General features: G+C 43.4%; 1 protein-coding gene across 2 annotated transcripts; it reads left to right on the forward strand.

The window, feature by feature from the left end:
• The first annotated feature begins 35,744 nt into the window (after positions 1-35,744).
• Positions 35,745-60,286, forward strand: nipsnap3a (nipsnap homolog 3A (C. elegans)). Of its 2 annotated transcripts, XM_059974867.1 has the most exons (7): positions 35,746-36,024; positions 36,151-36,258; positions 46,631-46,844; positions 47,446-47,604; positions 54,209-54,358; positions 55,531-55,617; positions 59,993-60,286. In XM_059974867.1, the coding sequence occupies exons 1-7, from the start codon at positions 35,965-35,967 to the stop codon at positions 60,067-60,069; spliced, it is 855 nt and encodes a 284-aa protein (XP_059830850.1). In that variant the 5' UTR covers positions 35,746-35,964; the 3' UTR covers positions 60,070-60,286. The 2 variants fall into 2 exon arrangements, with proteins under 2 accessions (XP_059830851.1, XP_059830850.1); XM_059974868.1 differs by lacking the exon at positions 36,151-36,258 and having other exon boundaries at positions 35,745-36,024.
• The last annotated feature ends 662 nt before the right edge of the window (positions 60,287-60,948 follow it).

Here is a 60,948-nt window from a genome sequence, read left to right on the forward strand (position 1 = left end):
ATCCTTTTTCCTAAATCCTAAAATAACCACAAATCATCCTTGCAAACTGAAAAAAATAATTAAATGTGAGCCAAGACCTGACCGGAAATGGCAGCTGGGTGCCATCTTGATTGGAAACAAGATTTACAGTTAGAGTGAACACTGTCAATACCCAGGTCAACCTTTTCACTGTCACCCTATATTAGATCCAATGAGAGTTCAGATGCACCAAGATTGAATATTAAACTTAAGCTGGGAAGATTAATAGAAGACAGCCTTCTAAAATTGGCATTTTCTAAGCTTCACTTTGGAAAATGCATCAACTGATTTTCACATGCAGTAACAGGTAAGCATTATAAAATTCCAAACCACTTTTCTTGTATTTTTCCCCTGTAAATTAATCTCATTTTCTTGGTTTTTTCACTTTATATTGCACACCCATACCTTTTGCAATAATGCACTGAATTCAGGAGGATCCTAGCTTAATGCAACCATTAACCCAATAATGGTCGTTCTTGTTCCTTTCATCAATTTGAACACCTTGATTAAATTGCCCTCATTCTTTGTGACTGGAGAATATCAATGAATCATTGTTTTATGTTTTCCCCCCTCAGGTCCTGAATGTTTCTTTACTTCCCAACCTTTATCACTCATCACCACACATACATTTAGCTTTTAGAAACAGACATAGAAAACCTACAGCACAATACAGGCACTTTGGCCCACAAACCTGTAGCAAACATGTCCTTAACTTAGAAATTACCAAGGTTTACCCATAACCCTCTATTTTTCTAAGCTCCATGTACCTATCCAGGAGTCTCTTAAAAAACTCTGTCGTATCCACCCCCACCACCATCGCCGGCAGCCCATTCCACACACTCACCACTCACTGTGTAAAAAACTTACCCCTGACATCTCCTCTGTACCTACTTCCAAGCACCTTAAAACTGTGCCCTCTTGTGCTAGCCATTTCAGCCCTTGGAAAAAAAAGCCATTGACTATCCACACGATCAATGCCTCTCATCATCTTGCACACCTCTGTCAGGTCACCTCTCATCATCCATCTCTCCAAGGAGAAAAGGCCAAGTTCACTCAACCTATTTTCATAAAGCATGCTCCCCAATCCAGACAACATCTTTGTAAATCTCCTCGGCACCCGTTCTATGGTTTTCACATCCTTCCTGCTGTGAGGCAACCAGAACTGAGCACAGTACTCCAAGTAGGGTCTGACCAGGGTCCTATATAGCTGCAACATTACCTCTTGGCTCCTAAATTCAATTCCACAATTGATGAAAGCCAATACACCGTATGCCGTCTTAATCACAGAGTCAACCTGCCCAACTGCTTTGTGCGTCCTATGGACCCGGATCCCAAGATCCCTCTGATCTTCCACACTGTGAAGAGTCTTACCATTAATATTATATTCTGTCATCATATTAGACCTACCAAAATGAACCACTTCACACTTATCTGGGTTGAACTCTATCCGCCACTTCTCAGCCCAGTTTTGCATCCTATCAACGTCCCATTGTAACCTCTGACAGCCCTCCACACTATACAACACCCCCAACATTGGTGTCATCAGCAAATTTACTAACCCATCCCCCCACTTCCTCATCTAGGTCATTTATAAAAATCATGAAGAGGTGTCCCAGAACAGATCCCTGAGGCACACCACTGGCCACCGACAACCATGCAGAATATAACCCCTCTACGACCACTCTTTGCCTTCTTTGGGTGAACCAATTCTAGACCACAATGCAGTGTCTCCTTGGATCCCCTGCCTCCTTACTTTCACAATAAGTTTTACATGCGGTACCTTATCAAATGCCTTGCTAAAATTCATATACACTACATCTACTGCTCTTCCTTCGTCAATGTGTTCAGTCACATCCTCAAAAAATTCAGTCAGGCTTGTAAGGCATGACCTAACTTTCACAAAGCCATATTGACTATTCGTAATCATATTATGCCTCTCCGAATGTTCATAAATCCTGCCTCTCAGGATCTTCTCCACTAACTTACCAACCACAGAAGTAAGGCTCACTGGTCTATAACATCCTATCCTATCCCTACTCCCTTTCTTGAATAAGGGACAACATCCGCAACCCTCCAATCCTCCAGAACCTCCCCTGTCCCTATTCATGATGCAAAGATCATCGCCAGAGGCTCAGTAATCTCTTCCCTCACTAGACTGGGGTACATCTCGTCCGGTCCCAGTGACTTATCCAACTTGATGCTTTCCAAAAGCTCTAGCACATCTTCTTCCTTAATATCTACATGCTCAAGCATTTCAGTCCACTGTAAGTCATCCCTATAATCACCAAGATCCTTTACCATAGTGAATACTGAAGCAAAGTATTCATTAAATACCTCTGCTATCTCCTTTGGTTCCATATACACTTTTCCACTATCACACTTGATTGGTCCAATTCCCTCACGTCTTATCCTTTTGCTCTTCACATACTTGTATAATGCCTTGGGGTTTTCCTTAATCCTGCCTGCCAAGACCTTTTCATGGCCCCTTCTGGTTCTCCTAATTTAATTCTTAAGCCTTCCTGCTAGCCCTACAATCTTATAGATCTCTATCATTACCTAGTTTTTGAACTTTTTGTAAGCTCTTCTTTTCTTCTTGACTAGATTTACAACAGCCTTTGTACATCACGGTTCCTGTACCCTACCATCCTTTCCTGTCTTATTGGAACGTACCATTGCAGAACTCCACGCAAATCTCCCCTGAACATTTGCCATATTTCATCCATATGCTTCCCTGAGAACATTTGTTTCTGGTTTATGCTTCCAAGTTCCTGCCTGATAGCCTCATATTTCCCTTTACTCCAATTGAACACTTTCCGAACTTTTCTGTTCCTATCCCTCTCCAATGCTATGGTAAAGGAGATAGAATTGTGATCACTATCTCCAAAATGCACTCCCACTGAGAGATCTAACACCTGACCAGGTTCATTTCCCAATACCAGATCAAGTACAGCCTCTCCTCTTGTAGGTTTATCTACATATTGTGTCAGAAAACCTTCCTGAATACACCTAACAAACTCCACCCCATCTAAGCCCCTCACTCTAGGGTCATGCCAGTCGATATTTGGGAAATTAAAATGTCCCACCACAACAACCCTGTTATTATTACACCTTTCCAGAATCTGTCTCCCTATCTGTTCCTCGATGGCCCTGTTACTATTGGGTGGTCTATAAGAAACATCCAATAGAGTTATTGACCCCTTCTGTTCCAAACTTCCACCCACGGAGACTCCGTAGACAATCCTTCCATGACTTCCTCCTTTTCTGCAGCTGTGACACTACCTCTGATCAGCAGAGCCATGCTCCCACCTCTTTTGCCTCCCTCCCTGTCCTTTCTGAAACATCTAAAGCCTGGCATTCAAAATAACGATTCTTGCCCCGAGCCATCCAAGTCTCTGTAATGGCCACAACATCATAGCTCCATGTACTGATCCACGCTCTAAGCTCATCAACTTTGTTCATAATACTCCTTGCATTAAAATAGACACATCTCAAACCATCAAGTTCTCCAAACTACCTCCAAACTTTCTCTATTTGTGAGCCAAACACTTCTTCCTCCATCTCTTCAGTTTGGTTCCCACCCCCCAGCAATTCTAGTTTAAACTCTCCCCAATAGCCTTAGCAGACCTCCACACAAGGATATTGGATACCTCTGGGATTCAAGTGCAACCCGTCCTTTTTGTACAGATCACACCTGCCCCAAAAGAGTTCCAATGTTCCAGAAATCTAAATCCCTGCCCTCTGCTGCAATCTCTCAACCACGCATTTATCCTCCACCTCATTCTATTCCCATACTCACTGTCACATGGCACAAGCAGTAATCCCAAGATTACTACCTTTAAGGTCCTCTTCTCAATTTCCTTCCTAACTCCCTGTTGTCTGTTTTCAGGACCTCCTCCCTTTTCCTACCCATGTCATTAGTACCAATACGCATCACGACTTCTGCCTGTTCTCCTTCCCACTTCAGGATATCCTGGACATGATCAGAAACATCCCAGACCCTGGCACCTGGGAGGCAAACTACCATCCATATTTATTTCCTGCATCCACAGAATTGCCTGTCTGACCCCTTAACTATAGAGTCCCCTATCACCGCTGCCATCCTCCTCCTTTCCCTACCATTCTGAGCCACAGAGCCAGATTCTGTGTAAGAGATGCGGCCACTGTTGCTTTCCCCAGATAGGCCCTTCCCCCCAACAGTACTCAAACAGGAGTACTTATTGTTAAAGGAGACAGCCACAGGGATAATCTGACCCTTGCCTTTCCCTCTCCTGGCTGTACCCACTTACCTGTCTCCCAAGGCCCCAGTGTGACTACCTACTGTTATGTGTGCTGAATAAACCAGATGGAAATAGGGTCCAGAGCTAAATCCCCCCCTCCCCCTGGGAATAATGCTGCTACTGAGAGAGAGAGGTGAAGAACAAAGGTAGAGGTACCTGCTACAGATAAGAGAGAGAGAGACAAATGATTTATGTATTATGGTTTCTTCACTGATTGTTTACCTTTTGCTAGAAGGACGCTTCTTTGCTCGTTAGCATTCCTGAGGAGACAGCAGGAGTAGCCTAGTTTGATGGACATGTGGAGTTGATGGATAGCTGATACCCCGTCAGTGGGGATAAAAGACGGGTCTGCAGACACACCAGTGGACACTGAAAGAGTGTTCTGCACCCACAGGAAGGTGGGGGCCTGGAGGATTGGTTCAGGAGAATTGGTCCAGAGCACGGTGGATGAAGGCAGACTGGTGGGGACTTGTGTGTGTGTGTCCGCCCTTGCCTGGGTGACAAGTCCACCACTGAAGAACAGTTTAGCCTGGAATGGAAGGGTCATAACCAGTGACCCCAACGGTACAACGGAACAAGAAGACAACGGAAGGTTTGCCTGCAGCAACTGCTCATCTCTTGTTCGCTCTCTCTCTCTCCAACATTGCAACACAACAACTACCTCAGCATGAACTGAACTGAACTGAACTCTATATTCCTTCATGACTATTCATTTACCCCTAGACTTTGATAGAGCTTGTTTATTACTGTTGATTCTTATTTCTACACTTGTTTTTATTGTTGCTAACCTGTTTTATACGTATACTTGTATTGATACTGTATTGCTTAGTTTACTAATAAAAACTTTTAGTTACAGTACCACCAGACTCCAACATATCCTTCCATTTCTGCTCGTCTGTTAACCCAGTTACGGGGTACGTGACACTACCTATAGCTCCTGTCTATCACCTCCTCACTTTCCCTGATCAGATGAAGGTCATCGAGCTGCATCTCCAGTTCCCTAACACAGTCGCTAAGGAGCTGCAGCTCGATGCACCTGGGGCAGATGTGGCCGTCCGAGAAGCTGGGAGTCTCCATGGCTTCCCACATCTGACACCAAGTACAGAACAAAATTGTTTCAGCCAATATGAACAGAAAAATATGGAAACATAAGTAGGTGAGGCAGCTTCTGGAAAGAGAAATAGACTCAATGATTCAGGACCAGAATGTTGACTCACAACTCAGGATCTCTAATTTGAAATAATAACTCTATTTCAGTTTCCATAGATACTACGTGACCTGATGAGTCTTTCCAGCATTATCTGTTTTTTGTTCAGATTTCCAGCTTCAGCATTTTTCAAAATGTTCATTTCAACCAATGTGACAGCCAGGTAGTTCACAAAGCAGAATAATAGCTAAAATTCTGCAATAACTATCTGATTCAAAAGGAACAATGAAAAATAACAAACACTCCCTTAAAGTGTTACAGAGCTGGTGGTGAGCATTAGTTGATAATTTGGAAGAGAAAAATTCAGAAGAATAAGAAATATCTTCAAAGTAAGTATGGAAAAATAAAGGTCTGCTCTGCAGGTTGAGATTCTAAATTGGAGAAAGGCCAATTTAGATGGTAACAGAAAAAATCTGGCAAGTGTGGATTGGGACTGATTGTTTTCTGGCAACTGTGTTCTTGATAAGTGGGAGGCCTTCAAAAGTTCTGTCTAACTTTAAACTGCTCTCTAACTTATTGAATCAGATGAAATGTGGGTATCAAATCAGAAACAACAAAATGAGCTATACCTCCATAGCCCTTCTTTATATGAATGATTTGAAATTATATGCTCCTTTATCAGTAAAGCTAAAACAATTAATTCAAATAGTAGACATATTTTCTAAAGATATAAACACGATCTTTGGACTAAGTGCAGAACATTAAATGTAAAGAAAGGTGCAATAGAGTGAATGGAATACAAAACAAAGCAGCAGGATACAATACAACCGATTGATGAATGTGAAGCAGATAAGTGTCTCGGATATCAGCAAGCAAAGAAAATAGATCATAGTATGATAAAGGAAATATTTTGACAATATTTACTTCAAAGTTTTAAAAAATCTGCCAGACAGAGCTCAACAGTAAAAATATAACAAAGGTAATAAACAATGTTGCTATACTTATATGAACATATTCCTTTGGCATAATATCTTGGTCTGAAACAGATCTGGAAAATTTACAGAGGAAAATAAGAACTGAAATGGCAAATTTCAGAAAACATATGTACACTCAAATGCACTTAAATTAACACTGCCTTGGACAGAAGGAGGAAGAGACATTAAAAATTCTAAACAACAGTCAGACAAAACATCTGAGGATATACGTGAGGATATACTTTCATCAATGAGCATATGCAATTATGATAAGAGGTATACATCACTAAACTTAAATGAGAGCACAACCGGGAAAAATGATTAAATTATCACTGTAGAAGAAAAAGTTAACCAATGGAAGAGCATGGCCCTCCATGGAAGACACCACATCCCCACAATCTGAACAGACTGGATGTCAACAAGAAAGCATCTAACACCTGGCTCTGAGTTGGAGACCTCTTCCCAGAAACACAAGGGTTCCTTGTTGCAATACAGGACCAGATGGTTAACACAAAAAATCATCAAAAATACATAATAAGATATTGACAAATTCAAATTGATAAATGTAGGAAATGTCAAGAGAAACCAGAAACAATCCATCACGTTAAGAATCTTGTAGCAGTTTAACACAATCTGATTACTTATACAGGCACAATCTAGTGGCAATCATCATTCACCAAAATCTTGCTTTAAAACACAAACTTATAAAAGAAATCATACCTTACTATAAATACAAGCCTGATCCAGTTTTAGAGCCAAAATATCACAAATTATATTACGACCGATTCATTACTACAGATAGGCCAATCCATAATAACTTTCAGGATATAACATCACAGGATAACCAGACAAGAACAACCTACTTAATTGACATAGCCTTTCCAGACAGACATAACTTACAGAAATCAGTAAGTGAAGAACACCAGAAATATGCTGAATTAAAAGAGGAAATTGAAAAAACTTTGGAACATGAACAAGGTATACATTGCCCCGATAGTAATAACTACAGCTGGTGTCATCCCAAAGTCACTACACAATAGCACTAAACAATTAAGGCTACACAGCAATATTTCTGTAAATCTTCAGAAAGCCACAATTCTAAACACCACTAGAATAGTCCAAAATTTCATGGCAATTGACAAACGACTGACAAACCTGCACCTCAGGCTTTACTAGCTTGAGCTGAGAGAATGAAAATAATAATAAAAAGCAATATATTCGAGAACAATGAGATGAAGAATCATTGAAAGTGAGTCCATAGGTTTTGGGACTGGTTCAGTGATGAGGCAAGTGATGTTACATGAATTTATCATCTCTGGTTCAAGAGCCTGAAGGCTGAGGGGTAATAACTGTTCCTGAACCTGGTAGTGTGGGTCCTGAAGCTCTTGTACCTTCCTCCTGATGGCAGCAGCAAGAAGAGCAAGAATGGGTGATGGGGATCCCTGATGAAGGATGCTGCTTTTCTGCAACAGTGCTCCATGTCGATGTAATCATTGGTAGGGAGCACTCTACCCCTAATGGACAGGGCTGTAAGCACTACTTTTTTGTTGTATTCTCCATTCAAGGGCATTGGTATTTCCATACCAGGTTGTGATGCAACCTGACAGGGAACTGTACACCACATATCTATAGCAGTTTGTCAGCATTTTAGATGTTATATCGAATCTCCACAAACTTTAAAGGAAGCAGAGGAACCACTGTGCTTCTCTGTAATTGCACTTATGTGCTGGGCCCAACACAGGTCCTCTGAAATAATATCACCAAGGTATTTAAAGTTGGCGACCCTCTCCACCTTTGATCCCCCAATGAAGATAGGCTGATGGACCTTTAGTTTCTTCCTTCTGAAGTCAATAATCTCAGTCTCCCTCCTATATGGTGATTTGTCACCACCTTGATTCAGCCAGTGACAGTGGTGTCGCCAACAAACTTAAATATGGCATTGGAGCTGCGCTTAGCCATACGGTCAAAAATTTAAAGCAAGTCAAGCGGGGGCTAAGCACATAGCCTTGTGGTGCACCTGTGCTGATGGAGATTGTGGAGGAGATGACGCTGCCAATCTGAACTGACTGAGGTCAGGAAGGGAGGAAATAGAGGATCCAAAGGTTCTGAGGCCAAGGTCTCAATTTCCTTAGGTTCAGTTAGTTTGAAACTGAATAGGAAGCTAATGTTGAAAGATTAAAACTAGTCAGTTTCTCTAATGTACAATATTCAAATTAGTTGGCTTAAGCAAGCCATTTTATCAATTCCTTTATTACCAGCAGGATAATTTATCTACAAGTCTCAAATATTTGCCATCATTATTGAGCAATCAATATTATTACAAGTTCATGCACAGTGTAATAAAAACTGCCACTAAAATAGATGTCACAAACAAGATAAATCTGCGGATGCTGGAAATCCGAGAAACACACACAAAATGCTGGAGGAACTCAGCAAGCCATGCAACATCCATGGAAAGTACAGTTGGTGTTTTGGCCTGAAACGTCGACTGTCCTATTTTCCATAGAAGCCGCCTGGCCTGCTGAGTTCCTCCAGCATTTTGTCTATGTTACTAAAATAGATGTGTCACTTAAATCAATACATCATGCTGAATAATCCACACATTTTTCAATTGTCTGTGATGGTTGTCAGGTTTTCTTTAATTCTATAACATCAGTAACCACTTATTCCTTATTCCATTCATGATCAATCATATATATTTTTTTGAACAAGAGCAAGTAAAATAACAACACTATTTCCTGCTTGTAGCTGTCAGGATAGGATGGTTGCCATCACAATTTTGTTAAATGTATTTCCTTGATGAGTCCTCTTATAAATCACCAGAGATATCTTTGGTTTTCAGTTGAACCACAGGATTCAAAAGGATTATCAGCATGAGGCCAGAGAGCACATGCTATGTTAAAGTGGTAGGTCTGTAAGCAGATTAATAATCATTTTGGTGACACATTGAAATCCAACATCAAGTGCATGCCAGTCGGACTAGTTTCATCTTGCTTCTGCTGCTAAACTATCAATCTCTGCAGCCTTGAAATTAAATAACAATGAAGTCCTTGATCTTCTTGTAGATGTCAGAGACAAGGGCAGCATTTATTGCCCATGTCCTTAAGAAGTTGGTGCTGGACGACCTTCCTCAAATAGCTGCCCTGTCTTTTTGGTGGAGCTGCCTCTAAAGTGATAGTGGGGCTAGAGTTTCAGCATTTAAACCCAATGATAACTAGGGAATGGTGACATATTTCTAGATTAGGAAGCCACATGCGTTTGAGTATGGAAACTCAACTCATAGTAGAGGTGGTAGAGGTCATAGGTTGTATTTTCAAGTCAGGTTGGCAAATACTCTGTGAAGAACTTGCAAATTGGTGGCTCTAAAACAAGCTTGTTCTCCAGAACGTTAATTTTCTTTTAAAGTGCAGCACGCTGGTACTTAAACATCATCCGGAATGATCTTTAAAATAATAGCCATAGACTGACATCTTGTGGTATAATCTAAAACTCCATGTTGAAGATGATGAAATGTGTTTTTCATAGTCACCGAAGCAAAGGTGAAACGCCTGGGGGGTGACTAGGTTTGCAGCCATCTACCCATCATCTTTTCGTTGACTCTCACTGAATCAGAGTCACATTTATCGTCGCAGACATGTTATGAAATTTGTTGTTTTGTAGCAGTACTAGAGTGCAATACATGAAATATACCAGAAATGGAAATAAGAAATATGTACACTCAGTGACCACTTTATTAAATACTTCCGGTTCATAATAAAGTGTATATTTGAAGCTGTAACCCATCCACTTCAAGCTTCGATGTGTTGTGCGATCAGCATTGCTCTTCAGCATAGTTATTTATTTGTACTTGAGATACAGCTCAGGCCAGGCCCTCTTGGAACAATGAGACACACCACCAGGCAACACATCTAGTTAACCCTTGACTCATCACAGGACAATTTACAATGACCAATTAACCTACAAACGAGTATGTCTTTGAAATGTGGAAGTAAACAGGAGCACTCAGAGGAAGCCAATTGATTCATGGGAAGGAAGGCACAAAAACCTCTTAGAGAGGATGTCACCAAGACTGAACTACGAACACCAAAGCCCCAAGTTCAGTAGCATCGCACCAACCGCTATGCTACCGTGGCACATCATCACTGTTGTAACACATGGCTGTTTGAGTTACTGTCATCTTCCTGTCACTTTCAACCAGACTGGCGATTCTCCTATCAGTTCTCTCATTACAGGGCATTTTCACCCACAGAACTACCGCTCACTGGATTTTTTTTTGCATTTGTGCCATTCTCTATAAACTCTAGAGATTGTGGTGTATGAAAATCCCAGGAGATCAGCAGTTTCTGAGACACTCAAACCACTCCATCTGGCACCAACAATTATTCCACAATCAAAGCCACTGAGATCACATTTCTTCCCTATTCTGATCTTTGGTCTGAACAGCAACTGAACCTCCTGACCATGTATGTATGTTTTTATGCACTGAGTTGCTGCCACGATTGGCTGGTTATATGTTTGCATTAAAGAACAGGTGCACATGTGTACTATACCTAATGAAGTGGCCACTGAGTGTACATAAAATTAAATAGATAGTGGAAAATATATTAATTGCTTTGACTAAGTAGCCCACTCCAGATCCCATCATGCAGCATAGAAACAAGTTCTTCAACTCACCATGCCCATGACCATCAAGTAGTATTGATAAGTACTTTACCATTAGGTAGTTTCCATAAGTGATTACATAGGTTACATCACAAGGAAGAGATGCCAGCTTTTGTTAGTTGGTTAAGGTGGCTTGGTATATCACTAAACATAAATCCATAACAGAATAATAACCATAATAGAATCAATGAAAGATCACATCAACTTGGGCATTCAACCAGCATGCAAAAGACAACAAGTTGTGCAAATACAGAAAGAAATAATAAATAAATAAACAAACAAACTGACAAACAATATTGAGAACGTAAGATGAAAAGTCATTGAAAGTCCCCACCAGTCCCACCTTCACTGATGAGGCAAGTGAAGTTATCTCCTCTGGTTGAGGAGCCTGATGGTTGAGGGGTTATAAATATTCCTGAACCTGGCTGTGTGAGCCCTGGGGCTCCTGTCCCTTCTTCCTGATAGTAGCAGAGAGAAGAGAGCGTGTCCTGAGTGGTGGGGGTCCCCGATGATAGATGCTGCTTTCCTACAACAATGCTTTGTGTAGATGTGTTCAATGGTTGGGAGGGCTTTACCATGATGAACTGGGTCATATCTAGTACTTTTGTAGAAGTTTCTGTTCAAGGACATTGGTATTTCCATACCAGGCTGTGGTGCAGCCAGTTAATATATTCTCCACTACATATCTATAGAAGTTTGCCAACTTTTTAGATGTCATGCCAAATCTTTGCAAACTCCTAAAGAAGGTAGAGGCACTGCTGTGCTTTCTTCATAATTGCACTTATGTGCTGGGTCCAAGACAAGTCCTCCAAAGTGATAACACCCAGAACTTCGAAGATGCTTACCCTTTCCACCTCTGATCCTTGTTGTACACCTGTGCTGATGGAGATCATGGAGGAGATGTTGCTGTCAATCTGAACTGTCTGGAGTCTGCAAGTGATGAAAGCAAGAAACCAGTTGGACAAGGGGGTATTGAGGCAAAGGTTGTGAAGCTTATTGATTAATTTAGAGTGGAATAAGGCATTAAGTGCCGAGCTGTAGTTGATAATGAGCATACTGATGTATCTATCTTTGCTGTCCAGATATCCCAGGGTTGAGAGAAGAGGCATTGGGATGACATCTGCTATAGACCTGTTGCTCCAGTAGGTAAATTGGAGTGGATCCTCTTCAGTTGTCAGGCAGGAGTTGGTATGTTTCATAACCAGACTCTCAACACACTTTATCACCGTGGATGGAAATGCTACAGGACAATTGTCTTTCAGGTAGGTTACCACATTCTTCCCAGGTACTGGTATAAATGAAACCTGCTTGAAGCAGGTGAGCACCTTAGGCTGCAGAGCAAGCAGTTAAAGTGAACACTCCAGCCAGCTGATCAGCATAGGTCTTTAGAACTTGGTCAGGATCCCCTGTCTGGGTCTAATGCTTTTCATGGGCTCTCCCTCCTGAAGGCTGCTTGCATGTCACTTTCAGAGACTGATCACAGAATCATTGGAGGCTGTGGGAAATTAAATGCTGATGGCAATTGGACAGGGTTTTCTTCAAGAAGCCTGGCTCAAGTCCTCGACTCTGATTTGAAATGCTTCCAGGATGACAGTTTCTTGTTTGGATTAGAATAATAGGCACAGGATGAAACTTGGGTTGGACAAAGTCTCATCCATTCCAACAACCAATCATCCTCTAAACACTCTCTACGCTCCTAACCACCTGAAAACACCACACACTAACTTTCATAAGGCAATAAATACTTCTTTCTGACAGAATGGTGGTACAATTTAATCAGTCGTTGTCATCTTAAGTGGAAGTGTTGTTAAGTAAACAGACTGTTAGTGTCAATCAGAATGCAACTGCTTGAAAAGGGATTATGCAGGTAAAAGTTAGGCCAAATCTAATTGTTTTTCAGGCAGCAAGCCAAAATATCAGGTCTAAGTGTTGGTGTTTCTTTTTCTCAAATGTATTTGGTCCAGAGATATACTGACTAACATATCAGTGAAGTATCTGACTTGAACAGGACCCAGTCACCTGCAAGTGGTTTGCTTAGTACAAATTTCTTATGATTGGGGGCAGGGTAAATTCACTGGGACTGTCTTGACTCACAATAATCTGGCTCTGATTCCTGAATGATGGTAGGAGGGGATCTTGTGATGCTGGTGTTAACAGTAATCCTCACTTCTAGCCTCACTTCTCTTGAGGCAGTCTCAGTTGGAGGAAACAACATTGGAACTAGAATACCATGGCGAGCAGGCTGGGAGATGTCCTGGAGAAGGGAGGGAGGTGGAAGTAGTTGTGGAGGGAGGGAATGGAAGAATTTAGTTACTGACCAGCAGGACTATTTCCTGCAGCAAATGAAGTGTTATAAAAGATGGCATATTCAGGAAATCTTAAACAAAAACAGAAAGTGCTAGAAAAGCTCTTTCATTTGTGGAAGGAAAAAGAGTTGGACAATCCTTTGTCATAACTGAAAAAGAAATGAATAAAGGTTCTAGTGTTTTTCCAGTGTGTATGATGATTAAACTCTTCTCGGGCTTCCACCCGGGTACAGGTATCAATTATAACCCATGTTTCGATGACAAACTTTGCACCTTCATCAGGAACGATGTCTGGGCATGTCTAATCCAGTGGTATTTATACCCCCATCGTCCATCCCTCCTAACTGGTTAGTCCTCATCCGATCAGGTTTTCACTCCCACTTTGTTTACAATCAAATTCCCAGGTCATCTTTGATCCACATAAATTGTGAACCCATAAGGAAGCTCAAACCAGTTTATGCGGATCAAAGATAACCTGGGACACAGGACCTCTGGAGCTTGCAGGATTCCCTGTGAATGTGCAGCAGCGTATATCGACCAGACAGGACGCATGGTTGAAATCCACATCAAGGAGCACAGGACATTACAAGATGAGGATAAACATAAGTTTCATAAATTAACATAAATTATATATAATTCACATATGTGCAAAATAAATTTTACTAGTAAGTGGAGAAAGTGAGGAAAGAAATGGGTGTCTTGGATTTTATAGAGGTAGAGAAGACAAATAGTGATTACATTGGGTGGAATATTAAAGAGTGGAAGGGGGAAGGGGAGAGAATTAATAGATTTGTTGGGATATAGAGAGTAGGAGATGTGGTATGAGAATGAAATTAAACTGATGATGTACTAAATAGAAAAGGGAGGAAGGGAGCTATTTAGAAGTGCAGAAAAGTAAGGAGAGAATAGAATTAGAGTGAGTGGAATTATTAATATTCTGAAATTGAAGGGAAAATGGAAAAGAATGGGTGGATTTTTAGAGTGCAGGGTGAGGGATATAGAGTACAGGGTATAGAGTGAGGGATGACTCTGACATCACTTTAATTCTCCATACAATTCCTATCCTGATCTTTCCTTCTGTGACTTCTTGCACTGCCCCAACAAAGTCCAATGTAAGCTTAAGGAATAGCACCTCACTTTCTTTATTAGCACCTTAAAGCTTTCAAGACTCAGTGCTGAATTCAACAATTTCAAATAATTTGCCTTTTCTGTTTATATCAGAATTGGAGCGTTCTGTTGCATGCTATCCACCTGTAATATTTCCTCAGCTTTTCTCTCTCCACTGACGCTGCTTGATCTGCTGAAAATTTCCCACCGCCTTGAACTGCATTTTACTATTTTTACTCACTGTGTTGAAAACTTACTTTGTGCACCTTTTTTAACTTTTCCCTCTCACCTTAACCTGATGTACCTCCAGTACCTGACATTTCTAGGAAAAAGACTCTACCTCCTCCTCTGCCCCCCCCCCCCCCATAATTTTGTATATAGTTTTATTAAGGAATGACAGAATCTTACAAAATTAAGGGTGTGGAAGTTCCGCAAAAGCATCTACCAGGGAGTCAATAAAAGTCAGACGGCCAGTGCATTGGCCTGTCTCATGAGAAATATTCACTTTTTTCAGATCCATTTTTTTTCACTTCTCCAATTTTAATAGGGGGTTAGTTGGTTATTTGCCCATTACACCACCGATGATTAGGGCAACAGAGTCTGTCCTTGGCCATCTTCTCTATTATGCCCAGCCATGGATCAGGGTCCTCATTTCTGCCTCTGTGGTACAGTGCCAAGTTGTCTTTAGTTTCCCATGTTTCCTTGTCCTTCAGAGGCCCAACAAAGTATTGTCTCAATGATGGAGTTGGCCTCTCTTCTTATCACATGCTTAATCTGTATTGAACATTTCCTCATGATGATTGTGACCATGTCTACTTGGTGACACTGAAGGAGTAGAGCATGGTTGGAGAAAGGTTCCTTGACCTTAAACCTGTCACTGCAGATACTGTATGACCTGCTGAGTGTTTCTAGCAATTCTTGTTTTATTTCATTTTTCCAACATCCGTAGCTTTGATTTTCATCTCCAATTTACAAATTTCTTTTTCTAAAATTTACCTGATTAGATTAACAGTAAACACAAGAAAGTCTGCAGATGCCTGAATTCCAAAGCACCATGTACAAAATGCTGGAGGAACTCAGCAGGTCAGAGAGCATCTACAGAAGTGAATAAACAGTCAATCTTCCAAGCCGAGACCCTTCTTCAGGACTGCAAAGAAGTGGGGAAGATGCCAGAATAAAATGGTGGGAAAGGGGAAGGAGGATAGCTAGAAGGTGAGAGGTGAAGCCAGGTGCGTTGGAAAGGCATAGGGCTGGAGAAAAAGGAATCTGATAGGAGATGAGAATGGGCCATAGGAGAAAGGAGGAGTGGACCCAGGGAGAGATGATGGGCTGATTAGAGATAAAAGGCCAGAGTGGAGAATAAAAGAAGAGGAGAGAAGGAAGGAAATATTTTTTACCAGAAGGAGAAATCAATATTCATGGCAACAGATTGGCAACAGACGGAATAAAAAATGTTGCTCCTCCATCCTGAGGGTGGCCTCATCTTGGCCATAGAGGTGTCCGTGGACTGACATGTCGGAATGGGAATGGGAATCGGAATTAACATGTTTGGCCATTGGGAAGTTCCACTTTAGGCAGATGGAATGGAGGTGCCTAACAAAGTAGAATTTATGACGGCTTTCTCCAAATTAGGGGAGAACGCATCAGGAGCACCGGACAAAATAGACGAGTCCACCAGATTTGCAGGTGAAGTGTTCCCTCACTGGGAAGAACTGCCTGAGTCCCTGAGTGGAGGTATGGGAGAAGGGGAATGGGCAGATATGGTACTTAGGCTGCTTGCAGGGATATGTGCTGGGAGCGAGACTAGTGGGGAGGGACGATTGCACAAGGGAATCGTAGATGAAGTGATCACTGTGGAAAGCAGAGGGGGGTGAGGTAAAGACATGTTTAATGGTAGAATCCCTTTGGAGTTGGCAAAAGTTGCAGAAGAGGATGTGTTGGAAAAGGAGGATCATGGACTGGTAGGTAAGGACAAGAGTAACTCTATCACTGTTAAGGCAGCGGGAAGATGGGGTGAGCACGGTTGATTGGGAAATGGAGGAAACGCGGGTGACGGCAACATCAGTAGTGGAGGAAGGGAGACCCCATTCTTTGAAGAAGAAAGACAGCTCCGATGTCCTGAAAAGGAAAGCCATATCCTAGGAACAAATGCAACAGATGTGGAGGAACAGAGAAAAGGGAATAGCATTTTTATAGGACATGGTGTAGGAAGAGGTATAGTCAAGATAACTGTGGGAATCAGTAGGTTTACAAAAGTTGTCAGGTGACGGTTTATCTCCAGAGGTTTAATGAACTGTTTCTGTTTCAGTGATCGGAGAGGGGGAAACTATTGATTTATCATCTGCATGAAACCTAATTTATCAATTATTGGTTGTCTACTTTTGTACTGAAAGCAACTAAGGGATTATTATATTCTAGCAAAAACTTTCTGAACTTTCCACTGGCCTTCCCACATTAGATCCAAACTGAACAAGAAACCCTGATACTTAGCATGGTCTCACTCAACCAGAAGCCCAGGCACGCAAGTGTTTAAAATAAAGAATCTCAGTAGAGCTGGGAGTCGCTCTGGTTCCTCTGAGATTGTTCACCAGTGATGGACACGGTAAGGTACTGCGTTCACCAGTGATGGACAGCCAGAAGATCACCAGCTTGGTCAGCATTAAGTGCCTCTGCTGGTTCTTCTGACTAGAAATTTATCAGCCCTGCATAGGCAGGCATCTCCCATTCTTCACCCAGCTAACCAACGTCACCTGCCACTCATTTCCATCTTGTCGCCTGCTGCTTATTTAAAACCAACTATCATCCCCAGACCTTGTTCACCCATTGAACTAGCTAGCCTTAACCAGTTGTTCCTAATCCTCAGTTATCTTGTTGCCTTGGTGTTTAGTACCTGTCCTCTCATGGTTAGTGATTATTTTTCAATTACTGCTCCCTGCAGTATTATCTCTGAAGCTTTACTCTTGAGTCAAGCCTCCTCTCCATTCTCCAACAGGATGGGTGAGCTAACGATCGAGCCAGGTGAGTTGCGGAAGCGAATTCATCCACTTGCATGTGAACAAATGCAGCAGGAAACATTGACCATCTGCTCAACACTCTCAGTCAACTCACCGTCTTGAGACATCAACCCTGCATCAATCTACATCCTCCCTCAGAGACCCAGATTCTGGTGCCTGAAAGCTTCAACGGATCCCCAAACTTCCACCAGTACATCTTACACTTTGAGCTCCAGCCATCTCTGTATGCTACAGACCAAGCCAAGATTGCCTTTGTCATTTCTCACTGGCCTGAGCTGCCACTAACCAGATTCTAGCTGGCAATCATGCCTACTGCCACCAGGCCAACCACCTTCGGTGGCCAACCACACTACTCTGGTCTGGGGACCGTGTCTGGCTGTCCACCAAGATCTGCCCTTGCATACCAATTCCCACAAGCTCTTGCCCTGGTTCATTGGTCCCTTTAAGATTACAAGTCACATAAATCCAGATACGTACTGTCTCCAGTTGCAACCGTTCCTCAGGATCACACTTAGTTTCCGCATGTCCTGCCTCGAGTCTGTTGTCCATGGACCACTCAACCCACCAGAACCTGCACCTCTGGAACCTAGAGAATTCACATTTGATGATTGAAGGCTGATGAATCACAGCATCATGGACAGGGTGTGCAGTACCTGGTCAGTTTGGAAGGTTACGGCCTGGAGGAGAGTTCTTAGGTACCATCCAGTTTCACTTTGGATTTACTTCTCATCGAGGAGCTCCAGATTGCCCTAGGCCATTGGTTGCTGGCTGTAGGAGGGTATCCCGTCAGGCCTGCACAGGCAGGCATCACCCATTCTCCATTCAGCTAACAGGATTACCTGCCACTTGTTTCCAACTCATCACTTGCAGCCGATTTAAACCCAAATCTCATCCACAGCCCTTAATCACCCATTAAGCCAGCCATCCTCAACCAGTTGCTCCTAACCTTCAGTTACTTGTTGCTTATAGTGTTTAGTGCCTGTTCTCCTGTTTCCTGGCCCCTTGGGACAGTAGTGTAGTGGTTAGAGTGATGCTATTACAGCTGGGGCATTCTGGATTTTGAAGTTCAATTCCAGCTCCATTTTGTAGAGACTCTGTACATCCTCCCCTTGGAATGCCTGTTTTCTCCAGGTCTTCTGATTTCCTCCGATTGTCCAAAGGGGTACCCAGTAGGTTAATAGGTCATTGTAAGTTGTCCCGTGATTAGGTTAGAGTTAATCAAGTTTGTTGGGGGTTTACTAGCTCAAAGGGCCAGAAGGACCTACTCTGCGCTATTATCGCTAAATAAATAAATGATCATTTTGCAGTTTATTATTAAAGTTATCACTCACTGCTAAATCATCCCTGCTGCTCTGCTTTTGGGTCAAGCCTCCTCTACACTTCTGGACAAAATGAAGACAAGTGGTGGTAGTTATGACAGTAATTGTCTGTTAATGAGTTGGATACCCTGATGGAACATCTTGTAATCTTTGTATTGTGTTGTCATTTTCCTGAATAGATGTATGTGTTTTGGTACTGAGGATGTAAGGAGAGCAGTGATAACTGGAAGTAAGCCATTCAACTCCTTGAGTTTTATCAACCTTTCAATTAGGCTACTGTTGTCTCAAATATCTTTATATCACTACCTTTCCTCAAAGTCACTTGGTTAACAAAATCTCTCAATCCCAGATATAAAACTAATAACCCACCACCATCAACCAACATTTGTAAAGGATAATAGCAAATTTCACCACTGCGCAGAAGTGTGTCCTAATATCCGCCCTGAAATGAATAATCGTTAATAATCATCTTACTAGATTTTGCCTTATAGGAAGTGACGGCATGTAAAACCAGCCACAACTTTTGTGCAACCAACTGTATTTCTAATTTTGCACAGAATTGCATTGTTGCCACTCATGGATGGAACCGGGAATTTCTTTTGGATTCTGGATAGCTGGTCTTGAATCCCACAGATCTAGCTCTCAGCAGACTCTGAATCTTTTGGCTCATTCAGGGCTTTTGGTTCGGAAAAACTTAGTATGTTAACCTCTTACTCAATGTCAGCAAGACCAAGGAGCTGATTAATGATTTCAGGAGGAGGAAACCAGAGGTCCATAAGCTAGTCCTCATCAGAGGATCAGAGGTGGAGGGGGTCAACAACTTTAAATTCCTCAGTGTTATCATTTCATATGACCTGTCCTGGGCTCAGCACCTGAGGGCAAAGGAAACACAGCAGTGCCTCTACTTCCTTAAAAGTTTGCAAAGATTCAGCATGACATCTTAAACTTTGACAGACTTCTATAGATGTGTATATTGACTGGCTGAATCACAGTCTGTTAAGGAAACACTAATAAGCTTGAATAGAAAATCCTAAAAAAGTCATGGATATGGCCCAGTCCATCATGCGTAAAGCCCTCCCTACCATTGAGCACATCTACACAAAGCATTGTCACATGAAAGCAACATCCAGCAATCAGGAACGGCCAACCCAGGTCATTCTCTCTTCTCACTACTGCCATCAGGAAGTAGGCACAAGAGCCCCAGAACACTCACCACCAGGTTCAGAAACAGTTATTACCTCTCAACAATCAGGCTTTTGAACCAAAGGGGATAATATCACTCAACTTCACCTGTCCCATCATTGAATTGTTCCCACAATTAATGGACTCACTTTCAAGGACTCTTTATCTCATGTTCTTGATATTTATGACTTATTTATTTATTGTTATTATTTCTTGCTTTTTGTATTTGCACAGTTTGTATTTGCAAGTTGATGCAGTCTTTTATTGATACTATTGCTTATTATTCTATAATGGATTTATTATGTCCACAAGAAAATTAATCTCAGGGTTGTATATGGTGACATGTGTACATTGATAATAAATTTTCTTTGAAAGCACACACTCATCCATTCAGGTCTTGATGAAGTTGGTGATAGGGTTAGGATATTCATTCAGATCAACATTTGAATCTCCGAATATGGTCTGGTCCACCAATTCAAAGAAGTCCTGTAAATACTCTTTCACCTCCTTTGACTGTACTGTTACGAATGTGCTGCAACTCTGAGGGGCCGAAGGGTACAAAGTCGCCCCCTCCTTTTTGAGAATCGCAAGATCGCTATTAATTCGGGTCTGGGACCCAGGAAATGAGAGAGAATCCACAAGGTTTGGGATGTGTCCTGGCCTCAGCGAAACAAAACCATTGATAATGGCTATTGTCTCTTGGAGACGGAATTGTGTATTGAGTACTGTACTATTCATTGAAGCCCCTCAGGGGACAACCAGAGTGGGCTGGTTGAGGGATTGCATCATCCCAACCTGATTGACATCTGAGACCCCGTGAGTAAGGATAAAAGAGGGTCTGGGGAATAACCCCTTTAGATGCACCAAGAGAAACGCTAGAAATCCCATGACAGCGTTTAATAGCGACAGCCGGTGGGGGCTCATGTGCGTCCTTCCCTTGCCTGGGATTGGCGGGCTCACCACGGAAGAACGGCTTAGCTAAAGGAGAGGCCCCAAGTGAACGGCCACACCAACGAGACTCCGATGGATTGAAATCATAAAAGGAAAAGCCGGCAAGTTTTTCTCCCAAAAATCTCTCTCTCTCCAACCATTGCAAACCCAGTGGTCCCCAAGGGCTACAGCCTGCATGAACTGAGTGAACTTTATATTTCCATTGGACAATACATTATCCCCGAGACAACGATAGAGCATATTTCTTATTGATTATTATTATACCCGCACTTTTAGATTTAGTATTGATAATGTTTATTATCTGTATATCTGCATTTTTAATATTTTTGTGTATTTTTACTAATAAATACTGTTAAAAATCGTATCATCAGACTTCAACAGACCTCTCTATCTTTGCTGGTAAGTGACCCAGTTACGGGGTTCGTAACAGTATCTTCATGGTCCTCGCCGCTGGTGTTGCAAACCTCAGTATCTGCCTGTATGCCAGAAGTATAGATACAGCCAGAGAGTATTCTTTGGAGAGTAGAAGGTTGAGGGGGACTTGATAGAAGTATTTAAAATAATGAGGGGGATAGATAGAGTTGACGTGGATAGGCTTTTTCCGTTGAGAGTAGGGGAGATTCAAACAAGAGGACATGAGTTGACAGTTAAGGGGCAAAAGTTTAAGGGTAACACGAGGGGGAATTTCTTTACTCAGAGAGTGGTAGCTGTGTGGAACAAGCTTCCAGTAGAAGTGGTAGAGGCAGGTTTGGTATTGTCATTTAAAGTAAAATTGGATAGGTATATAGACAGGAAAGGAATGGAGGGTTATGGGCTGAGTGCGGGTCAGTGGGACTAGGTGAGAGTAAGCGTTCAGCATGGACTAGAAGGGCCGAGATGGCCTGTTTCCATGCTGTATTGTTATATGGTTATATGATTTGGGACTTCCACAAAACAAGTACACTGTGGCATGGTAAGCACTTCTGATGGTAGTGCTACAATGATTGAATGTGTTGGCTCCTCTGGTTCTGTAAGTTACATTTTGGTAGTAGCTTAGCATAGACTTCTTCAAGCAAGACCTGTTGAAGTCCCCTCTGATGTTCAGGAAGGCATCAGGGTATGCTGTCTCAGGACTGTTGACCATGGTGCTCAGCTCCTCTAATGCTAGCTTGATGTTTGCCAGGGTCGAAAGTACACCACTACCTGAATAATGATGAAGAAATCCATTAGTAGATAGAGTGGAGCACACTTGGCTGCCAGATATTCCAGGCTGGGATTAGCAGGACTGTGACAGAACTGCCACGTCTGTGCATCACAATGAGTTAACCAAGAAGCACATGGCACTACTTGACCTGATGTCACCATCTTGTCCATGTGGTCATGGTGAAGCCCTCAGGCTGGAGCACTATGTCTGAAGTGCTGGGCATGAACTGTGGCCCAGTGAAGCAGAGTACAGACACAACAGCTCCTCATTTCTCTTACCTATCGCAGGAATATTCTGAGGTCTTCAATTTAACTTAATTTCCAGAGATAGCAGAGTGAGGAGGTTGGGGTGGGTGGGTGGAGGGGGAATTTTAGAAGCTAGAGTCCATCCCAGCAGACATGATTCCTGGGACAATGGAAATCTACCTTGACCTTCAAGCTGCTGAACTTGCTGTCTAGATAATCAGGAGCTCCCAGTCTGTCAGTTCCAAAAATTGCTGGTTCTTTTGTAAAGCTTGAAGTAATGTTGTCTGTGGCTGCAGGTTTTAGTTGTAGTAGCTCCACACGGGAGCATTCAATTATTCCCTTGGGAGCTGTAAACAAGTCACCTCTCTAGCACCATTTGTTATTCTCATTTAACCAGAGGTTTTTTTTTTATTAACCTTATGTAGTCACCTTTATGCTTTCATAAAGCTTAGAATTCAATCTGTTTGAGCAAATTATTTAGAAAAACAATGCGTTAAACTAAGGACTAGTCTAATCCAGGGGGCTTCCTTCCTGCTCTTTACAAAAGGTCAGTATCTCCAGTCATGTGAGGAGAGCACAGCAAATGCACTATTTCGATGAAGTCTGACCAATGTCTTGTATGAAAGCACAGAAGTTGTAAATCTCATCAGGAGACAGAGTGACCTCAGGACACAAAGGAAGATTCATAAGTAAAAATGTACTTAAAAAGCTATGCACAGCAGAGCACACAAAATAATCTCTTTAATGAGATCTGCTTAACAGACCCAAATCAATTATTGCTACATTCACATACTTGGGGAAAAGGTGCAGTGATAGGAACGACAGTATCAGAAGTACTGGACACCATCAGCAGTGAGTTAGCGAAAAATACACTACTGCTGGACGTTTGCTGTAAGTTTGATAAGTAAGATTCAATTCAAAGAGGAACATGATTAGATGCTCAAATGGTATGGGGGAAAACAAACTGGGGCTAGCCATTTTCGATCTGTAAGGTGCAGAAATCTTCCCCACTGGGAAATACTGAAGAAGTTTTAAATCGCATTCATGAGCAGCTGTTACTGGGAAATTCAATGCAGTTGGACACTTATTGTGTTCGCTAGTGAACTTCTCTGCAGAGATACACATTTTCCATTTCAGGTTTAATATCATTGGCATAAGTTGTGAACTCTGTTGCTAAGACAGAAAAACTAAACATTACAATAAGCAAATACGTAGAGAAAATAAATTAGATAAGCAGTTCAAAAGGAGAACAAAACTAGTGAGGTAGGAGATGTTGGTTCATTAAAACTATCAAAGCAATTATAGGCATCATCCCTCCAGGTACTGAGACAGAACAATTTTTGGTATCATTCACGTAGCATGACAATATTTAGATCAGAGATGGCTAGATTTTCATTTTATTTACTTGCAAAATGTGAAAGTCACTGACAAAAACAGTATTTATCATGCATTAATTAGCCCTGAACTATGCAGGTAATTAAGAGGTAATCATATTATGGTCTAGAGCACTTATGGGCTAAACCTGGTAAGGCTGATCCTGAAAGATACCTCTGAAACAGATTGTATTTTTATCAATAATCTGGCAGTTGCATTGTTATCATGACAACAGTGTGGTTATTTTTAAATTCAATATTTAGTGAATTATTTAGTTAAATACTTAGTTTATTATTTAACCATTTATCTGGAAGAAGACAGAGCCTTGACCTTGTTTAGCAAACTAGTGAAACGTCTTTTATTCTCTTATTTCACTCACAGTTCCAACCTGCTAATTGAATTTGCTGACGACACTACACTGATTGGCCTAATCTCAAATGATAATGAGGCAACCTACAGAGAGGAAGTTATCACCTTGACACAGTGGTGTCAAGAAAACAATCTCTCCCTCAACATCACAAAAACTAAGGAGCTGGTTGTGCACTACAGGAGGAATGGAGACAGGTTTGCCCCAATCGACATCAATGGATCTGGCGTTGAGAGGGTGAACAGCTTTAAGTTCCTTGGCATAAACATCACCGAGGACCTCACGTGGTCTGTGCATACCGGCTATGTGGTGAAAAAGGCACAACAGCACCTCTTACATCTCAGACAGTGGAATAAGTTTGGTATGGGCCCCCAAATTCTAAGAACTTTCTGAAGTGGCACAATCGGGAGCATCCTGACTAACTGCATCACTGCCTGGTATGGGAACTGTACTTCCCTCAATCGCAGGACTCTGCAAAGAGTGGTGCTGACAGTCCAGCACATCTCTAGATGTGAACTTCCCACTATTAGGACATTTACAAAGACAGGTGTGCAAAAAGGGCCTGAAGGATCATTGGGGACCCAACTCACCCCAACTGCAATCTAGTCCAGCTGCTACCATGTGGGAAGCAATACCACAGCATAAAAGCCAGGACCAACAGGCTCTGGGACAGCTTCTTCCACCAGGCCATCATGCAGACACAACTGTTTTTCTATGTTATATTGACTGTCATGTGATTTATTATAAATTACTATAATTGCACATTGCACATTTAGATGGAGATGTAACATAAAGATTTTTACTCCTCATGAACGTGAAGGATGGAAGTAATAAAGTCAATTCAATTCAATTATTTTTTATTTTATGTTATTGAGATTTAATGCAGAATCGGCCCTTTGAGCCGTGCTGACCAACAACCCCTGATTTAACCCTAGCCTAATTACCGGTGTAACACTCTGTAAGGTTTCACTCCGAATGCAATGGTTTCTCTGTAGCAGCAATGTTTGGGTTATGACTAGAGATAATGGGGGCTTTGGAATGTGCACCATCCAATGAGAGGCATGTTGGTTCTTCCGTGTGTGTCTGAGAGAAGGTACTTACGAAATTTGGTTCGGCAGAAGATGGAGAGAGAAGATGCCAGAATGGAGAGGTCGTAGACTGCAAGACTGAGTGAACGTGGAATGGGGTTGGGAGTTGACAAACCCGGGGAAAATCGATGGAGAACGAACAGAAGGGAAAGTCATGTGCTCCAACGTGCACATCAGATTGTTTCATTAAAATGGGCCTTTTTCTTTTTGTTTTCTTTACTAACTCTCTCGTCAAAATAAGAATTATAAAGCTCAACACTTAATTGCGCATGGTTTGTTATTTCATAGTGCTGATTTGTAACAGGGAAAATATCACACAGCTTACACACAAACGAGATTTCACAAGTTTGGAGGGCCAGAGAGTGTCTATCCCCACACTAACAAAGCCCACCAAACCTGGGGTTACATGGGATAGTTTTACCCTAGACTAATTATGGGACAACTTACAGTGACCACTTGCTATTGTTACGTCCGTAGCCCCCTCCATTGTGAGAATTGCAAGGTCATCGTTGGGTTGGGTCGGGTCAAGGGGCCCAGGAAAGGAGAATGGGACGTGCAAAATGCCTCGTTTCCCCGGTGATGTAAAGCTACGGGACATGGCCATTGTCTCCGGAAGACCAAGTTGAGTATTGAGAACTGTACTATTCATTGAAGCCCCTCATGGGATGACCAGAGTGGGCTGGTTGAGGGATTGCATCATCCCAACCTGACTGACATCTGAGACCCCGTGAGGAAGTATAAAAGAGGGTCTGCGGAACAACCCCTTCAGACGCACCAGAAGGAACGTTAAGCGACCACGTAACAGCAGGAAGTCATCTGATGGAAGCCACGTGCATTCAATTCCGTGGCTGGAATTGGTGGCTGGAACCACGGGAAAACAGCTTTTAGCTAACAACAGGGAAGCTTGCTCCCCTGACTCAATGGATCATCATCTTAAAAGATCTGGGGCAAGTTTAAACCGCATCACTTTTAAACCCAACAACGCTGGAGCTTGGTCGAACTGATAGTGACTGTTATCTTTCCATCGGACAATACATTAACCCCTAGACAACGATAGAGCTATTTCTTATTGGTTATTATTATACCCGCACTTAGATTGCGTATTGACGACGTATATTATCTGTATGTTTGCATTAATCTTATTTTTGTGCCCTTTATCAATAAATACTTTTAAAAATAGTACTATCAGACTTCAATGGACCTCTCTATCTTTGCTGGTAAGTGATCCAGTTACGGGAATTTGTAACACTATACCAGCCAGTATGCCTTTGGAGTGTGGGAGGAAACTGGAGCACCCGGAGGATTCCCACACAGTCACAGGGCGTCCTTACAGGCAGCAGCAGGAATTGAACCTGGGTCACTGGTCCTGTTAAGTGTTGTGCTCACCACTACACTACCGTGCTGCCTAACATGACATGATTTTCTAACATATCAGCAGGAAGGAGCTGCAGCCTAAATATTCTCCCCCCCCCCCCCGAATGTAAAAACTCATACATAAAGTCCAGATCAAAATCAAAGTTCATTATAACCAGCATTCACAACATAAATTGAACAGAAAAGATAAAAAAGACAATTAGAAAAAAAAAGTCTGTTTTAGTGTAATATTATTAAAGTGTTCCAGGTGTGGCTATATTGAGGTGGTGATTAGGTTTGTGCACTTTTTTAAAGCACTGAATGGCTGAAATGAAGTAAGTGACCTTGACGATAAAATCTGCAGATGCTGAAAATCAAAGCAATTCACACAAACTACTGGTGAAACCGGGAGAGGGGAAGGGATGAAGCAAAGAGCTGGGATGTTGACAGGTGAAAATTAGTAAGACTGGAGAAGGGGGATTCTGATAGGAGAGGGTAGAAGACCATGGAAGAATGGGAAGGGGAGGAGAACCAAAGGAAGATGATGGGCAGGTAAGGAAATAAAGTGAGATAGGGAATGGTGAAGGTGGGGGCGGGGCAATTAACGGAAGTTTGAGAAATCAATGTTCAAGTCATCCGGTTGAAGCTACCCAGTCGGATAATAAGGTGTTGCTCCTCCATCCCGAGTGTGGCCTCATTGTAGCAGTAGCGGAGGCCATGAGCTGACATGTCAGGATGGATGTCACACTGGGAGCACCGGATACAGTAGGTGACACCACAAGACTCACGGGTGAAGTGACTCACCTGGAAGGACTGTTCAGGACCGGAGGTGTAGGGGCAGATGTGGCACTTGGGTCCCCGCAATGCCTGACTTTTTGTCGGCTATGTGGAACAGTCTATGTTCCAAGCTTACACTGGCATCACTCCCCAACTTTTCTTCGCCTCATCAACAGACAACTGCATTGGGGCTGAGTTCATCAACTTCAACTTTGCCTCCAACTTCCACTCTGCCCTCAAATTTACCTTGTCCATTTCTGACACCTCCCTCCCCTTTCTTGATCTCTCTGTCTCTATCTCTGTGGACTGCTTAACTACTGACCTTTTATAAACCCAGTTATTCTCACAGTGGATTATACCACTTCCCACACTGTCACTTGTAAAAATGCCAGTCCCTTCTCTCAGTTCCTCTGTCTCCGCCGCATCTACTCTCAGGGTGACGCTTTACATTCTGTGGGTTCTCTTAATGGCCACCCTTTTCAATTCTACTTCTCATTCCCATTCCAACATGTCTGTCCATGCCCTCCTTTACTCAAGTTGGAGGAACAACACCTTAATAACCACCTAGGTAGCCTCTAACCTGATAGCATGAACATCGCTTCTTTGAACTTTCAGTAATTGCCCTTTTCTCTTTCACCATTCCCATTTCCCTCTCTCACCTACCTCCTTACCAACCCATCTCCTCCCTCTGGTGCTCCTCCCCTCTTCCTTTCTTCCAAGCTCTTCTGTCCTCTCCTATCAGATTCCCCCTTCTCCAGCCTTTTATCTCTTTCACCTATCAACTTCCCACTTCTTTACTTCACTCCCCGTTTTCCCAGTTTCACCTGTCACCGACCACCTTGTGCTTCCTCCTCCCCTCCCCCCACCTTCTCATCCAAGTGTCTCATCCCAAATCATCAACTGTTTACTCTTTTCCATAGATGCTGCCTGGCCTGCTGAGTTCCCCCATCATTTTGTGTGTGCTAAGTGTCCTTGAACCTGGTATTGTGGGACATTAGATTTATGTACCTCCTGCCCGATGGTAGTGCAAGAATATTGAATGACTAGGATGATGGGAATCTTTGAAGGAAGTTACCTTCTTGATGCAGTACCTCCTGTAGATAGTATCAATGGTGAGGAGAGAGTTGCCAGTCTAGGTCCCCTACCCTCTGTTGTTTTGGATGGTCATATGAGCAGCTGCTGCATATCACAGGTTCTTGTTATGCAACCACTGACGCCAACAAACAATCTCTCAAGAGTATTGAGAATGGCTGGGATCACCAATTTTATAAAGGCACTGCCCAGAAGGCAATGACAAACTACTTCTTTTGAAAAAATTCCCAAGAACAATCATGGTCATGGAAAGACCATAATCACCTGCATCGTATGACATGACACATGATGATGATGATGTTATAGGAAAGAGGTGGTTAAATTGGAAAGATGTCAGAGAAAATTTATGAGGACATTGTTAGGAATTGAGGGATTGAGTTAAAGAGAGAAGCTTGTCCAGCTAAGTCTTTATTCTTTGGGAGGTAGAATGATGAGAGGCAATCCTATACGTTTAAAATTACAAGAGGCAGACTAAAAGTGGATGCTCCCCAGTGTAGGGGAGACCGAAACTAAGGTTGGGCAAAGATTTAGGGTTGGGCAAAGATTTAGGGTGAGGCAACAATTTGTAAATGGACCGGAGGACATCTTATTCATGTAGTGGGTGTTGAGTATATGGAATGAGCATCCAGAGAGAATTGAAGTAGGTTGAGGCAGGTACAATAGTATTGTTCAAAAAGAACTTGGATAGGAACATGGAGGAGAGGGTCCTGGAGGAATGTGGGCTGAACACAAAACATTGGAACCGGCTAGGTAGAAGATGTGATCAGCAAGGGCATTTTGGGTTGAAAGGCCTGTATCCATCTGTGAATCTAAGTCAAAGACTGTTCACAGCAAAAACTTGACTCTTAAATACCAGTCAATTAAACAAAGCATATTATCAAAAAAATATATACAATTTATTTAATTGTGCTTCAATTTTGTTCACAGGTGCATCTCCAAGAATAAATCCTTTGTTCCCAACACATCCAGAATAATAGTCTACAACAAGCAGCCCTGATGTCACATTCAGCCTGACAAGAGGATTTCATTCAGCATTTTTCCTTACTACAGTGGCTAATTTAGCCCCTGGTGTAGGCTTCTGATTGGTAAGGTTCTGCAGGATTTCCGTGTTTTAAAAAGCAAACTTCATGACCATAACTATACCAGAGTCCTGACTTACCACCTCTGAAGATGTCATGGTGCTCGGTGATGGTCTAGTGACAGTAAACCCAATTCTGATTCTGACAGCCAGAAGTTCTTGGTTCCTGACATCATAGTTACACACTGCAGGAGTCAAGCAATGGGAAGGAAAAGCACAGGGGTGCAGCCGATTATTTATAGAAGAGCACTAAGAGAATACAGCTCTAACGCTGACACCTGGTACATCGACCTTGATGATAATTAGATGGGATTGGTCTGGACGCTGCAGCACTGGGGCAGTGGAGAAGCTTTGCTTTAGCTCTGAGAATACCAGATCTGCTTCACTTGTCCATAGGAATCCTGCAGAGGCCTCCTTGGTGACTGCATTTATGGGTGCTCTAGTGGAATTGAATTTACTGATGTAGCAGTGATAAACATTTGCAAACCACATGAAGCCCCCCACCTCTTTGACCGTAGATGGTTTGGGGCACACTCTGAATGCCTGAACTTTACCTGGGTCCATTTGGACACTGGAAGGGGTGAGGATGTACCCTAAGAAGAACACCTGCTCTTTATGAATTCATGCTTCTCTGCCTTGACTTAAAAGTTTGTTCTCATGGCTGAAAACCTTCTGTCATAAGGGGACAGGAGGCTGCACCCAAGTGCAGGATGCAGGCACTGAAGTACTAGGGGCAGGACAGGAACAACTAAATGATAGACAAGATGTGGTGACCGTGGTGTGCATGAGGGACATGACATTCAAGGTGATTCTGGGGTTCCAGGAGAGAGTCCAGGCAGAGCAGGATCCCAGAGTTCACTGGACAGGCTGCATAACTCCTGGGCAGGGCCCAGACCTCCCAGGCAGGAACACGGGGGCCTGAGCAGGTCGCGGGGCACCTGAGTAGGTGGTGGGGCACAACCTGTCAGCAGTGAGGGATAGAAAGGGGCAGAGTGCCCCACCAGGCAACAGCAGTCCGGCCAGGTTTGCCCGATGGAGGCAAGGGATAGGAAGGGAACTGACTGCCAGACTTACTCAAAGAACTCATCTTTAACTAGGAGAGCTCCAAGACAGGGCAACCTCCAACTCCACTCAGTCCCAGAGCCTCCTATATACACCACCAGCTGATGGGCATCAGGTGCACCTCCTTGAGCCCCAACAAGCTACGATGATCCACAGGTGTGACTAACTGGGCTCGAGGGCGAAAGGAGGGATGGCTACAAGACCTGGAGTCCGGAGTCCATGGACCAGGTCAAGAACCGGAATGCGGGCTCCGGACCGGACCATAACACCTTCTGGACATGCTGGATGTGTTCCTGGTGAAAGCAGGAATAGCTAAGAATGTACTCAAAAACAAACTGATTCAACATGTTCCAGAGCATATAGTTGACATGGGTCTGATAAACAACAGGAGTGTAGGCCAGAACAAAAGGCATTACAAGGTACTCACAGTGGTCAGTGGAGGCATTGAATGCTGCCTTCCACTTGACCCTTCTCAAATGAGAATCAGGATGTCAGCATTATGCAGATCCATCTTCTAGAATATGGCTTCTCCCTGAAGATGTTCAAACGCAGAAGCATATAGGGGAAGAGGACAGCTGTTCTTCATGGTGAAGTTGTTGAGGGACCAATAACCAATGCAAGGTCAGAGCTTGCTCTCAAGAAAGAAGCCTGGCCCTGCTGGCTAGGTTGATGGACAATGCATTCTAAGGCCAATGCTTTCTTGATATATTCTTCCATGGACACCATTTTAGAATGTGATGGGGCAAAAGAGACAACCTTGGGGAGGACTAGAACTGGATGAGAGGTCAATGTTGCAGTCATATGGCCAGTGTGGAGGCAGGGAAGTGACTTTCTTCTTACTGAAGACCTCAAGAAGGTCAGTATATTCAGTTGGACCACCAGACAAGTCCACACTAGCAGTTGGTACAGGAGTGGATACACAGATAGGGGCTTGAGCTAGTCCCAAACGGGTACACAAGACATGCCAGTCTCCACTCTTGAAGCATTTTTCAGGACCAGTCGATACATGGGTTGGGTCAAGATAGCCTGGGAAAGCCAAGCACCAGCTGCAGCTTAGGCCAATCAACAAGTTAGAAGGAGAACTGTTCCCTATTGTTGTCTTTTATCACAATTTGAAAGAGTACTATGTGGAAAGGTGTTCCTCCCAGTGCCCAGAGGCTGCCAATCCAAAGCCTTGGCATCAATATTCTCTCTCTCTGTCTGTGATGAGTTGGAAACAAGTGGTAGGCAATCCTGTTAGCTGGATGGAGAATGGGTGGTGCCAAATTCTAGAGCCAGTGAAACATCCATGAGGTTCCCAGATGAAGATGCTTGCAAGGAGAAGTGATCTGTCAGAATTCCAAGGCCAAACAAGAAAAATAGAACCATTTTTAAACACTGATCCCTACTGTAATGCATTCAGAGAGGATATCAAACAAGGCCTTCAATATAACATGCTTTGGTTAACCATTGTTTGATATCCTCTATGAACGCATTACAGTTCAGCAGGACTGAAGAAAAAGAAAGATGAGGAGCAGATTTAACCAGTGAGGGGAAGGGATGGAGAAGCACCTGGTGATAGGTGAAACTGGGAGCTGGGAAGTTGGTTGGTGAAGGAGATACAGGGCTGGTACCTATGAGTCACCTGCTCCATGCATAGTCAAAACATGACTTGGAATCTGAGAAACATTGTTTGATGGAAGGTGAGACACATATTCCAAGTCATGTTTTGACTATGCATGGAGCAGGTGACTCATAGAATGATATGTGAAACTGAATGACAGTGTGCCCAATGTCTGCACATGAAGCTCTGTTGCAGGATTGCCTCCCTCTGGTGCTCCCCCCTCCCCTCTTCTTTCTTCCATGGCCTTCTGTCCTCTCCTATTAGCTTGGATTCCCCCCTTCTCCAGCCCTGTATCTCTTTCACCAATCAACTTCCCAGCTCCCAGTTTCACCTATCACCAGGTGTTTCTCCATCCCTTCCCCTCACTGGTTAAATCTGCTCCTCATCTTTCTTTTCTTTCAGTCCTGCTGAAGGGGTTCAGCCTGAAACATCAACTGTACTCTTCCATAGATTGTGTGTGTGTGTCTCTGAGTAAATCAGATAGTCATAAACAAAACATAAATATTAAAGAACAGTCAGAATCTTTTCCTCCAGGATAGTAACGTACTAGAGAATTGAACAAGAGTATGTGCTACATGAATTGAAGGTAAGAGGCAGAAAGTTTCAGGGAGATACTGTATACAAAGCCTGGTAGGGGTTAGGTGCCTAAACAGACTGTCTGGACTAATCGTGGAAGCTGACAAGATTCCGGTGTTTAAGAGGCTTATTTACTTACTCATTCATTCAGATACAATGCAGAAAGGTTCTCTGACCCTTCGGGCCTCACTGTCCAGCATTCCCCCAACATAATCTGAGTTTAATCACAGGACAATTTACAATGACCAATTAACCTACCAACCAGTATGTCTTTAAACTGTGGGATGAAACCAGAGCACCCAGAGGAAACTCACACAGACACAGGGAGAACATACAAATTCCTTGCAGAGAGCAGCAGGAATATATATATATATGAATATAAAGGAAATGGAGAAACATGGATCAAGGGCAGGCAGAAGTAATCTACAAACACGAGGAAATCTGCAGATGCTGGAAATTCAAACAACACACACAAAATGCTGGTGGAACACAGCAGGCCAGGCAGCATCTACAAGGAGAAGCACTGTCAACGTTTTGGGCTGAGACCCTTCATCAGGACTAACTGAAAGGAAAGATAGTAAGAGATTTGAAAGTAGTGGGGGGGAGGGGGAAATGCGAAATGATAGAAGAAGACCGGAGGGGGTGGGATGAAGCTAAGAGCTGGAAAGGTGATTGGCGAAAGTGATACCGAGCTGGAGAAGGGAAAGGATCATGGGACGGGAGGCCTAGGGAGAAAGAAGGGGGGGAAGCTCCCCCTGACATATTTAGTTGTTTGTCTGTTCTCCATCTCCCTCTGGTGCTTCCCCCCCCCCCCCCCTTTCTCCCGAGGCCTCACGTCCCATGATCCTTTCCCTTCTCCAGCTCAGTATCACTTTCGCCAATCACCTTTCCAGCTCTTAGCTTCATCCCACCCCCTCCGGTCTTCTCCTATCATTTCGCATTTCCCCCTCCCCCCACTACTTTTAAATCTCTTACTATCTTTCCTTTCAGTTAGTCCTGATGAAGGGTCTCAGCCCGAAACATCGACATCACTTCTCCCTATAGATGCTGCCTGGCCTGTTGTGTTCCACCAGAAGTAATCTAGTTTATTTTGGCATTCTGTTTGGCAGAGACTGTTGTTGCATGGATGAAATCACTGGAGAGAGAGTTACTGGTAGATAAAAAGCAGCTTCTTTACTTGACAAAACAAGGTACAGCAGGCATCATACGGAGACACTTTCGGTGGGAAGTCTATTGGCCTAATGTGTGGTGGGATTTGGTATTTATTTGCTAAACACAAAGGACAATTCCATATTTACAAAGTATAGGCAATGTTTTCTTTTGAAGCTACATTCAAACCTCACACCTTCTGATTTGCACCAACAGCATCTGAACTGGGCTTTTAGAAATCCACTGTTCCAAACTGAATCCACGATACATTTATTTGGTATTTTATGTGCAAAACATAAAGGACAATTCCATATTTACAAAGCATAGATAATGCTTTCTTTGAAGTATAGCCATGCAAACTTCACACTTTCTGGTTCACATCCATCGCGCTGACACTAGCATCATTTGTGGACTGGGATTCACAGATTTTAGGAAATGCATTGTTACAAACTGAATCCACAATACATCGTCAAGGAACAGAAGACTGGTAGCCAAATCCATTTGCTAAATGTAAATGACCTAAACCCAAAAATAGCTCTAACACAGACACCCTGGGCCAAACTGACTTTTGCTGTGTTGTACTGTTCTGTGTTCTGAGGAAATCAGAGGAAATGGTGTTTTTGAATTTTTTGAATAGCAAAGCAGGCACGAGAAGCTGAATAGCTTACTATTTCCTTAGCTTCTCAAACAACACTGCGAATATGGAAGGTTCCATCTTTCTCATTTATTATATTTAACAATGTACATGATAGTTAATGTTGCATGCCACCTTTTACATTTATTCACTATCAAGTACAGTAACAGTTCATTTAAAAGGCACAGCATTTCGGCAAATGACCCCCCCCCCCCAAACACAGAAGATGCAAACGTAAATGTATCGTTCCCTCCCCCATCTTCCACCCCGAAACCTTCCAAATTACACAATTACAGTTCCTTCGCGAATAACTAACCGCCTCGTATTTTGCGAACAACTACAAGTCAACTTTATCAGCAAATTGGAAAATACACAAATATCCCTCGATATGGTACTACTCCCATAGTTTTGCAATGAACGGCGTCAAAGGCACAAAAAATCATAGCGAAGAAAAAATAGAGAACGAGCGAGAGAGAAGAAACTAGGTCTGCCGGTCAAGGAACAAACACATGCACTTACAAGTTCAACTTCAAGTTCAAGTTTATTGTCATTATACAACGAAACGATGTTCTTTCGGATCACAGTGCACTCACACAGCATTTTTTCACACAGAGCACATAAATCAAAATATTACCACAATTAATAAAATATAATTCAACATGTATGTGAAGTGCACGGCACAGTTGTGTAAACAATTCGTGTCCGAGTGACGAGACCTGGATGGTGACGGGGTATTCATTAGTCTCGGAGCCTGCGGGGAGAAGTCGTTACCCAGTCTGGCAGTCCTTGTCCCGATGCTCCTGTACCTCCTTCCTGGCGGCAGTGGGTCGAAGAGATTGTGAAACGGTTAGTAACGTCTGTCAACAATGCTTTGGGCCCTTTATCTGCAACAGTCCCAGTAAATGTCACAAATATTGGGGAGGGAGACTAAGGTAATACTATCAATGTTTTTTTTTACTTCCCTCTGTAGGGTTTTGCGATCGGATACCTTTCAGCTTTTGTATCGCAGAAATTGATGCAGCTCGACATTCGATAGTTAGAATGGGGGCGGGGAGCCTTACATCGAACTTCTGAATTTTATAATATAATAAGCGCTCGTTCGTAGGGAGGGGGTCCATAAATTGAGCACCAATGAACGACCAGTACAATTTCTAACAGGTTCAGAGTTTGAGAAAAGGGGAGGGTACAGTAAGTGCGTGTGAACGAGCACGGCTTCCGTTTGCAGGATTAGGTTATGGGAGGGAAGTGCTACGCTGCGCTCAGTGTACTGCCCTACGGACTGGGAGGTCGAGGTAGTTGGGGAGAGACGTGCAGCTTGGCCTGCCTGTGACAGGGGTTGAGCCCGCGGTTTCAGCGTTGACACGACGAAACAGAACACTGTCACACCATTCCCTCGCTGACACTTCCCCTTCCACTTTCCAGGGTCATGTACAGCCTCGGCAGCCTGCTAGGCCAACTCCGGACAGCCCTCTTCCCCAGACTGCAGGTAAACATGCAACAACGACCATCAGGCCGAATGGGACGGTGACGTTTCATGTTTTTATGGTTATCTGCCCTTGCAATCTTTCATGGACAAGCCGGTACTTAAGAACTATTTTGTTTTCTGGGCCAGGATAAGTTTCTCCAAGTTGCATGCAGTGGAGCACGTCAGCAGCTCGGGTCGTGGAACAGTGGAGCTAAGCCAGCTGCGCATAGCCTTTCTTTGGAAGCCAGTCGCTGGGTAAGGGAGTGTGTGGAGGAAAAGCATGCTCATTAAAGACTTAATTCAGAACTCGGGAGTGATATCAGTTAACAGAAACTTGTAATGCAAACTGGCTGTAGTTTTGCATCTATAAAAAAAATATAAAGTAAAACAGTAATTATTCCCCAATATTTCTTAAGAAGGGTTCCATAAGATACTTGCATGTGTTTGGAGTAACTTTCTGAAAGAAGTAAGGCAGCAGTCTTGTTTCCAAGTTTCTGTAATCACTCGGGCAAAACTGCTGTGTACAGGACTGCTCAGTTTAAAAGGTGGATTGTTTTCAATAACTAAGTAGTCTGGAAATTAACATTGATTCTAAGGTAGGAATTATCAATAACCTTGCACTGTTTAGTAGGAAAGCCCACATTGCTGCAGTGGAGTTAATGCCGATCTGTGCTCTAAAGAAGGACGTTGAACATTCCGTTTTTGCTGAATGCACTCGCTGTTCTGCCAGAAAGCAAGCTGTGTGATGTTCATAAGGCAATTAAACTACCAAACAAGAATTTACTTATGTAACACGTTGAATGTAGTAAAATGTCCCAAGGTGTGTGATTGAACACTGAAGCACGTAATATGCGCTTTAAAAGTCTGGCTAAAGTTTTTGAACATCTTCCGGGTAGAGAGGCATGATATTTTGAGGAAGTTATTGAAGCTGTTATTTGGTTACGTAGGAAAGTTACTTACTTATTTACTGCCTGTTAGGGCAGCATTGAAGGTCCTGGTGGTGTTCAGGGTTTCTTTTATTGTGTCATTAGCTTCCTCCAGGTAGTCACTACTGTCCCTAGAGCAAGTCCCTGGTGGAGACTCAGGTGTACAGTCACCCTCAGAAGCAGGATTCTTCACTGTTGTTTCCCATAACAGTTTCGTTTTACCAGTCAGGGGTGTTAGCCCTGAGCTAAACCCCCAAACCTGGAGGATCAGTGAACCACTTCTAGTCAGACCTCTACCCTTTGACCTATTCGGCATAGGTGACCCTACCAAGAGTCAAAGCATGAAGCCCTGCCCCCAGCCAACATAGCTCTCTGACACATGAACCTCCAAACCATGACAAGGTTGTGGTCCTCTTGGAGGATTTAGGAAACTAGTGAGGTGAAAATTCCACATGTATCACTTAAGTGGAGTGCACCAGTGGACTTCCAGAAATCATCATCTTCAGTGTACTGTGTATGTTAATCAAAATGGCTTCTTTGGTTTGCTAGAGTAGGAATGCTTTTATGTTTGATGTGTTTTCTCTCGCAGTCGTTTAGCTTTGGACTTGCTGATATGGGGATTGTATTCATTTTTTAACCAATGGGGAATGTTATTTTGTCTTGTGAGGATGGGAGCTTGGGGGTTTCGCAGTCTTTTCAGGGGAGGTGGGAAGGAGACACCAAGGAAGGTGGGCGTGCGCTGCACTGCTTGGTCGACCACCGGGGGTGGTCCCAGGTGCGAGGACGTGGAGGTCGGAGGAAAGTGACGAGGGGTCGAATGGTTCGATGGTTGAGCTCCAATGATGTGCAATAAACTGACTGAACTTTGATAAGTTGGCGCCTTTTACTTTATTTTCTTTTCGTTCATATATACTGTATTGCATAGTACTCTTTTAGTTTTAGTAAAATCTTTAAAGTATATTCCATAACGGTATCTGTGTGAGTTTGATATTGTGTGTGTATGCGCGGCATAAACTGGATTCTCACAGCACCTGCGTGTACGGGAGGTGGGGTTGGTGAGTGGCTGGATCTCCTTTTCCCCTAGACATATAACAGCCTGTTGGGTAAGTGTTCCATTTGTGGGGGCTCATCCGGGATTGGATTGTCAGGGGCTGAGGAATCGCGCAGGTAGCAGAGCGGAGATGGACAGAGATAAGATTTTTAGCTGGTGTGAGTTGGAAGATGTACTAGTGCAGTATGCCTGTGTAGTGAGTGGAGTGGATTTTCGAGTTTCGGGAGACGCGTTAGTGCGGGGGTTAAGTTTGGTAAAAGGTATTGGGCTGGTAGAATTGGTAGCTAGATGGTGTGGTAAAGAGGTAGAGTCTAGTTGGGTGTTGGTTCGTACCAGTGCTGACGTCATGACGTTGGAACTGCCAGCGACGGTCAGTGTTCCAGGGGAGGCAGGGCCGTGGGGGCTCCACACTCTCTCCGAGGATGAGGATGATGAGACACCGGAGGAGGAGCTAGAGCTAGAGGTGTCCCCCAGAGAGGTGCCCGTCACTAGTAAGGTGGGGTCGGAGGGGAAAGGCGTGACTAGGCCCCACCCCCCAGGTAGGGTGGAAGCCTCGGAGCTGGCAGCCACACTTAACTCCCTGGTGGGAGTGGCCGAGAGGCCACGGCTGAAGCTGGGGGTTTTCTCCGGAGTCAAGCCTACCCCAGATGGGGACGGGGACTATGAGACTTGGATCGAGTTTATGTCTCTGAAGTTAGAGGAGTGGCCAGGCTTGGAGGAGGAGAAGAGGCAGCGATTGGTGGGAAGTTTGAGGGATTTAGCAGCCAAAACAGTCCGGGAGTTGAAAGCTGAAAAGCCTGGGGCCTCAGTGGAGGAATGCATAGAAGTTTTGGAGGGAGCGTTTGGGTTGTCAGGGGAACCCTGGCTGCTTTTAGCAGAGTTTCAACGCCTGGAACAAGGGAGAGGGGAAAAGCTCTCTGAGTACATATTTAGGATGGAGGGGATGCTTACGGGGTTGCGGTGCCGGGGGGTAGTGAAGGCGCCTGACGTGGCTAGCGTGAGGATGAGTCAGATATTCAGTGGCTCTCTGGAGGAGAACAAGGTGGCGTGGACTATCTGGCAGGCTTATAGGAAGGGCCCCCCTCCATCCTTTGGGCAATCAGAGAGGTGTGGGAGGAGGAGAGAGCGTTGGGGCCGAAAAGGGGCTCAGGCCACCAGGAGCGATCCTTAGCGATACAGGAAGTGGTGGCTGGGTGGAGGACTGAAAACTCCCAGGGGAGTAGGGACCCCATCTGGAGGGGAAGACCAAGGAAGGTACTCAGTCCCAGGGCTGGCCCGTGCAGTGGGTTGGGAGCAGGGGCTGTCCTGGGAGAGGAGGGGCAGCGTGTGCTTTAAGTGTGGGGAAGAGGGTCATTTCAGGCGGGACTGTGGGCAGCCAAGGGTGCGCTATAGCTGTGGAGAGGAGGGACACTTTCGGTGGGATTGTGAGAGACGAGTCCCACGGAGGGCAAGCCCCCCTGCGACTAAGAAAGGAGAGGTGTCGGGAAACTTAGGAGAGGCTCAGTGAGGGAACAGGCTGTAGCCTCTGGAGGAACACGTTCCCAGAGATCAGCCAGGGGACCACCGGGAGCCCACGCCTCTATTCCGGATGGGCTGGTAGGACCCCGTGCCAGTGTGTGTCTACGGATAGAGGGAGTTTACGCAAAAGCAGTTCTTGATACGGGATCGCAGGTGACCTTATTGTACCGGTCTTTCTACAACCAATATCTAAAACATTTGCCCGTAACCCCATTTGACGCCCTGCAGATTTGGGGTGTGAGCAAGGGTGACTACCCGTACGATGGGTACCTATCAGTGAAATTGGAGTTCTTGGAGGGCGATGTGGGAGTGTCCGAAGCTATTGAGACGTTGGTGTTGGTGTGTTTGGACCCGATGGAAACCGATGATGCTGCCCTCCTGGTGGGGACTAACTCCCCCGTTGTGCGATGGCTCCTGGGAGCTTGTAAGGAGAAAGGGGGGGAAACACTTTCTGGAGACCCTCTCGGTGCATCCAGTGTTTCGAACGGTATTCGAAGAAGAGGTTGCCCCCCCAAGGGCTGGACCCGGAGTGTAAATGAGGGACGGTGTGATGTACGCAGGTGAGGCCCAAGATGATTTGACCAGGGGAGGTAGCACTCGTGATGGGGACCCCCAGATTCCCTGGAGTGCCGACGGGTGAAGCCCTGTTAGTAGACACCCCAGACGATCTTGAAGGGGAAACAGATTTCCAGCAGGGGCGCTGCTGAGGCCCGAAGTGCAGAGACCAGGGGTGGTACATGCGAGGCGTATAGCCGTAAATGTCAGGAACACTACGGCATGAGAAGTCACCTTTAAGAGGGGAATGCCGCTAGCGCATCTGTTCCCGGTGACGGTAATGTCTAGCGCGCCATTGAGGACCCCTAATGGGGAGGGGTTGGAGCATCGAAGGGAGCTGACTGCTGAAGCCTTTAACTTCGGGGATTCCCCTGTGTCGCCGGAGTGGAAACGCAGGCTAGTGGAGAAGATGCTGACGATGGAAGCTGTTTTTTTCTCGAGGTGAGTTTGATGTGGGCTGCTCCAAAAGCACTCACCACACCATCCAGGTGACGGAGGACATCCCGTTCTGAGAGAGATCCCGGCGGCTGGTCCCAGCAGATGTTGAGCATGTGCGACAGCACTTGTGCAAGTTGAAGGAGGCCGGAATCATAGCTGAGTCTCGAAGTCCTTATGCATCCCCAATAGTGGTGGCACGGAAAAAGAATGGAAAAAGCATGTGTGTTGACTACAGGACTTTGAATCGGTGAACTGTCCCTGATCAATATACTGTCCTGAGGGTCGAGGATGCATTGGCCTGTCTGAGTGGAGCGAAGTGGTTTAGTTTGCTGGACTTGAGAAGTGGGTATTACCAGATCCCGATGAGTGCGGGCGATAAAGAGAAGACAGCCTTTATCTGCCCGCTGGGGTTCTTCCAGTTCGAACGAATGCCCCAGGGTATATCGGGGGCCCCAGCCACCTTCCAGAGGCTCATGGAGAGGGCTGTGGGGGATATGAATCTGTTGGAAGTGCTGGTGTACCTGGACGATTTGATAGTGTTTGGATCGACTTTGGAGGAACATGAGGAGAGGCTGTTAAAGGTATTAAGCTGGATTAAGAAGGAAGGGCTGAAGCTTTCCCTGGACAAATGCCAGTTCTGCAAGTCGTCGGTCAGCTACGTTGGCCATATCATTTTGCAAGAGGGAGTGGCTACTGATCCAACCAAGATAGAGGTCGTGACCACCTGGCCGAGACCACAGAATGTGAGCGCTCTGCGCTCATTTTTGGGTTTCTGTGAGTATTACCGCCGATTCGTGAAAGGATACGCCAAAATGTGTCACCCGTTGACTCAGCTGTTGTGTGGCTATCCCCCAGTGGGACAGAAAAGGAAGGGGGACCAGAAGCAAGACGCTGGAGGATACTGGAATTCGGCGGAAACTTTTGGCTCGAGATGGGATGATCGATGTGAAGAGGCATTCTGATCTTTGAAAAGGGCGCTGACCCAGGCCCCGGTGTTGGCTTTTGCCGATCCCCAGAAGCCATATGTGCTGCACACGGATGCCAGCTGAGAGGGTCTAGGGGCTGTTCTGTACCAGGAGCATGGCAAAGCATTGAGGCCGGTAGCCTTCGTCAGCCGAAGCTTGTCGCCATCTGAGAGAAACTATCCCACTCACAAGTTGGAGTTCCAACTTGTATAAATACAAGTTGGAATAAAGTATTTAACCTATTTAATCTTTCTTTGCAACTCTGGTCTTCCAGACTTAGCAACTCCTTGTAAATTTTCTCTCTACTCTTTCAACCTTATTTATACCTCTTCTGTAGGTAGGTGACCAAACTGCACACACTACTCCAAATTAGGCCTCACCAGTGTCTTACACAACTTCAACATAACATCCCATCTCCTGTACTCACTGCTTTGATTTATGAAGGCCACTGGGCCAAAAGCTTTATTCATGACCCTAATTATCTGTGACATCACTTACAATAAATTATGGACCTGTGGTCCCAGATCCCTTTGTTCTACTGCATTCCTCAGCGTCCTACCGTTCACTGTAAGACCCACCCTGGTTGGTCCTGCCGAAGTGCAGCACCTTGCACTTGCCTGCTTTAGATGCCATCCGCCAGTTTTCGTCCCATTTTAATAGCTATGCAAATCCCACTGCAAGCCAAGATAGTGTTCCTCGTTGTCCACTACAACCTCAATCGTGGTGAAATCCACAGATCTGCTAATCCAATTGACTACATTTTCGTCTAGATCATTGATATAGATGACAAACAAAAATGGACCCAGCACTAACCCCTGTGGCACTCCACTAGTCACAGGCTTCCAATCGTAAGACCATAAGATATAGGAGAAGTAGACCCATCGATTTGGCCCATCAAGTCTGCTCCGCCATTCAATCATAGACAGATCCAATTCTTCCAGTGATCCCCACTCCCCTGCCTTCACCCCATACCCTTTGATGCCCTGGCTAATCAAGAACCTATCTATCTCTGCCTTAAATGCACCCAATGACTTGGCCTCCACAGCTGCTCGTGGCAACAAATTCCACAGATTTATCAGCCTCTGCCTAAAGCAACTTCTCTGCATCTGAGTTCTAAATGGACGTCCTTCAATCCTAAACTTGCGCCCTCTTGTCCTAGAATCCCCTACCATATAATGGCCTATAATTTTCTGGTTCATTTTGAGATCACTTTATAAACGGTGGAACAACATTGGCTATCCTCCAATCCTCCGCTACCTCACCTGTCACTAAGAATGTTTTAAATATTTACTAGGGCACAAGCAATTTATGCACTCGCCTCCGGCAGGGTCTGAGGGTACACCTTGCCAGAACTTGGGGATTTATCCACCCTGATTTGCCTCAGGACAGCAGATACCTCCTCCTCTGTAGTCTGTATAGGGTCCATGATGTAGGTGCTGCTTCGCCTCGCTTCTATAGACTGTGTGTTTTTCTCCTGAGTAAACACAGAAGCAAAAAAATATCATTTAAGAACTCCCCCATCTCTTTTGGCTCTGTGCATGGATTACTATTCTGATCTTCTAGAAGACAAATTTTGTCCCTTGCAATCCTTTTGCTCATAACATATCTGTAGAATCCCTTAGGATTCTCCTTCATCTTGTCTACTAAGGCAACCTCATGCCGTCTTCTAGCCCTCTTGATTTCTTACTCTTGCATTTCTTATACTCCATAAGCACCTCATTTTTTCCTACCTGCCTATACCTGCTATGCACCTGTTATTTTTCTTCCATAGCCAGAACCTCAAAGTCTCTTGAAAACCAAGGTTCCCTGATACCTTTACCTTATACCAGGTGTTCCCCCCACCCCCCCATGCTTTACAAATGTTTGCTTTACACCACTTTGCTTTTACAAAAATCTTTCCCACATAAATTAATGGTTCTTCGCTTTACGCCATTTCGGCTTAAGAAAGGTTTCATAGGAATGCTCTACCTTTGTAAAAGGGGACACACCTGTATTCTATACAGCACATACAAGCTTTGTGCTCTCAAAATTTCACTTTTGAAGGTCTCCCACTTATCAAGTGCATCATGGAAGTTCCTACAAATCCAGAAAATAGTCTGTCGCAATCCACTCTTGCCAGATTCTTTCTGATACCATCTAGTACTAACTTTCTTCTTGAGCACTTCCATGGTGGCATGTATGTTACGGATGACACCGTTCTTCACTTGTTACCACAGTAACCCTTTGTTTTCAGGCTGTCACTCCACCCTTTATATATGTATATAAACTTCCTGACATCATGAAATACACGGAATGGAGGGATTGCTCAGTGTAGATTGAGCTTCCTTTACCCATGATAATCCTTCCTTTTTTCAATAGACCATTCTATTACTTTAGTTTATCATACACAAGCTTTTTTAATCTTTTTAGTTCTTGACACCATTCTTTAATCTAAGAAAAATGCACTCCAGCCTTCATTATCTAAAGTAACTTCAGCTTTTTACAGATTTCAGTTTGGAAATCTCCAACAGTATATATTTGACATAAAATATCCACAATATCAAAATATCCATGTACAAGTTCACCACGCCTCCATCTATGTTGCATGATATAGTGAAGTATGACTGGTTGTGTAAATATGTGAAATATGTGTTAAAGCTGTTCAATAAAGAGTGTTAACTGAGATGCATTACTTAAGTCTACCAGTCAATCTTCCTTAACAGTACTGAAGGTTTTGAAATGTGTAATCTTGTCTGTAGTTCTGTTCAGAGGTTGTTCTCACTTTAAATAGAGTCATACGGCATCATAGGCTATGGTTGCAATTGGTGCCAATACTCTTAATTACATGGCATAAAAGGAGGCAATTTGACCCATCGAGTCAACGCTGTGTCCTTAACGGTCATCCTCTTATTTTTCCATATGTTGCTTCTACGTATGTGGATAGGCCAATCAACCCAGCAAGTCATTGCTAACTTAGAGACACCGCTTCAGTCACATTTCTCAATTCTTATGAGTAAACTTATTACTTCTCATAAGCCCTTCAATGTGCTTGTTCCACCCAGCATGTTAGGGGTAGTTTCTAATTAATTTGGAGCCATTTCCCCAGTATATTACTTTCTCTTACGTCTATTCGGTACCACTTTGAAAGCCCTGATTGACTCTATCTTTACTACACATTCTAATCAATAAGGCTTTCCCTACATCTCCCCATCTGTTCTGCTTATCATTTTGAACCTGTACACTGATTCTTGATCACTTGAAGAAGTGGAATAGCTTCTCAACACCCTATCTAAATCAGTTGTGACCTTGTCCAATTCTAACAAATCTCCTCCATACCCTTATTCAACACCACAAATCCTTTCAAGCTTGCCAAGAAGCTCAGAGACCTCGGCCTTCACTCTGGCTTGTGCAGCTGGATCCTGGACTTCCTGTCAGATCGCTGGCAGGTGGTAAGAGTGGGCTTCCTCACCTCTGCCCCTTTGACCCTCAACACAGGAGCCCCCCATGGCTGTGTCCTAAGCCTCCTACTTTATTGTCTGTACAGCCATGTACAGTGTCGCCACCTATAGCTCCAATCTGCTAATTTGCAGATGATACTATATTGGTTGGCTTTATCTCAAATAATAATGAGGCAGCTTACAAAGAATTCATCACCCTGACACAGTGGTGTCAAGAAAACAAGCTTTCCCTCAATGTCGCAAAAAAACAAAGGAATTGGTTGTGGATTACAAGAGGATCAGGGCTCACCCTTATTGACATCAATGGATCTGGGGTTGAGTGGGTGAACAGCTTTAAGTTCCTCAGTATACACATCACCGAGGATCTCACGTGGTCGGTACTTACCGGCTGTGTGGTGAAAAAAGCACAACAGCGCCTCTTTCACCTCAGACGGTTGAAGAAGTTTGGCATGAGTCCTCAAATCTTAAGCGGCACAATCGAGAGAATCCTGATTGGCTGCATCATTATCTGGTATGGGAAATGTACTTCCCACAATCACAGGACTCTGCAGAGAGTTGTGCGGACAACCCAGCACATCTGTGGATGTGAACTTCCCACTATTCAAGACATTTACAGCGACAAGTGTGTAAAAAGGGCCCAAAGGTTCATTGAGGACCCCAGTCACCCCAACCACAAACTGTTCCAGTTGCTACCATCTAGGAAATGTTATTGCAACATTAAAGCCAGGACTAATAGGTTCCATGGCAACTTCTTCCACCAGGCCATCAGACTGATTAATTCACGCTAACACAATTGTATTTCTAAGTTATATTGGCTGTTCTGCTGTACATCTTACTGTACATACTATTTATTACAAATTACTGTAATTTGCACATTGTGCATTCAGACAGAGATGTAATGTAAAGATTTTTACTCCTCATGTATGTGAAGGATATAAGAAATGAAGTCAATTCAATTCAATTTCTCCAAATAACCAAGGAAAATAACCCAGCTTCCCGAATATAACCTTTATAACTAAAATTGCTGATCCCTAGAGCTGTTTCAGTAACTCTCATTTATTCATGGGTTCTAAAGTGTGCTGTCATCAACTATGTCATCTTTTATGAGATTTCACATTACCGTCCTGCCATTGTATCTGTAGCTTTCTGTTAACAAAGACAAGGAAATCATACTTGCGAACCTTCATTGTTCAGTCATTGCTTAATAGTTTTTGAAGAGCGCCTTGTTGCCAGATGCTAGCACCCCCTACCTAACAGCATGTACGCTTTAACTATCCAAGGTAGTCACTCGCCACCGCCTCCTCAAAAAGGAATACAGTGGCCAGTCCTGCGGGTATTGCATGCTTCCTACAAAAGAATTAAAATCTCTCCAAGTAAGTGGCATGAATTAACAGGTCTGGTTGGACATTAAAAAGCTACAAATTCTTCTTTATTTGTAACTTCTAAGTGAATATTCCATGTTGATTTAACCTGTGTTCAGACCACAGGCAAATACTTAAATCTCTTTACTTTTTCTTACCGGTGATAGATAATTTGTGATCTTCATTAATTTGTGGCCCCTTTAATAAACCAGAATGACGTATTCATGACATTGACAACATTGTGATGCAAATTAATTGTGGAGAGATTTCAGCACACTCTGCTTCATTTACAGTTGATGCAGTGGGGATATGGATGATGATTTAAATGTTAAATATCTGAGATGTTTTCATGTCATTATGTAATTACTTTTCTTAGGTCCACAGATTTGTAGGAACTTCCACGGGACCCCAGCAGCAAGGTGGCACTTTTTATGAATTCCGCACCTATGCCATACAGCCAGGGAAGATGGCTGACTTTTTAAAGCTAACAGGTGATAATATTCACCTGCGCACCGCCCATTCAGAGCTGGTTGGCTATTGGTCTGTAGAGTTGGGGGCTCTCAATGAAGTCTTACATATATGGAAATATGGTAAGAAAAGTACTATTTCTTGGGAAATGACTTTTGTCCATTTTATTCCATTGAGGAATAGGAAATGCGTTACCGTAGGCTACAATAGCACAATGCATTTGTGGGGCTTTGATACAGAGTTTGGAAAAGGCAAGATGCAAACTACAAGTTCATTCCACTAGATTACCCCTGACATCTCCTCTGTACCTACTCCCAAGCACCTTAAATCTGTGCCCCCTTGTGGCAGCCATTTCAGCCCTGGGAAAAAGCCTCCGACTATCCATACGATCAATGCCTCCATCATCTTATACACCTCTATCAGGTCACCTCTCATCCTTCATCGCTCCAAGGAGAAAAGGCCGAGTTCACTCAACCTGTTTTCATAAGGGATGCTCCCCAATCCAGGCAACATCCTTGTAAGTCTTCTCTGCACCCTTTCCATGGTTTCCACATCCTTCCTGTAGTGAGACGACTAGAACTGAGCACAATACTCCAAGTGGGGTCTGACCAGGGTCCTACATAGCTGCAACATTACCTCTCGGCCCCTGAATTCAATTCCACAATTGATGAAGGCCAATACATCATATACCTTCTTAAATATATCAAATCACTTTCTCCTTAGGTAGTTATAAGGAGCGGATTGCAGTGCGAGAAGCTCTGGCAAATGAGAAAGATTGGCAACAGTATTATATTTCAAAAATGGTCTCACTGGTCACCAAGCAAACAAATGAAATCACCTACCTGGTACCTTGGGCACAGATGTATACACCATCAAAACCAGGTAAGCCTCTCGATGTGACTCTTTTCCTCAATCTAGTTTTATCAAATACCTTTCCTTTTTTTTAGGGCATGGAGGGTGTTGCACTATTGAGACGTTAACTTGGGATTAATTGGGACGTTGCACAGGGACGTTAACTATTGGACTAACGTCCAGAAGCTTGGACAATTGATCTGGAGCTGAGTTGGAATTCCAGTGTGGCAGTGGGATGCTTTATGCTAAACTGGAATGAAAACATAAGCATTCAAACTATAGAAGTTATTATGCTGCTTTATAAACCTCCTGTTCACTAAATTACTCAAATAATGCAAATCTTAAATGGTCCATTTGGGATTGCAGATCCAAATTCCCGGGCACTTAGGAATAGTAATAATCATAAAGCTATATGCCGATACAGCAATAGATGCTTTTATCAAAAAAAAATGTGAAATTTCAATTTAATGTGAAACACAAAGACTGGACTTCAGATGAATTGACCTGATACAGCTGTGGTGTTGTTTGTGTGGAATGTTCATATTTTCACTCTGAGCTCATAGCTTTCCCTTGGGTGCTCCTGATTCCCCTTACACACCGAGTTGGTTGGTTAGTGGGATATGGTGAAATACCTAGTATAGTTGGGTGGCAGGAGCATGAGGGCATTTGATGGACATTCAAGAGATAATAGATTACAGAAAAATAGTTGTGGAAATAGCTCTAATGGGAATGCATTAGGAATAAACATATCCTGATTGACCAAAAGAATACTTCCTTTGTTGGGTGAGCAGAATACGGGGAGTGGGGAGGGTGGGAGGATGTAATGTAACGAAGGGTTAATGAATGTTCGCAGGACGTTGTTGCTTCTGTTATGAATGTACCACAGCTCTGAGGGGCCGAAGGGTGTGGGGTAGCCCCCTCCTTTGTGAGAATCGCAAGATCACTATTGATTTGGGTCAGGAGATCCAGGAAATGAGAGGGAGATGTGCGGAATGTCTTGACTCCCCCGGCGATATAACGCTACGGGAAATGGCCATTGTCTCTTGGAGACGAACTTGTGTATTACAATACTGTGCTACGTGGAAGCCCTCAGGCAAAGTGGGCTGGTTGAGGGAGGGATTGCATCACCCCAACCTGATTGACATCTGAGACCCTGTGAGTCGGGATAAAAGAGGGTCTGTGGGAACAGCCCCTTCAGACGCACCAGAAGAAATGCTAGTGATCCCGTAATAGCGGAAGCCAGTGGGGAGGCCACGTGCGTTCGGATCCATTTGCCCCGGAACTGGTGCCCTTTACCACAGAAAAATGGCTTTTAGCTAACAACGGGGAAACCAACTCCCAACGACTCAAAGGATTGACATCATAAAAGGACTGGGCAAGTTTTAAACCCGTCTTTCTCTCAAACCAAAACGCTGCAGCTTGAACAAACTAACAGTGACTTTTATATTTCCATCGGACAATACATTACCCCCTAGACAACAATAGAGCTATTTCTTATTATTATCATACCCGCTCGATTAGATTTAATATTGACGACATATATTATCTGTATGTTTGCATTGATATTATTTTGTGTATTTTTATCAATAAGTACTGTTAAAATAGTACCACCAGACTTCAACGGACCTCTCTATCTTTGCTGGTAAGTGACCCAGTTATGTGGTTCGTAACAACTTGGGGGCTTGTCCGGGATTTGATACCAAATTGGAGGGCCAGTGAATCGGGCTTGTAAGTCCAAACTTGGATCTGGTTACATGGATAGCCAGGCGGGAAACCAGCAAAGATGGACGTGGGTGAATTTATAGAAAACCCGACTCTGGAGGCGCTAGAGGCGGCCTCCAATTCAGACTTGATAAATTTGGCGAAGGGGTTAAACCTCGCAGAGGTGAGGTTGTCAATGAAAAAGCAGGAGGTGCGAAGGGCAATAACTCAGTATTATATTGGGAAGAATGTGTTTGCAGCTGAGGTGTTGGAAAATATCCCTGAAAAGGTACCAGCTAGTGGGACGGCTCAGTTGGAGTTGGAGAAATTAAGGTTAGAACATGCAATTAAGGTAAAGCAGCTGGAAGCAGCTGAGAAGGAGAATGAAAGAGCCGAGAGAGAGAGGGAGCATGTGCTCCAGCTAAAGGAGTTAGAGGTGAAACGGGAGCAGGAAAGAGCGGAGAAACAAAGAAAGCATGAAATTCAGTTAAAACAGCTGGAAGCAGCTAAGAAAGAGAAAGAGAGAGCCGAGAAGGAGAGAGAGCGAGCCGAGAAGGAGAGAGAGTATGGGGAGGCAGAGAAACAAAGGAAACATGACTTGGAGGTGGAGAAGTTAAGGCAAGGGCGAAGCGATCAAGGGTCAGATCAAGGGTTCAATGTTAGTCGAGAGTTGAGGTTAGTGCCTCCGTTCGAGGAGACGGATGTTGATAGATATTTCTTGCTTTTTGAAAAGGTGGCAGTGAATCAGAAGTGGCCCAGAGATCAGTGGGTGGTGCTATTACAAAGTGTGTTAAAAGGGAAGGCACAGTGGGCATATACAGTGTTGGCCATGGAGGAGGAAGAGGAGGAGAGTTATGACAAAGTAAAGGCGGTCATTCTCCGGAGTTATGAGCTAGTACCTGAAGCGTATAGACAAAAGTTCAGAACTTTAAAGAAAGGGTGGAATCAGACGTATCCCGAGTTTGCCTATGAGAAGGGTGTGCTCTTGAACCGTTGGTGCACAGCAGAGATAGTGGAGGAGGATTATTGGTGTCTCAGGGAGTTAATTTTGATTGAGGAATTTAAAGGTTGTTTTGGAGGATATCCGGATGTATTTGAATGAGGAGCTGAATAAGTCCATCTCAGAATTTGCTAGGTTCGCAGATGAATATGCCCTAACCCACAAGACAAAGTTTTCCTCAAATGAAAGTTCCCAGACAGACTGTGGGAATGACTGAGAAAGCCCGCCGGGAGCTAGTGGTAAGATGGAGGGGGAAAGGCCAGACAGCCAGAGATTTCCAGGCTTGACCTGTTTTAATTGTGGAAAGGGGGGGCATATTACATCTAGGTGCTTTGCTCCGAGGAAAGAGACAGGAAAAGGGAAAGCAGCAGTCCCTATCGGATGTGCCGTGGTAATCAGTAAATCGACAAGAGAGCCCTGGGTAGACAGAGTACGAGAAGGGTCTGAGACTCGTCTGTCAAACGGAACCGTGTTTGTGAGGGAGGGAGACACACCAGTTCCAGTACGGATCTGGAGAGACACGGGCTGAGCTGTCGTTGATCAGCAGTAAGGTACTAGATTTTGGTCGCAAGACCGGAATGGTAGCTGTGAAAGGAATAAGCAAGGGGACAGAAATGGTGCCCTTACATAAGGTCATTATGGATTATGAGCTGGTGTCTGGACCAGTTGAAATAGGGGTGCGATCCGAATTCCTGAGGACTGACGCGGACGTCCTTCTCGGTAACAATTTAGCAGGTGGTAAGGTTTGGGCAGCAATGACGATGACCAGCCGTCCGGTGAGTGTTGCAGCCCGGCCCCTAGGTTCCAAGATCTATCCCGCATGTGCGGTCACTCGCAGCATGTTGAGAGAGGCAGCTGAGAAAGGGAGCAGTTTAAATCCGGCCAGTTCCGATTTGGCAGAGACGTTTTTACCGACCCTGTACCACGAGGGTTTAGAGGGTGGTAAAACAAAGAGTAGTAAAGTGAAAGAGGGTAAGGGAAAGGAGGTAGACCTGCCCTTAGCGAGGAGAAAAGTTCTAGAGGCAGAAGGTAAAGATGAGAAAGAGCTAGAGCTGTTAAAAGGTCCAGGGTTGGACCTGGATGATCTGTCTGGGTTGGCAGAACTGTTTGAAGAAGTTGAAAATGCTAGAGGTGTTCCCAATAATGAAATGTGGACAGTCCTAGATGAAAAGGGTGCCCTTACCTTGAAGAGGTCTGCTGGGTTGGCAGATGAGGTTGTTTCAGCCCGCGGGGTTGAGTTTACTCTGGAAGGGAGTTGCCCAGAGAGTAGCTGGGAGAATCAGGGGACATTAGAATTTGGACCGGGTATGGGTATTGAAAGCCTGAAAGAGGCAAATGTCCCGTTTGAGTGTGTCCAAGATGTGGATGCACGTGGTACTGAACCTAGTATTGGAGCTCAGTAACAGTCTGAGGTATTTGATTCCGTTGAAAGGGAAGGCCGTCCTTGTGGGTCAGATAGACGTGGTTCAGTGAAGAAAGGGTTAATCTTGGTAATAGTGGGAAGTGAGAGTTCCTATGTGTTTGTGCTCGACGGTGGGTTAAAAGTTAATGCGGAGACGAAAAGTGGGGGAGATAAATATTATTATTGAAGGAAACAGGAAATATGTAGTTCCCAAATCAAATGAAGAAAATTTAAAGCCTGCGGATCGCTTACAGATTAAGTCGGAAGATGACGGGGTCCCCCCGTGCTATTGTTGTTCCAGAGTGTGGTGTGAAAAGGCAGAATTTGAAATGCTGTTTGAATAAAGAGTTCGAACTGAAAACTAATAGCCTGAAGGGTCCTGAAGAGAGGGCTAGCAACCTGTGTAAAATTAAAGAATTGGGTGGAAATTCAGAATTTGGGACACGGCGTTGATAAAATAACTCCTATGAAAGAAGCGGGCGAGAGCCTATTTCGCCGGGGTACCCAAGCTCCCCACGTGGGAACTAACCGGAAAAGAGGCGATGGTTAATGGGGACGCCATTTTTAAATAGCAAAAGCCAGTTTTACGGGATTTCGACAAAGCATGTGAATAATAAAGACAACCCCATGGAAGCCTGCCTGTTAAGTTTGAAAGCAACAGAAAGATTAGTATTTGCATGAACTTTTGTAGATACACGTAAGCTAAGATCACAACTCCTTAGATTTTGTTTACTGAAGGAAAGAAATAAAAATAGGTGGTTATTCAATTGAAGTCTAATGCTACAAGACTTTAGTAAGGTACAAGATGTTAAGATATTAAAGAAAGTGACACTGTAATCGTTAACTGTTTAGATGCTGAATTGAATGTATAACTATATTATTCTATAGTGAAAAGGAAAAGCTTTTGTATTGTGTTAGATTCTAAAATCCTGTAAGAATCTGTACTACTTCATTTTCACCGCTGGTGAAAACGCTTTGAAGAAAGGGGGTGTTATGAATGTACCACAGCTCTGAGGAGCCGAAGGGTGTGGGGTAACCCCCTCCTTTGTGAGAATCGCAAGATCACTATTGATTTGGGTCAGGAGTCCCAGGAAATGAGAGAGAGACGCGCGGAATGTCTTGACCCCCCCTCCCGGCAATATAAAGTTACGGGAAATGGCCATTGTCTCTTGGAGACGGACTTGTGTATTACAATGCTGTGCTACGTGGAAGCCCTCAGGCAAAGTGGGCTGGTTGAGGGAGGGATTGCATCACCCCCAGCCTGATTGACATCTGAGACCCTGTGAGTCGGGATAAAAGAGGGTCTGTGGGAACAGCCCCTTCAGACGCACCAGAAGAAACGCTAGCGATCCCGTAATAGCAGAAGCCAGTGGGGAAGCCACGTGCATTCGGTTCCATTTGCCCCAGAACCGGTGCCCTTTACCACGGAAAAACGGCTTTTAGCTAACAACAGGGAAACCAACTCCCAACGACTCAAAGGATTGACATCATAAAAGGACTGGGCAAGTTTTAAACCCGTCTTTCTCTCAAACCAAAACGCTGCAGCTTGAACGAACTAATAGTGACTTTTATATTTCCATCGGACAATACATTATCCCCTAGACAACGATAGAGCTATTTCTTATTGATTATTATCATACCCGCGCAATTAGATTTAGTATTGACGACGTATATTATCTGTATGTTTGCATTGATATTATTTTGTGTATTTTTATCAATAAATACTGTTAAAATAGTACCATCAGACTTCAACGGACCTCTCTATCTTTGCTGGTAAGTGACCCAGTTACGGGGTTCGTAACACTTCTAACCTACCATCTTTGATCCCAAGCTGTGACATGAATTCATTGATTAAATCTGATTTTGCAAACTAGTTTACAAGACGCGTGGAGTAGCAACTTCTGTAAAAGCATGAGTGGCCCTTGGCTGTAGCCAATCCTTTAAATTTGCATGGTGGATCGAAATGAACTTTTATGTTGTTATGGCTACTGAAAACTCTGGTATAACTCAGGACTCCTCATCTGAATTCCATCAACTTCCAGCAGCTGATTCTGAAATGTCTTCTAGTTTAATGAAGTACCAGATATTTGAATTTTATGTTTCTGTTCCTCCCACCCTGGGCTGCAAAGCTGCACATGCATGTAATGCTGTGGTTAATTAGTGGACAGCCTTTATTGATAAGGTGAGCCCTTGAATGCACCTCAGACTTTTAGTTTGTCTACATTGCTTTTCTCCATGTCTAGAGAGAAAATATCTCAAGGATCAGAAGTCAAAAAGCAGCATGACCAAAGTATGTTTGAAACTCCTGAAGAGATGTACTGAAGGTCCTGTGAACATTGAATATCAGTGACATGGTTTGTTATGCTAATATAAAATTATGCACTGTATTTGTGTGCAGTTAATTACTGCGACAAGTTAGACCCACGTGATTTTATTCATTGGTCTCTTTCTGTGCAGTAATGTTCTGTGCTGTTTATTGGGTCGAATATTACATTGCCCTAATTTTTGATATGTCTTCATTCCTGAAACAGGTGTATATGAATTAATAAGCTATCAGATGGTGCCAGGCGGACCAGCTGTGTGGGGAAAAGCCTTCCAGAAAGCAGTGAGTGCACACGAGCACGTTGGATACTGCAAGTTGATTGGGATATTCCACAGCGAATTTGGCAAACTCAACAGAGGTAAAACTGCTTTTGTTTTGAGAAGCCCCAGGATTAGTTAGTGGATTTACATCACACAGTTCGATGGAGCCAACTCTTTGAAGCGAGCACGATTCTGAAGGGGATTGACAGGGTGGCTGTGTCCCCAAAATGGATGGTCTCTAGTTAGGACTGTCCTGGGGCAAGTGGGTCAGCTGTTTAGGGCAGATGAGATGTGTCTTCAGTCTGGTGGTTGTGAATCTTTGGAGCTGGTTACTTCATAGAGCTGTGCGTGCTGAGGCTTTCAGCACATTTAAGATTGAGACCAATTCATTTCCAGACACTAAGAGAATGAAAAAAATATGGGAATTCAGTAAATCACCTACTGTCTTGCTCTGGAGTTAATAGTAATATTGTGTCATTTTTGTCTTTAGATAAAATAAGGGCAGTTTATTTAGTATATCCATTTACAGTTGTTCTCATACCTGTCTTCTCTCAGGTCCCTTGGTTCTGCTAGTTTTGTTTTTGTGTCACCTGGAATGACAAACTTTTCCATCTTGGCCCTCTGCAGAGATGGGCTTGGGTGTTTCAGCGAAGCTCTTGGGCATTCCAGACTCACCTATCTAATGTCTGAGCATTAATGTCCCCACAGCTCCTTACGTGCAGTCAAATTGGCCATCAATCTGAAAAATAAACTACCTTAAGGCGGCTGATTTTTGGATGATTGAGCTAAATGTGTGCTACTTTTGGAAGCCGGGGACCCAATGAAGTTTGTGTTAAGTTGTGAATTAAATTAAATTAAATTATACTACACTGCCTAAAAACATATTTCTGACAGGTTTGTATGTCAAACTAGTGTCAAGTAATTAACTGAAGAGAGCAAGAGACAGAAGCATTACTTAGCCATTCAGTTCCTTCTAGTTTGATCATAACTATTCTTTTTCCCATGATTACCTACATATACAAAAAAAATTGATCTACCTTGAATATATCTGGTGACTGATCTTCCCCAGTCCCAGTCTTTGGATAAAGAATTACAATGGTGGGCAACTAAACTCCTTTGTCCTGAATTGTTGACCCCGTCTTTTAAGATGATGATCACTTGTTGATCTCTCAGCCATGGAAAGCATCTACCATCTTGAGCTTCTTAGGAATTATCCCTTATTAATTCCCAACTAATGTTTGTTCTAACTTGCGATGATCTAATTTTATAGTCCATGCCCTGTGGTGGTATGAGGACTGCGATGCACGAGCAGCTGGAAGGCGCAGGGCTCACGAGGACGTCAGGGTGGTGGCAGCAGGTAAAGACTGATTTATTTTCTCTCTGTTCTGTATTCACATCAGAGACCCAGGGTTATATCTGTTGATGCTTCTGCTCCTGGCCAGAATGATAGTGACTGGAAGTGCGACTGAATTTCCAGCAAATGGACTATTCCACAGCAAAAGCTGGAATTATTCACACAAAGTACAAACGCGAGACAACCTGCAGACGCTGGAAACTGCCTGGCCTGCTGAGTTCCTTCAGCATTGTGTGTGTGTTGCTATTCATATAAAGTCTCATTGAATTACAGTAGTAGTACATGTGACAGAAACTAGAGCAAAGTTTAAAATGAGGTTTACTTCAAAAATACAAGATTCAAATACATTTATTGTCGAAGTATGTATGCAGTATACAACCCTGATACTCGTCTTCCTACAGACAGCCACGAAACAAAAAAACACCATGGAGCCCATTCAAAGGAAACTTCAAGCACCCACTGTGCAAAAAAAAGAATAAAAGGCGCAAAAAAAACACAAGTGACAACTCAATATAAAACATGAAACGACAGAGTCACTGAGCAGTCTTGGAATGTTCAGTTTGCTTTAGTTCAGTTCAGTTCAATTTAGCTCTGTCATTCATCGACTGAAGGCCACAGAGCCTGTCCATTCCAATCAAAATCGCGTAAAATAGCATTTAAAGAAAGGAGTAAGCAGAAACACAACATGAATTTCAGAGTCCATTCCACAAACTGTGCCGATATTACCCCACCCAAGACCCAAGACTCTGGCAGCATTAAGCAAGAGGGAGAGATGAACCAGTCAAATGCAGGCACCTTTCTCTGAGAGCAACGAGTAAGAGGGAGAGACAGACTAGTGAAACCCAGGCAGATGGTGATGAGCACCCGCTTGCCTTCCACTCCGGTCCATGTTGATGTCAGTTTTGCTCACCCCTTCAATCAGTGAGAAATGGCGATGATCATGGGCCTGCACCCCGTCTCCAGGCCGTACAGTCCACCTGAAACCACTGAACCCCCTTGGTGACAGTAAAATGTCAGATAGCTCAATCGGCCCAAAAACACACCACCAACTTATAGATCACAGGTCCCAATAGTAATAGAATCATATTTGAAAGAAGTAGTCTTGTGAACTGTCTGAAGGATGTCGCCTTTGGTCACATTGTTCACGGGCACCATCTTCTATCATTTCCATCATCCTGCTTCCTCTGGATGCAGAGAAATACAAAAGACAAACTCGCCGCATACTGTCAGCCTGAATCACTGTGACAGCGCTGACTGCAGACATAATTGATGTGTTGAGTATTCTCCCGGTTATCTACAATCTAGCTGACTCACGTTACTCTAGGCCATCATTTTTCTTTTACTTCAGATATTTGTATTGTTTTTTTGTTCCTGAGTTTTTTGGAGGTGCTTTTTCTGGTACACAAATATCCTGTCTTTTTAAAGTAACTGTTAGATCCTACTAATTATTTTGCTTATTACTCTTGTTCTGATTTTATTAAAATGATCTTTCTAACTGATCTGACTAAATCACAAATATTAATTCTGCTCTCAACTATAGAAATGTAATATTCCCTCAAATAATTTTCAAAGTTGTGTGTTTAAAGATTGAGTAAAGATGTTGTGTAATCTGGGATAAATAATGGGGTCAGAAGTAGAGAAGAAAGCAGTTTGATTGATTAATCCCATGTCATCACTTTGCTGGATCATCTGGTTGCTCTTACCCCTTAGCTCAAACCTTTCACTTTGTCCTTTCTCAAGTGTCTGTTTACTTCCCATTTGAAAGAGCTGTTTGAATCTAGGATCTCAAATGCTCCCTGGTATACATGGTGTTTTCCTGCACCAGAGTTGGAAAATTATCATGCTTGGAGCTGATGGCATGGCTGCCTGGGATGGATTGATTAAACTTTGGGATATTTGAGGATCTTTATTTGAAGGGGTGGCAAAATCTTAACAGGTTGATTGGTTGGAGGAGATCCAGGAAGGTTGAGACTGTGAAAAGGTTTGAAGCAATGTAGAGGATTCTGTGATCAATATATTAAAAGAGCCAAGGAGCAGTTGAGAAAAGAATTAGATGTGAACAGAATAATAGGAGGCACAGCAATATCTTGTACAAGTGAAACCCACAGGTTATAGATTCTGGGAGGGTTCAGCAATAGATGGGACAGAAGGCAGATATGCAGAGGGTAGGTACAAGGGAGGTTCACAAAAATGATTCCAGGATTGAAAAGCTTGTCATATGAGGAGCGTTTGATGGCTCTAGGCCTGAATTCACTGGAATTTAGAAAAATGAGAGCAGATCTCATTGAAACCTATTGAATGTTGAAAGACCTCGATACAGTGGATGTTTCCTATGATGGGGGAGTCTTAAGATCAGAGGACACAGCCTCAGAATAGAGGGTCATCCATGTAAAACGGAGATGAGGAGGAAATTCTTTAGCAAGAGAATGGTGAATCTGTGGAATTCATTTCCCAAGGTGGCTGTGGAGGCCAGGTCATTTGGTATATTTATGGCAGAGGTTGAACAATTCTTGATTAGCCAGGACATAAAGGGATACAGGGAGAAGGCAGGAGATTGGAGTTGAAAGGGAAATGGACGTACAAAAAAGCTGGATGAACTCAGCAGGTCGGGCAGCATCCGTTGAAAGGAGCAGTCAAAGGGAAATGGATCTGCCATGATGAAATGGCGGAGCAGACTTGATGTGCCAAATGACCTAATTCTGCTCCTATATCTTATGGTCTCAGTCATTTGATGTCACAGCAGTCTAACTAGATGAAAAACTGAATGATAGATATCTGTGCTTTAAAATGCAACTTCCATCATAGTGTAACAACAGAGGAAGAAGATTGTGTAGAGCATGAGCTCTATGTTCAGCATGTGCATTATGAGCTCAGTATTACGATTGAAGAGAATTTAAATTGGTGATTCTCAGCACAATCAGTTTTACCTCAAGAATTATCTTTGCACCTATTCTTTTTCAGAAATGAATGTATAATTTTAATACAGAGGATTCTGGTTAATTGGGCCATTGGTTAATTAGGGCAGCTGCTTGTATGGGAGCACAGAAGAACTCTTAAAGAACAGAAACTAATCAAGGAAATTGCTGAGATTCTTTTGTTTATTTGGAACACTAATTTGCTTAATTGGGACAGTAGATTTTTGTGAACAGTTTCTAACTAGTGTCAGACGCCTGCACTTCTGTGACTGGTAGATACTGCATTCTGCTTACAGCAACCAGTTTTTAAATAGCATCAGCTACGTGTGTTTGTATTTAAAAAAACAGTGATTTTTGTTACTGATAGATGGCAAGAAATAAGCAGTAGGAAAATTCAGAAGTATTTTGCTCAGTGCAATTTCAAGATTTCAGGCTTGGAGGTGCCAGAAGCAGCCAGGAGTGAAGATGAAACGATTTCACTACTCCAACAAATTAGGACCTATAAGGAATTTGAAGGTATCAGCAATCAACTTGAATGTTACAATCAAAATGAAGATTTGGAGGCTGCTGTTGCCAATAGTATTGTATGCAGGCAGTCCCTTATCTGCACTAGGTGTCTGAGCTGATTTTGTTCATTTACAGTCAATAAAAAAATGCACCAGCATACTCTGGATGAATTCCTCCATCAATAACTGTTAGGAACTAATGCAGTTTTATAGTACTGTCAATATTGATGGTGTTCTAATTTGTTCTGTAGTTCATTTAATGCATAACTTGTTACTCTGTTAAACAGTAGTTTGGCTTTTCTTAACACCTCTTTGATTATTTCCATGAAACTTCAGCTAATTAGCTGCATAATTGGGCCAAAATGTACTTGTCTCTATGTGATCCAATTAACTGGAATCCACTGTATATATTAATTATATGACTGGCATGATAGCATAACACTCTTAGAGTACCACCCTGCTGCTGTCTGTAAGAAGTTTTTGTTTTCTCCCCATGACTGCATTAGCTTCCTCCTGATGCTGTGGTTTCCTCCCACATTCCAAAGAAATATTGGTTAATTAGTCACATGGGTTTATTTGGGCAGTGTGGGCTTATTAGGCCAGAAGGGGTTGTTACCATGATGCATCTCTAAATAAAAATACATAATATATGTTATTGTATACATGTATGTGGAGCAGATATAATTGGCTAAATGGCCTAATTCTGCTCCTATATCTTTGCTTTATTTAAGTACAATAGTAGTATGCATATTGTAAGAATTTCTAAAGAAGTGAATGACTGCGTTTTGTTAAAACTGGGAAGTAAACTTGTTAATACAGTGGTTAATGTGATTGTTTCAGTATATGCCTGTTAATGCTTCCATGTTTGAAATTAGTAACATTTGAACCCATCTTATGGTTTGCAATGATAACTTTTAAAGCTTACTGGATAGTAAAATGTAATTCCTTCTTTTACAGTGAGGGATAGTGCAACATACCTGATGACCCAGAACAACAGACTTCTAATTCCTACACCTTTCTCGCCTCTGAAATGATTCCACATACTGAAAATACCTTCTTGTTTTCTTCTGAGAGAGAAGTTGACCTACAGAATTCTAGAGTCTTTCTTTGAGGCTTGTTGATGAACACTTTGCTTAGGCAATGATTTATAATTTATATTCATAATAGTGTGTACTGATTAGATTAAACATTAATTGTAATTTGTCGTTCTGTGAAATCTTTTGCATTTTCCATTAAAATTCCTTGAAATATTTTCATTTCATATCTATTTATACTCCCTGATAAATGTGAATGTCCAAAGAGTTGGGAAGAATCTATACACATAGATTCTTACAACAAACTCTGGATAATTCGGGATTGAATGGCTTGTCTTAAGAGGAGCTTTTAATGGCTCTGGGCCTCTACTCACTTGATTTCAGAAGAATGAGGGGTGACCTAAATGAAACCTATTGAATGTTGAAAGGCCTCAGTAGAATGGATGTGCAGAGGATATTTCCTTCAACGTGGGAGTCTAAGATCAGTGGACACAGTCTCAGAATAGAGGGGCGTCCATTTAGAATGGAGATGAGGAGGAATTTCTTTAGCCAGAAAGTGGTAGGTCTATGGAATTCATTGCTGCAGGTGGCTGTGGAGGCCAAGTCACTGGGTCACTGCGATGGTGCGGGCAGCGGAGCGGGAGTAAGGAGTGCTCGTGATTGACAGACGACTGGAGATCGGAGGATCAGTTCCGGAATATAAAGTGTGTAGTAGAGAAAGGTGAGGCGGCGGAACAAGTGATAAGGAGGACACATGTACAGAGGGATGGTCTGACAGAACATGGAGTTAAATGTGTTGAAAGAATAAGTAAATTTAGGAAGGACAACAAAATTCTAGGGGCGTATAGCCTGATGGGAGTTCGGGGAGCTGGGTTAAGC

Source organism: Hypanus sabinus, chromosome 7, assembly GCF_030144855.1.
Source record: "Hypanus sabinus isolate sHypSab1 chromosome 7, sHypSab1.hap1, whole genome shotgun sequence".
In the NCBI taxonomy this organism is placed as follows: domain Eukaryota; kingdom Metazoa; phylum Chordata; class Chondrichthyes; order Myliobatiformes; family Dasyatidae; genus Hypanus; species Hypanus sabinus.

Excerpts from the sequence above, each read along its gene's own strand:
- nipsnap3a (XM_059974867.1), top strand. The coding sequence starts at position 35,965 with ATGTACAGCCTCGGCAGCCTGCTAGGCCAACTCCGGACAGCCCTCTTC. Across the intron at positions 36,025-36,150 it reads CCCTCTTCCCCAGACTGCAG|GATAAGTTTCTCCAAGTTGC; the intron begins GTAAACATGCAA and ends TTTCTGGGCCAG. Across the intron at positions 47,605-54,208 it reads GTATACACCATCAAAACCAG|GTGTATATGAATTAATAAGC; the intron begins GTAAGCCTCTCG and ends TTCCTGAAACAG.